Source organism: Vombatus ursinus, unplaced genomic scaffold (assembly GCF_900497805.2).
Source record: "Vombatus ursinus unplaced genomic scaffold, bare-nosed wombat genome assembly UNPS02015398.1, whole genome shotgun sequence".
NCBI lineage: Eukaryota > Metazoa > Chordata > Mammalia > Diprotodontia > Vombatidae > Vombatus > Vombatus ursinus.
Window position 1 is genome coordinate 2,869,530 of NW_020955176.1, and position 72,089 is coordinate 2,941,618.

At 39.4% G+C, this 72,089-nt stretch overlaps 2 protein-coding genes and 1 pseudogene across 4 annotated transcripts; 1 reads left to right on the plus strand and 2 right to left on the minus strand.

Moving 5' to 3' along the window:
- Positions 1 to 1,977: 1,977 nt before the first annotated feature.
- Positions 1,978 to 10,382, minus strand: TEX12 (testis expressed 12). The gene is made up of 5 exons (XM_027847295.1): positions 10,337 to 10,382; positions 7,387 to 7,468; positions 5,527 to 5,641; positions 5,372 to 5,423; positions 1,978 to 2,122 (listed from the first exon to the last, which is right to left on the minus strand). The coding sequence occupies exons 2-5, from the start codon at positions 7,447 to 7,449 to the stop codon at positions 1,978 to 1,980; spliced, it is 375 nt and encodes a 124-aa protein (XP_027703096.1). The 5' UTR covers positions 7,450 to 7,468; positions 10,337 to 10,382.
- An 11,517-nt stretch (positions 10,383 to 21,899) lies between these two features.
- On the plus strand, positions 21,900 to 33,199 carry IL18 (interleukin 18). 3 transcript variants are annotated; one of them, XM_027847288.1, is made up of 6 exons: positions 21,900 to 21,983; positions 27,963 to 28,061; positions 29,084 to 29,095; positions 30,431 to 30,571; positions 31,481 to 31,617; positions 32,110 to 33,199. In XM_027847288.1, exons 2-6 carry the CDS (start codon positions 27,974 to 27,976, stop codon positions 32,326 to 32,328), a joined length of 597 nt encoding a protein of 198 aa, XP_027703089.1. In that variant the 5' UTR covers positions 21,900 to 21,983; positions 27,963 to 27,973; the 3' UTR covers positions 32,329 to 33,199. The 3 variants fall into 3 exon arrangements, with proteins under 3 accessions (XP_027703089.1, XP_027703092.1, XP_027703090.1); XM_027847289.1 differs by having other exon boundaries at positions 21,927 to 21,983; positions 27,966 to 28,061; XM_027847291.1 differs by lacking the exon at positions 29,084 to 29,095.
- Positions 33,200 to 46,828: 13,629 nt separating this feature from the next.
- LOC114032117 lies at positions 46,829 to 58,325 on the minus strand (annotated as a pseudogene).
- Between the last annotated feature and the right edge of the window lie 13,764 nt (positions 58,326 to 72,089).

The following is a 72,089-nucleotide window of genomic DNA, read 5'->3' on the forward strand; positions in this document are numbered from 1 at the left end:
TCTTACCTGTATGTTTTTCTCAGCAAAGTTCAATGAGAAATATCCCAACTTTGTCTAATGACAGGTCCACACAGTCCTATTCAAGACCTCAAGTACTATCATTTTGGACCACCGGTGGTATGTCCAATCCTTTGTGATATACACCAGGGGTAATTAGCTCATGGACAAGTAAGATTACTGCAACCTCTGCCAATGTCCCTCTGCAAGGCAAGAGTCCTATACTGACATATTCCATACCCTAAGCGACCATCACATATATATTTCTTCTCAAAGACGACTATACTACTGATTGAACAAGACAGTATCGTGTGAAGAAAGCACTGGAAATGTGTACTTAAACAGTTGTAGAGTATGGGGCCCAGACTAATGCAGTTATCTCTTGCAACAGCATATTCTTAAAATTAATCTTATCTGAAAGTACAACTGTGAGTGCCTCACAGTCACTTCTAAAACCTCTAGACTAAAAGTTAACCAGTCAGTCAAGTGTAGTACTAGAACACCAATATTACAGTACGTTGCCCACAGTATAAGGAATAAAAAAGGATAGCTTCATAATTAGTTATCAACCTTTGGGTCTCACAGCTCTCGAAACAGTTCACAAACCTCTGAAAATCTGCAAGGATATTATACAAACCCAAGACATGGATCATACAAAGTCTAAGAGGTCATTTTCTACTCATCACGTTATACACAGATCAAAATTATGCTTCCATGACAAAGCCCAGAAATCCAATGCGGTAAATATAAGGGCTCTGGAATCTGGCAGAGTCGGTAAGCTATCAATGGTAATGGTCTTGGTGGTAATGGCATTAAAGGTTCTGTAATAATGACAGAGTTTAAACTTCCTGCTCTTCTTCTTGGCAAACAGTTCCAGGACTCTGACAGAAGACACAGAGGGCTAAATAAGTCCATTCTACCATCCTTTCTCTAAAATTCCTGCAAAGCTAAAGTTTCTGGCATAGTAAATGAATAGATCTAGTTAGCTGAAATTGGTGCTTCTGTATAATTATATTGCTTATGTAGGGATATGTTTAAAAAAGATTTCTTTTTTTTTTTTTGGCCTCATCTATATTCAAGAGGCAACATGGCATAGCAGACAGTTAGGAAAATTTGGGTTCAAATCCCAAGTAATGTGCCAAGGATCACACAGCTTATGTCAAAACAAGAACTTAAACTAGTTCTCTTTCTGCTGTGGAAGAATGCATAAGATCTGTCCAAAAATGGAATGAATTTCCTCAGAAGTACTACATTCACTTTTCAAGAAGAAACTGGATAACCAAGCATGTGCAGGAATACTCTAGAGGGAACTGTACTAGATGACTCTAAGGTTCCTTCTCTATGGAAGGCTATGATTTTATGAGAACTATTTCAGTAAAACATATTAATTAACTTAAAAGCATCTTTGCTAAGTCATGTATACTAACTACTAATGAAAGCAAAGAGTGTTCCTAAATAACATCTGGAACTCAATTTAATGAGTACTTTAGATCAACTTTCTAGTCAAGCAATGCTAAAAAAAATAAACCATGAAACAATCTTTAAAATTGTACCAAGAAAATGATACACATACTGATTAATATGATGAAATATTATCAGATTCACTTTCAAACTGGTTTGTGTTCATTTATCCTGGGAAGTCTTCTTTAAAATGCTAGGAGTTTTAACAGAAACAGAAAATTATCCACATGTGATTAGGCAAACAAAATTTTGCATTTTTATGAAATATGTCAGTTATTAAAACTTCAAGATAAAAACCAAGTATGTGAAACTGATATCTAGCTTAAAAACTCTATCAAATCCAACAAAAATTCTTGAATATTCCCTTCTATAAATGAATTGTATACATTTTCTATAACTACTAAAGATAGGTGATGAATATTGTATTTTCAAAGCACATATTAGCATTCTTTAAATACACAACAGAAATAGTACACAAACAGCTTGGTATCTCATGTTATTTTGCATATATACTTCATTTTAGCTTTGTAGAGTATTTGCAATCATTGTGAATCTTTGCCTCAGACTCTCTCTTTTTTGTTTCAGAAGGTTTTCTAAAGTACTGGCTTCTTTGAAGATTGCATCAAACTCTTCAATGTAAGAAGCATCCACTGCTGCTCTCTCACTATTAAGGAAAACAAACCTAAAATTAAAATGTTATAAAATCCAATCATAATCAATTTTGTTGGATGTTGTTTACTTTAATATGTTGTTTAGACATTTCTTTCAAGCCTCTTTCTGTGAAGGATAGTTCCATAAAAGTTAAATTACTTTAAATCTTATGATACTTCAATAAACATATATCCTAAATTTGGAACTGTAATATTAATATTTGTTTTACACATTCACATAAACAAAGAATTAGATAAACTATTTGATAGTTTATATGCTGTCCTATATTTCATACCAGGTTATCAAAGTACTCTTTAACTTTTCTGAATACATTTTTAAAGATTTAAAATTCAAAAAACTGTAAATGTCATCACAACTAAGAAGTATTTTTCTTAAAAGTATCTATATATAAGAAAACCAAACAAATTATATTTAGCACTAAACTAGGCCAAGATGGATCAAAATTCCAATTCCACCACTTATTAGCTATGTTACCTTGGGCAAGTCACTTAACCTCTGAACTGTGGTTCCCGAGGTGTAAAATATGGGGCCTGATCTAGATGTCCTCTGAGGTCCCTTGAAGTTCTAAAGCTCTATAATCTCATGAATCAAAGGTCTATCCAGTTGAGTAGAATTGCTGACAATGGTACTGAATGACGTATAGCTCAAAGGCCATTCAAATCTGGATTCACATGGATTACTAGTTTCAAATTAGTGGTATTTTAGATAACAGGATCTTATTTGGTTTAAGCCACCACCCACAGTCCCAGCTAATCTAAACTCAGTGTTCACTATAGTAGCAGCCTAGACTAGAATATGTGAGTTTTCAAAGAACACATGCATTTTAAAAATAATTTAATTGGCACTAAAACAATTAGTAAAGGAACAGAGAAAACAATGTCAGTGCACAGACTTAGGGGATTAGGGTGTCACACCCAAATAAACAATGGAAAAAAAACAATGTCCTCGATGTCATTCTCTGACATGGCTGTACCAAAGGCTGGAAAGATTCCCTCACACAGTAGCTGAATCTCAAAGCATCTGCAGCTCTCCACATTCCCAGGTGTAGTGAGGAAATTATCTTCTTACTCAGTACTCTTCAACTTTATGGAAGCTGGGAAAAAGGCTATACCCTTTTGTTCTCCTTCCTGAACCAGTTACCAACGACAAGTTCTTCTCACAAAGACTCAGTTGCTGTCCTAATGCAATCACCCTGAGCCCTAGATAAACCATGTGCCTCAGTGCTAAGCAGAAGGCATATTTTTGCCTTAGCACTTAGCATAGTGACACATATTAAATACTTAATAAATGCTTGTTTACTGACTACGCATACAAAGGTAAAAAGGAAACAATCCCTGTCTTCAAGGAACTTACATTCTAATAAATATAAATAAATGTATGACAATAAAAAAGCAAACCTTAGATAGGAAGACACTAGCTGATGAGAACAGGACAGGCTTCCTATAGAGGATGACACTTGAGCTGTGTTTTGATGCAAGCCAGGGACTCCAAAGGGCAAAGGAGAGGAAGGAGAGCATGCTATACATGGTGCACAGCCTGCTCAAAGTCATGAAGACAGAAGACAGGAGTATCATGTGTGAACAACAGAAAGGAGGCCATTATAGCATGACCGTAGAGTGTGTGGAGGGAAATAATAAGTAAGAAAAACTAAAGAGGTAGAAAGGTGTCAGATTATGAAAAGCTTTAAATACCAAAAAATGTGTGTATTTGAAGCCAAAAGTAATATGCCACTGAAGTTTACTGAATAGAGACACAAGATCTACAAGGTCTACAGGGTCTATAGATCTACAATTTAGGAAAATCACTTTGGCAATTATGAGGAAAATGGATTACAGAAGAAAGAGGTTTAAGGCAAGGAGTCCAACTAACGCTATTAAAATAGTCTAGGCAAGAGGTGATGAAAGACTGAACCAAGGTGGGGGCTGGGTAACTAGAGAGAAGGGGACATATGCAAGATATATTTGGCTATAGAAACAAGATTTGGCAACTTATTGGTATGTGGGATGAGACTGAGGAATCAAGGATGACACTAAGATTGTGAACCCGGGTTACTGGAAAGACAGTGGTGCCCTCAACAATAATTGGAAAGCTTAGAAGACTTATGGGTTGGGGGGAAAAGATGAGATCTGTTTTGGTCATGAGTTTAAAATGCCTATTGGACATCATAAAAATGTCAATAGGCAGCTGGCAATGCAAGATTAGAGGTCAGGAGAGTACCTAGTACTGGATACAGATCTAGGAGTCATCTGTGTAGAGATTATAACTTAATTCATGGGAGCTGATTAGGTCCACAAAAAAGAAGGTATATAAAGGAAAAGGGGGCCCAGGAAAAAGCACTGGGATACATCATCTAGGATGTGACATGGCACTGTAACCTGAAAAGGAAAATTAAGATAGGAGATTTACATCATGAAAACACAGACAGGAAAGATTATTCAGGAAGACAGAGGTGGTCACCAGTGCTAAATGCTACAGAAAGATAAGAAGGATAAGGATGAGGTTTGAGAAAGTGTCATGTGAAATTTAGTCCTTGCCCCTAAGATGTGTCTCTATCACTGCAGTAATGCTGGAAGGGTCCCCTATGGTGCCCATTCAGCAGGATCTTTGTGAGATCCACACCTCCTGATGCTAGAAACCCAAGAAGAAAATCATTCAATAAAAGTTCTTTTTGCTACTACACTGTGTTTTTCATCCTGTTGCTCCCACAAATCAAACTCATGCCCTCCATAGGGTATTCAAATCATTAAGAAAAAAAGGGTATTGGGGCAACTAGGTGGCGCAGTGGATAGAGCACCAGCCCTGGATTCAGGAGGACCTGAGTTCAAATCCGGCCTCAGACACATAGCACTTACTAGCTATGTGACCCTAGGCAAGTCACTTAACCCCATTGCCTAGCGAAAAAAAAAAAAGAAAAAGAAAAAAAGGGTATTGATGTCAATTCACTAGCTGAAAAGGATATGTCTCCCTCCAGCAGGCACTTTACATTGTCCACAATCCATCCATGTCCTAAAAACAATACAAATAGTTTCTGAACATCACTAAACTTCCCCACAAAGAAAGGCTGTGGTAGACTTAAAAATCTCCAAATCTTTATTTACAGAAATAAATCCCTAGTCAATGTACCAAAGTTCTTTGTGTTAACTTTCCAAAATAAAGCTTCAATTTAGCTATTAAATCAATATACATTCTAAGACAAAGGCTTTTGCAATCTATGAATTTAGGATATATTACATGTACTTGCCTTAAAATCTGTGCATATTTAGTCAACAGTAGATTAATCTCCTTGCTCATATCTGCTAATTAAAAAGGTAGAGTTTTGAAATTATATCTTTGTCCATTATAAAATAAACTGCTCTTTCATTCTATTTGTGAGAAACATACGTATTTGTACATTACCATTTAAAACTTTCTCCAGGACTTCGGCTTTATAAAATGATGGCACAGCACTTTCAGAAAAAGTAGAATCTGATTTTGCAAGAGAAGACAACTGTGGACCCACCAAAGTTTCATTCTATTAAAAGAAATAAAGAAAATGGGGATATAGTAAGATTCCTATGACTACCATCTATACACATAAAACAAGCTATAGGAAAAATAACTGAGGGTGACAATTTTTTTCTGGAATACAGTATTACTCTATTAGGTTCAGAGGATTAGAGCTGGAACAGACTTTAATCTAACCCCATTCTACTATCATGAAAATTGCCTAATTTACAACCAAGGAAAAGTTTAGATAACAGGAAGATTAAAGCTCTACATAATAATCTTTATTTTAGTTTTTGGTATCTGGTGATAATAGCTTTACAGTACTTCCCAAATAAACAAGCATTCCTGATAAGATCTATAGTTAGTATTGCAATACCAACTGTCATTTGTAAACACCACCGTACTTCAAGATACCTATTGTAATAGATATTCTATAATTCTTACAATGGCAAAAAGTTCCCCTACAATGTTTCCCAAAAATCACCTGGATACTAATATTACTATCAACATATTTTTGAATTATTATCCAGGTGAGTTAACATCCCACAGCTGAAATCCTAAAAGACTTCAGACACTGCCTCTGTCCTCAGTCTAGATCATAAATATCATTAGAATATCTTGTTTCCAGATGTTTGTTTACAGAAGAAATTGTTGAGTGCGTCAAACCCCAGAACACTACACAGCCCAAAAGATTAAATCCATAATCACTTAAAAGTGTTCAATCTAACAAACCACTAATGAAATGAAAGAAGCCTATAACTAGAAGTATGATGTGGCTGGCTGGGTAGTCCATTACGTGTGTCCATCAGTACATATCTAGGACAGAAATTGCAAACAGACTGTGAGATGAGCCCCCAATTGAATAAGAGTTAGAATGAAAGTTGGATTGCATTTGCTAAACTCAGTGGTACTTTCAGTGATGCTAAGTAGCTCCTTGACACATAAAGCCAAATTTTTCACCTATTTTCCCATAATGATGTACAACTGTACATAATATTATCAATATGGAATACCACAACAAAAACTATAGACAATACAAAGGTCAATGAAGAGGCATATTTCGGGTTTAAGTAGGCTGCATCAAATTACCAATAATGATTTGTGCACAAGAAATGGCATAAGGGATATCATAATAAATGTGAGTGGAAAAGGATGTGAGCAAGTAGCGCTGGTAAGTGTGAGGGGCATTAGACTGGGAACGTTGCATTGGTACCTATATTAAAACATCAAAGTGGTTTGTTCCTCTATGGATGACTTATAGATTTATGATTATAGATGACAGCATGGACAAAAATTGCACAGGATATGGCTGGGTTATAGGTTTGAGGAGTTCCCACATAGATGAGATCACTGTACTACTAAAGAACTGAACTATGGTTTAGGATCATGCTAGTGCTTAGAAAAGACCAAAATTTATGTAAGGAATTAGTGTTCTTGAGACCATAGATTTAGAGTTAAAAGGGACCTGAAAGGCCATAAGGTTTTACACTCTTATTTTACAAATGAGGAATCTATGGCTCAGAGATTTAATTAAGTGGCTTGCCCAGGGTAACACAGCTAGTGTCTGGAGCAGGATTTGAACTGAGGTCTTCTGCCTTCAACCCCAGCTCTCTAACCACCAAAAACATTCTGCCTGAGGTGCTTGGTTTGAGAATGTCAAGTCATCAAAATCTAGCTATCGATTTAAATTTCTTTATAGGAAGAAACCTAAGTAAATGGAATGGGAAAAAAATGATGCCCTAAAAAACATCTGAGAAGCACAGAACTCACCTCTGTCTCTCTTGGTCGCTTACAACTTTTACTTTCCGCAGATTTTACTAGTTGACTTGCCATAGTATCTCATACACAATTTCTGTAAAGTCAAAAGTAATGCCTAATTTAGGTGCAAATTATATCAAAGCTTAGGTCCTTGATATCTGAAGGTCCTTACTGAAAAACACCTGAAAATAGAAAGGTTTTCAAAAGTCAGCGATGTGTTAGTCTTAATTCATCTACTAAAATGGTGTTATATATTTTTTAAAAGCTACAGCAAAGGACTAGGCACTCTGTGTACCAAAATATTTTGTAAGGAATCTGTAATCACAATACTGATGTTTAAAAAATCTTTTTTGTCTTGTTTCAAAAATGCCTAATACAAATCTCTTATCTTCTGAGAATTACAGAATCTTAAAAATGAAAGGACTCTTAGGGATGAATTTTTACCCCAACCTCCTCAATTTTAGATGAAGAAACTAAAGTTAAATGATCTGGTCAAGGCCACAAAGCTAGTTACTTCAGTAATACAGCTAAAAAAATTTTTAAGCCTCCTTACCTCTTAATCTAATTCTATTTCCACAACTACCTTCAAAGAGCTTTAGTTTATTTTTTTTAAATAAAGACGAATTTTCTCCTGTAACTCTGAAGATTCTTCTGCATACAAAGGTGTTAATTTATTTCTTTTGGTAATTTATTTACAACACATCCACTCCCTCAATTTATGTATTTACCTATTGGGAGATCACAGGAGCTTAGCTTTAGAGCTAAGAAGAACCTTAGAGAACACAAAAAGAAAAAAAGGGACAGAACAACTAATCCATCTCCCTCATGCTACCATGAGGTACAGAGATTAAATGATTTGCCCGTCACAAAAGAAATAAGTAGGATAGGAAGAGCTAAGTTCTCTGACTTCAGATCCTATCAACTGTACCACACCACATCTCAGATCTGAGACACTCTAAAATCTGTCCAGTTTCTCTATTCTTATTCTCAAGCAGACTGAGCTAGGTTGTTTATTTATATCTAATATTCTTAAATATAAAAATAGGTAATATTCTTAATACATTCAGAATAGTACTCAATCATTATTTGTCCCTTTAGACATTATTTGGTTTCCTTGCTCTGGAAATCTAAGAAAAAAAAAATTAAGAAGCAGTTACTGCTGGGAGGCAGACTAAGATTCAGATGATATTTGCCTTCAGGATAATAGCGGTATTTGGTGTCAGGAAACATTATGTCACTGAGTCTAAGTCCAATAATGTTGGGGTTTATTTTTCTTTCTCTAGGCAACCTGTCTTCTCCCATTTCCCATATTTGCTCTCTCTTCCCCTTCCTGGGTAAGAAAAGTGGTGCAGTGCAAAGTTAACTCACGTCAAAAACAGGAAAAGGAACTATTTATAAGAAAATACCCACAGCTGCTATACTTACATTAACAAGAAAAGTTCCAAACTCACATGGCTGAATAAATTATGATACATTAACAGAACACTGTAGTATCAAAAAATAATAACTATGAAGCATACAAGGAAATATATAAAGCTATGGTGTCAGCTAGGTGGTTTAGTGGATAGGGTACTGTGCTTGGAGTCAGGAAGACCTCAGAAACTGCTTACCTTGTGTGACCTTGAGCAAGTCACAACTTCTGTTTACCACTGGAGAAGGAAATAGTAAATCACTCCAGTATTTTTGCCAAGAAAACCCCACCAACAGAGTTTAGGACTGAAACAACTGAACAACAAATGGTCTCAGAAGATCTGGGTGCAAATCCCACTGTTGACAATAAAAAACTGTATGAGCCTGGGCAAATCACTTATGAGGCTTTGGACTGAATGATCTATCAGGTCTTTTCCAAATCTAACTCTATGATCCTATACCCTACAGAGATGAAGTGAGATGAAAATACCTGAATTGGAACCACATATACTACACTTTCATTTTTTAAAAGAAGAAAAAATGTAGGAAAACATCCCAAAGTTGGTCGAACTTCAGACTGGTCTGAAAGAAAAACATACCCAAAGCAATTTTTTCAACATGGTTTGGGAATTCTTTGGTGTTTGGGGCAATTTTCCACCTTGTTTTACATGCTTAATTAATTGCTTGTTGATATTTATTAACCAAATAAAAATCTGTTTCTAAAAGAAAAGGGCACTTGGCTGAGCCTGAATAAACTGGTTTAAAGCTAAGTTCCTCTTTTCCAACTACTTAGCTGTGGGCCAGCTGTCACAGCACAGCAGCTCAATGGGTCTCAATTTCCTCATTTGTAAAATGAGGGCCCTGGTCTAACTCAGGGTGGGAAACCAGTGGCCCCAGGCCACACCTGGCCTTCTATTCTAGGTCCCTGGGTGGGGCCTTTTGACTGAGTCCAAGTTTTACAGAACAAATCCTATTATTACAGTCCAAAGGCCGCACTTGAGGACCGAGAGGGCCACATGTGGCCTCGAGGACGCAGGTTCACCACCCCTGGGGTAATCTCCAGCATTCAACGATCTTGCCAGTGTCTCACCTCCCCTCTTATGTCTCTGGCCTCTTCCCCTTTTCTTCTCCCTTCCCCCAATGTGTTCTTATATCTGCAGCATTGAACCCTTCACTATTCGGATTAATGGCAAACAATACATTTACCCAACGGCTTGATTCAAGGCCAGAAAACGCCTGTCCATTTCCCACCCAACACCACCACCCCTCCACCCCCCCCCCCCCGCCCCGGCTTGGACCCTTCTCCCACTTCCCCTCCACTCTAGCCCCTTGGGCCCCCTCCCCTCACTCGCCCCCACCCCACCCTGGTCAGGCCCTTCCCCAACTCTGTGACTGGGTTAACACCACGTTGAAAATTACCACAAACCTTCCGCTCCTCCTTTCCTGACTCCTCTCTCCCTCATCCCCAACCCCCTGGCCGGTGGCCTCATGCCCCAGCTCTGCAGTCCTCCCCAGACCAGGGTCCCAGACGCCACACTCTCACTCCCCTCACCTCAAGCCCACTTTACCCTCGGGCGCCAGACTCAGCAGGCCCTCTTCCTCCCCTCAGCTCCGGCCCTGCCACGTGCTCTGACACCTGACAGGGCGGGGCCTAGCTACGTCACCGCAGGGGAGTACCCGGGAGGGGGCAAGCGTGCTCAGAGCGTGCTAACGGTCACAGAGCCCCAGCGCCCTGCAGAGCGCAGATGTGCGCACGTGACTGAAAAGCCATCACTACCTGCGCCCCCTTAGTCTATTTTTCCAACCCCACCGAGGGTGTCACCCATTGTGAACTCCAATGAACTTGTCATGTATTTTTTGTAGTCGTTTCAGTCCTACTCTTTGTGACCCCATTTGGGGTTTTCTTGGCAGAGATACTGGAGTGGTTTGCAATTTTCTTCTCCAGTTCATTTTACAGATGAGGAAACTGAGGCAAACCAGGTGAAGTGACTTGCCCAGGGTCACAGTTTGGAAATGCCTGAGGTCACATTTGAACTCAGGTCTTCCTGACTCCAGGTCCAGTACTCTGTCCACTTCAACACCAAACTGCCTACCTGACAACTTGTTGTTTTGTCCTTTGTTTGGAAGAGAACCAATGACATCATGGCCGACATCTTGACTTGCACCTGAATTAGATTTCAGTTGCACAAAGTCATTGGGCTCATTCTCACTTCCAGAGTCATCAAAGTCCAGTGGCAAGACAAAACATTGCATGACGCTGTAGAGCTCTTAGAGCTTGGTTAGACATAGAAGACACTGAGATCTTCCAGATCATTCACTGCATCCTGAGCCATCATCAGTCATCTTGACTCTGTCCTGCCTCTGACTTTGCCAACTCTGGAAGAGAGTGAGGCCAATGACTTCATGCATGAACTCTGCCTCACTTAAATCCAATTTATGCACACATCAAAAGATATTACCCATACCATTTTACCATTTTTACTTATTTCAAAGTCCTGTGGTGACAGGCAAGTGATGAAGCAGCCAGTGAGGATATACTGGGAGCTGTAGTCACAACCCTGCATACAGGCGGCCCAGACCATAAGGATGTCTTGTCACGTGAAGCAGCAATGGGATTCAGAAGTCCCCTAGGTGTATAAGCAGCCTTTTGAGGACCACACTGCTCACCTCCTGGTATCAGGAAGGGGCTAGAAAAGGTGCCCTAAAAACTGTCTGCTTGACCAACCCTTACCTGTTTACCAAGGCAGGCAGGAATTCCACCCTGCAGTAGAAACACAAAGTGTACAAAAATTTCTGCAGATGATTCCACTCATCATCATCACAAGGAATGTGCGCACACTTTGGACAACACAAAATCCAGTGGACCTGAAAGACGAACAGCTCTTGTTGAGAGAGAACTCAGTAGGTATTTATCCAAATAGCAGCCCTGAATGGAACAAGGCTGGCAAATGAAGGCCAGCTTACTGAAGTCAGAGCTGAACACACATGATGTGTGAAGTGGGGTGAAGGGGGAATGCTGTGAAGCTGATGTAGGTTTCGTAATCAAAACTAATCCAGTCAACAAGCTTATATGCCTACCAAAAGGAGTGAACAACAGGCTCATGACAATGTGATTGCCACTTGAAGGAAAATGCCCACAACACCATTGTCAGTGCCTATGCTCCCACCATGACAAACCCTGATAAAGCCAAAGAAAAATTTTATAAAGACCTGGAGATCCTTATCATCAATGTGCCAAAAGAGGACAGGCTTATAATTCTGGGTGACTTTAATGTTAGAGTAAACATAGACTACCAGACATGAAAGGGAGTCCTTGGGAAGAATGGAGTCAGCAACAGCAATGGTCACTTTCTACTAAAAACTTGTACATCTCATGATCTTCTCATCACTAACACTATCTTTTATTTACCTAAATGCAATAAAACTTCATGGATACACCCTCACAGCAAACATTGGCATTTAATAGACTATGTGATTGTAAGAAGATACAGACAGGATGTGAGAGTGAAGAAGACAATGTATGGCGCAAAGTGCTGGACTGATCATTGACTTATTGTCTCCAAGCTAAGTATTCACATTCAACAAAAGTGGCAGCTCCAAAGCAATATGACTACCAGTAGACTTAATGTCAACAGATTAGAACACTTCTCTAAGCAGGAACAGTTCATTGCTGACTTGGAGGGAAAGTTGAACCAACACACAATTGGCAACAGTGGAGCAGAAAAAGAGTAGGCAGTTTTCAGATATTTGGCGTACAGCACTATATTTGCTCATCTGGGTCAGAACACTCAAAAATATCAAGACTGGTTTGATGAAAATGATGCGGAAATTCAGAACCTATAAATGAAAAACAAGAACTCCACAGGGTTTACCAGTAGGATAGTTCATCCATCTCTAAGAAAGCAGCATTTAACTCCATCAAAAGTAGAGTAAAATCAAAGCTTAGAGAGATGCAGGATTCAAGAATGTTCAGTAACAAGGCAGATGAAATTCAATTTTATGCTGATAGTAATAATCCGAAGTGCTTTCATGATACCCTGAAGGTTATTTATGATCCAAATACCTTTGGTGCATCTCAGCTACTCAGTGCTGATGGAGCCACATTGATTAGTGGTAAGGACATGATCTTGGAGAGATGGACTGAACACTAGTGTTCTCAACAGACCATCATCGGTCAATGCTGGAGCCATTGACCATTCACTTCAGGTTGAAGCCAATCCCCCTCTAGACAAATTTCCAACTGAAGAAGAGGTTTTGAATGCCATTAAGCTCCTTTCCTGTGGCAAAGCACCTGGTGCTGATTCTGTTCCAGTTGAGATTAAGGTGGGGGTCCATTGCTCATACAATAGCTGACTGAAATTTTCCAGGTTATATGGCAAAAGGAGGTTATCCCTCAGGACTTCAAGGATGCTTCCATCGTCCATCTCTATAAAGGTAAATGAGACAAGATTGTCTTGTGACAATCACAGGGGAGTCTCTCTTAGTCATTGCTGACAAGATTCTTGCCAGAGTCCCCCTTAATAAGTTAATCCTTCACCTGGAAAATGGGCAACTGCCTGAGAGCCAGTGTGCCTCAGAAAGGGCCCAGGAATGGTTGATATGATGTTTGCTGCCCAACAGCTCCAGAAGAAATGCCAGCAGAACAAAGGTCTGTACACAACGTTTGTCGATCTGACCAAGGCCTTTGATACTGTACATCATGAAGACTCACGGAAAATGATGTCAACATTTGGTTGCCCAGAGAAGTTCATCAGTATTGTACATCGATTTCATGAAAGCATGTTTGCCTGGGTTCTAGATAATGACCATACTCTCAGGCTTTCCCAGTTACCAATGGAGTGAAACAAGGTTGTGTGCTTGCTCCCATGGTTTTTAACATGATGTTTTCAGCCATGTTGTCAAACGCCTTCAATGATGATGAACACGATGTCAAGGTCAGCGACTGCACTGATGGTAAATTATTCAACTTGAAAATGTTATAAGCCAAAACTAAAGGGGAGGGAGTTTCGGTGCATGATTTTTTGTTTGCAGATGATTATGCACTCAATGCAGCCTCTGAAGCTAAGATGCCACAAAGTATGGATCAATTCTCTTCTGCTTGTGCTAATTTTGGTCTAACAATTAACACCAAGAAAACACAGATGCTCCATTGGCCAGAACCACACTATCCATATGTGGAACCATTGGTTTCAGCAAATGGAAAAGTTTTGAATACTGTGGATAAGTTCACTTACCTTGGCAGTATGCTTTCCAAGGATGTACACAATGATAATGAGGTGGACACACAAAATGCCAGAGCTAGCTCAGTTTTGAGGAAGCTCCAAAGGAAAATGTAGGAGAGAAGAGATATTAGACTGACTACCAAAGTGAAGGTCTACAGAGCCATTGTGGGGACTTCATTGTTATATGCCTGTGAAACCTGGACAGTATACCAGTACCATGCCAGGAAACTGAATTGCTTCCATTTGAAATGTCTTAGGAAGATTCTGAAGATCACCTGACAGGATAAGGTTCCAGACACTGAGGTCCTTTCTCTCACTAAACTGCCAGGCATTCAAACTCTACTACAGAGAGCACAACTCCGATTGGCTGGTCATGTTGTTGGAATGCCAAATGTATCCTTGCCTAAAAGGCTATTTTATGAAGAACTCACACAGGGCAAGTGCTCACATGGTGGTCGGAAGAAGTGATACAAGGACACTCTCAAAGTTTCTCTTAAGAATTTTGGAATTGGGTGCAGCTAGGTGGTGCAGTGGATAGAGCACCGGCCCTGGAGTCAGGAGGACCAGCATGAGACCAAACACTTGACACTTACTAGCTGTGTGACCCTGCGCAAGTCACTTAACCCCAATTGCCTAAAAATGAAAAAAAAATTAAAAAAAAAGAATTTTGGAATTAATTGCGTAACATGGGAGACACTGGCATACAACCGCCCAGCATGACATGCTCTCATCAAAGAAGGTGCTGTGCTCTACGAGCAAAGCAGAATTGAAGTAGCTCAAAAGAAATACAAGATGCACAAATCTAGAGGATCCACCCCAAATGTTCACATGGACTATTTGTGCCTGACCTATGGTGGAGCATTCCGAGCTCATATTAGTTGATCAGCCACAGTCAGACACACTGTAACTTGACTCTAATACAATGATGTCATTTTGGTCCTCTTGGAGAACAAAGGACAGCAACCACTATTCAGCTGTCGAAGGAATCTTTTAAAACACAGGTCTGGAGTCTGGTAAGGTCACCTTTCTACTCCACAAACTCCACTGGCTCCTATCAACAGGCTCAAATAAGAAATCCTCTTTTTGGTGTGCTACCTTCCATAATTCTTATACCTTACTGCCTTCCACACACTTTGGGATCCAGTGACTGGCCTCCTTGTAGATCCTAGAACAAAGGACACTAGCACTAGCCTGGGAATGTTTTTCTCCAGCTGGGCTCCCCACTCCCACCCCCTTGCCAGTCACTTAGTAGTGCAGTACCCTGCCGGGACTGGACTTAAAATTTGGCCTCAAAAACTTCCTAGCTGTGTGACCCCAGGCAAATTATTTAATCTCTGTTTGCTTCAGTTTCCTCATCTAAAAAATGAGGATGATAACAGCACCTACCTCGTTGTGAGGAACAAATGAGATTGTTGTTGCTAGGTCATTTCAGTTGTATCTGACTCTTCATGACCTCATTTTGGAGTTTTCTTGGCAGTGGTAATAAAATGGTTTGCCATTTCTTTCTCCAGCTCATTTTACAGATGAGAAAACTGAGGCAAACAGATGTAAGTGACTTGCCCAGGGTCACACAGTGTCCGAGGCTGGATTTGAACTCAGGAGGATGAGTCTTCCTGAATCCAGGTCCAGCACTCTATCCACTGCACCACCTAGCTGCCCTTAAATGGGAAAATACCTATAAAAGCTTTTATCACAGTGCCTAGTACTTGTTAACTGCTAGCTGACTGATTGACCCCATATTAAAAGCCCCTGATCTCAATAATGACACATAGTAGATACTTAATAAATATTTGTTGAATTTAATTATAATCTCATCTGTAGCTGAAGAACTAACTGGCTTTTCCACTTCTGGAAAAGATACAACTCGACAAGCCAAAGAGTCTTAAGAAAATTCTCCTTTAAGCAATGTTTAAGAAAGCAAAAAATACCATTCACAGAACCAGGGTAAACCCAAGTTTCTGATCATTCCTTTGTATCTTCTCCATGCTTAAACTTAAAATTCTACTTCCTGTTATATTATTTAACACTCCTGAATACCTTGTAGTCCACCATTCCCAGGCCATTCCATGGGTGTAGGTGGTCTTCTCCAGAAAAGAGCCCACTCTCATTTATTTTGTTACTTCTACATTCCCATGAGAGGCAGTGTGGTATAATGGAAAACCTAGATTCATGTCCTCTTCTGACACCGGTTGGGTATGTGACTATAGGAAAGTCATTTAAATTCTCAGTTCTGTAGGCAACTCTCATAGACTTCAAGCTGCAGACTTAAATGCTGACCTGAATTGGTAGAGGTAGTGTCTTTACCTGGAGTTCCATGTACCAATGAAATCACAGATCCAATTCCTGTCCTCCGCCCCTACTCCCCCCTGGTTATTCAAAAAAAACCCTAGATTTTATTTAGAGATTGTAGCTACTTTTTTCAAAGCCTGTCATCACAGTTTAGTTTGAAATAAGTTATTTTTCATTGTGAGAGTTCTAATACAGTCTTTCCATTGCTTTTTGTTCAGGATGGTATAGATGCCACATTGTGTAAAGGGTGATTTATGGACTGGATACGCTTCCTTATCAGCTGTGATTGTCATTCTTGTCTTCTTTCAAGCTGTAATCCAGTATGTCCTTGAACATCTGCCTTTTTCCCCCAAGCCTGCTTTCCTTGACCTCATTGAGTGTAAACTGATTTCCTGTCAGTATAAGTCATCCTAGCTACCTGGCAGCTGTTCAAAAAATGTTTTATAGTGAGCATATCTTTAATACCTAAGATTGGCCTCAGGTCAGGTTTTTATTTTTAAAGATTTTGTCAAACCATTGGCATGATAGGATATCTCAAACTTAAGTTTAATTCAAGTAAAATAACAAAAATCACCCCCAAAATAGCAATACCATCTTATTACCTTTGTGGTCTTGAGTAAGTCATTTTTCCTCAGTTTACTCATCAGTTAAATGGAGGAGTTAGACCAGATCATCTCTAGATCCTATGACCTCCTAATACAATTGTCAATAACACATTTCAAAGGTACTTCTTGGCCTCTTTAAGTGACATAATTTTTACAACTTAAAGAGTATAAAACACTACAAATACCTTGTCTCCAACTTTATTTGATTTTTGTGAAGCCTCATAAAACTATGCATATGTTCATCTTCGAATGTAAATGTCAACTGTAAAATTTAGCCTTAAATTGACTGGCATTGTAAACATGGACACTAATCATAAAATCATAGATTTAGAGTTAGAAGGGAACTCAGAGGAAGGTAATTTAGTCCAATCCCTCATTTTATAGATGAAGAAACTGGGGCCCAAAAAGGCTAAAAATGACTCATCCAAGGTTGATTCTGTCTCCACAACATCTCTCACATTCATTGCCACTCACATAGCCATTATCACCTCTCACACTACTTCAGTAGCCTCCTAGCCACTCTCCTCTCCTTTTTTCTGTCCATCCTTTCCACAGCTGCCAAACTGACAGTCCTCAGTTACAGATCTATTTTTATCACAACCCTTCCTCAAAATCTTCAGTTGTTCCCCAGGATAAAATACAAAATTTTCATCCTGGCATTTAAAGCCTTCTGCAACATGGTGCCCACCTATCTTAGCAGTCATATTTCATATTATTTCCCTTCAGGAACTCTCCATTCAAGGCAAATTGACCCATTTGCTGTTTCTCATGTGAGACTTAATCTCCGAACTCCACCCCTTTGGTGGCTCACTTATCTGGAAGGTACTACCTCCTCACCCTCCGCTAGGTGGCAGTGTGGATCAAATCCGGCCTCAGACATTTAGATTCCAATCTGAAAGGGAATTTAGAGGTCATTTAGGCCAACTCTCTCAGTTTAGGTGGCGCAGTGGATAGAATGCTGGGGTCGGGAAGACCTGAGTTCAGATCCAACCTAAGACACTGTGTGATGCAGTGTGACACTCAGGTTGTGTGATGCTGGGCAAGTCACTTAAGCTCCATCTGCCTCAGTTTCTTCAACTAAAAATGGGGATAATAATAGCCTCTTCCAAGAGTTGTTGTGAAGATTAGCACACGTTGTTGTTTTTCTTAATAAATGCATGTTTGTGGTTGTTCAGACATGTTCAACTCCTCATGACCCCATTTGGGGTTTTCTTGGCAGAGTGGTTTGCCATTTCCTTCTCCAGTTCATTTTACAGATGAGGAACTGAGGCAAACAGATGTAAGTGACTTGCCCAGGGTTATACAGCTAAGTAAGTGTCTGAGGCTGGATTTGAATTCAGGATGATGAGGTTTCCTGACTCCAGGCCTAGCGCTCAGTGCACTATGGCGCCACCTAGCTGTCCTAAATGCTTGTTTCCTTCCTTCATTGTTTAGAATCTCTAGCTTCCTCCTACAGCCTTTCTAAGCTATTAATCCTCTCTTGCTCTTGAAATTATTTGTACTATCTTGTATACATTGTGGAAACATATTTAAAATCTCCTTTTTAGTTTCTCTAGATGCATTATGAAATGATATTTCTCTGGTCTAAAAATCTCTTTCCAGATTTCCCCATATAAAAGATGGATTAGGTCAAGGACAAAAGGCCTTTTTCTAGGGAAAGAGATTAAGAGTGGTAACTGAAATTTAGAACAACGAGTACATTACTCTTGTTTAAATTAGCCCTTCCACATCGAGGAGGAGTTGGAGAGTTAAGACTGTAGTAACTCCTAGATCTGGAAAAACCACATAAATTTTTTGGCCCTCCCTTTGCGTCCAAGGAGTCTGAATTATTATGATATTAAAAGATAAAATATGTTGATATTATGCAATATTATACATATATTTTATGCATTTCTGAGTTTCTAAACATTTTCTTTGTCATCTGCTGGCCTTCAAGTGTCGTCTGCAGCTTCTGCAAAACTCCTCAAAAATTTCCATTTAATTTCTTATGCCAACCCCCAATACATAGAAACTGTGATGGGGAAAGTGGAAATGTGGAAGGGATAACTGTATTGTTTTCCCATCCACTGAAGTAATTAAGCTATTGACCCATTTTAGGGTAGTCATCTTCTCTGTCCTGGAAATGCTATAAACCCATCATTCTCTTTTGAGAGGAGATCCCTTTGTTTATTCCAAGAGAATACTTGAGGGGAGAAAACACTTTTAGGGAAGGAACTGAGTAGCAACCATTGTTTTGGAATATTAATCCTAAACTGTATTTTAACAGTATGAGTTTCTTCAAGATTCCTATAAATTTTCCTCAGTTTCTCAAATTGTCTTGGAGTAAAGAGGTATGCCCGAGGGCATGGTGTGGTGGGGTGAGGAGGACTATCCTTGTTTGGATATCTCTCTATATTAAAATTAAATTAAATTGCTTCTGGCAGACTTAGGACTAAATCACAGAATACAGTATTAATATTTTTTTCTTCCCCAATACTTTGTATCTTTTCTGTGTACATGTTGTATCCCATTGGTAGAATGTTAATTCTTTGAGAGCAGAGATATTTCAGGTTTTTCATTCTTCTGTCTTTAGCTGAAAGTAGAGTGCCCCATAACCAGCAAGTACCTAACAAAAGTCTGTTGAATTAAATCCCACGAGAAGCTGAGTTGGAACCACTCCAGGGCTCTAGAAGAAAAGAATAGATGTTGAACCCTATCCCTGCCCTGACTTGCCAAAAACCACGAACTTTGAGGGAAACAATGAGGAACTGAAGGAAAATGTAAAATGCCTGGTCAGCAGCTCTCAAAACAGCTTCATATTTAGATAGGGTGAAGTTTCTGTAGATGTGATAAATACAACAGTGGTTAGAAGTGATTTCCCTGCAACCTGTTCTTGTTATTGAGCAACAGTTTGTGAGAGCCTTTTCTGTTAAGCCTTTCTTTAGTGTGTAGGAAATAAATACCAGTCCCAAACCTAAAAAAACAACCATCCAAGTAGTAGAGCCGGGAATTCAAACCCCAATCCTCTTATTCTAGATCTCACTTGCTTTTTTCATAGCACCATAAAATCCTAGACTTCGATTACAACAATCTTTCAATTTTATCTAGTCCCTCAACCAACCTTCGCAGAGTATGATATCTGCATTATCCTAAACAAATAGGCATTTAGTGAAAATTAAGCCTATTCTTAAAGATTTCCCAAGGAAAAATTCTTCATGTATAGGGAGCCAATGTGGTGTTAGAAAAAGTATTCTGGCCTTCAAGTTAGAAGACTGTGCTTCTATTCCTGACTCTGCCACTTACTGGCTGTACGATTTTTGGATATCATTTAACCTCCCTGACCAATAATATTTGTACTAACTACTTCAAAGAGTGACGAGGAAAATGATACATATTAAATGTGAAATATCATTATATAAATAATTGCATAAATCAGTCAAATCATAAATCCAGTCAATGGGCCAAAGAAACAGAATTGAAAGTGGTAAAGAATGTTGACTTTTTCTCAGTCTTTTTAGTATAAACGGAATAAGTGAGCCAGTAGTTAAAAGAAGCAAAAGACAGTCTCTGCCCTCATGGAGCATATAATTTAATAGAAGAGACAACAAGCAAACAAATAAGCACAAACAAGCTATCTACAGAAGAAGTAGGAAATAACTAAGAGAAGGCACTAGAATTAATAGGGCTTGAGGGAGGCTTCCTGTAGGAGACGGGATGTTAGTTGGTACTTAAAGGAAGCCAGGGAAGCCAGAAAGTGAAGATAAGGAGAGAGATAGTATTCCAGGCATGGGGGACAGCCAGAGAAAAAGCTGAGAGAGATGGAATATCTTGTTCATGGAAGAACAAGGAGTCACTGGATAGAAAAGTACACAGTGTAAGAAGTGTAAGTGCAAGAAGGTATAAGAAGTCTGGAAAGGCAGGAAGGAGGCTAAATTATGAAAGGCTTTGAAAGCCAAATAGACAATTTTGTATCTGATCTTGTAGGCCAGAGGAAAAGTCTAGAGTTTATTGGTGGAAGGAGGAGTAACCCAGTCTGACCTGTACTCTGGGAAAATCACTTTGGCTGGTAACTGAATGGAGGATGGATTGGAGTGGGAAGAGACTGGAGATAGGCAGACTGCCCCTCACCCCTCCCCAAGAAGGCTGTTGCAAAATGGTCCAGATGAGATGATAAGGGCCTGCACTAGAGTGATAGTAGTGTCAGAAGAAATAAGGGGGTGTGTTTGAGAGAAGCTGCAAAGGTGAAATCAACAGGCTTTGGCAACAGATTGGATATGGGGGTAGGGGGAGAGGAACAGAGAGGAGTTGAAGGAGGTATCTAGGTTGCCAGCTTGAGAGACCTGGGAAAATGGTGTTGCCTTAGACAGTAAAAAGGAAAATAAGAGGCAAGAAGGATTTAAGGGGAAAGATTATGAGTTCCATAATGGACATATTGAGTTTAAGATGCCTACTGGACATCCAGTTGGAGATATCTGAAAGGCAGATGGTGATGTCACATTGGCAATCAACAGAAAGTTGGTTTTTTTTTACAGTACTTTGAAAAAAGGAAGTTTTGAGTACTTATATTCTTGACTGCATTGCAGACACCCACACTTTTTATTCTCTAGTGTTCCTTCTTAGGTACCTTAACATATTTGTTTTTAGGTTCCAATCACAATGTAGCTGGCTCAATAGGAATATCCAAAAAATTAGTGGGAAATTCCACTAAACGAAACAGAGCTTTCCGCAGTACCTATTTTTAAAAATCCTTGTGGAATGAATGAATGAACGAGAGAATTCATTAGTTAATTCTGATCTGAGTACAGATGAATTATGAAGAATGTGTGAGATCTGAGGGATAGAAACCTCTTGCCTAAAATGTCTTTTAAATGGTGTCTCTGCACAAAGAAATTCACCAGATTCTTAGAAACATATCGCTCTCAAAGTTTACTCTTACCGAACTGTCTCCGAAAAAGGCGAGACTGATTAAGGAGGTTATGAAGGGTCAAAGTCATTTCCTTAACATTTTATTCTCCTCCCCCTTCTCTCTCCTCCCCGCCCTCCAATTCCGGGATTTTGGGAAAAGATTAGTTAGTTATTTGAGTGCGGACCTGTCTGAAGGAAGGTAGGAACCATTTCTTTCTCCGGGAGTTTCGGGGGAGGGGAAGGGGGGAGTGCGGTGCGGGGTGTGGCCGCACCTGTCTGCACCCGAAGCTATCTTCAGGGCTTGAGTCTCCTAGGTCCTAGAGCTAAGCCTATACCTCTGCCCGAACGAACCTTTAAGGGTCTGTGGGCTCCCTGCTTCTTCGCTAAGTTCCTCTCTCTTACGCTCGCTGAGCTGCCCACTCACTTTGGACCCACCTAAAAATGCTGACTGTGACTCCGAAAAGGGAAAGAGCTGAACTGAATGTGTGTATGTATGTATGTATGTATGTATGTATGTATGTATGTATGTATGTATGCATGTATGTATGTGTATATGTATGTGTATTGCGTATGTAGTGTGTAGTATGTTTGTATGCATGCATGTATGCATAAACAGTTAAGAAGGCTTGTATGAAAGAGGGTGGGCGCTTGATCTACTTTGTTTGCAGCCCTAGAGGGGAGAAGTACATTCATTATTACATTAACCTTTTCTCCTGGCAGTCGGAACTATAAAGTTTTACTGAGGGAAAAGGAAAGTGCAAGCTTCCATTGTAATTATAAAGCACGTAGCACAGTGTCTGGTATATAGTGTTATATAAATGTTAGCTATTATTATTATTCACATATAAAGCACTCTGCAAGCCTTAAAGGGTTATATAACTATTAGCCAGGACTATTGTTACTACTTTCTAGGCAATATAAAAGGGACAAAGTATGCTTGACTAATTGTGAGAACTTTTACAATTATTAAAAAAAGATTCCTACACACACACAAGCTTTGGACTTCATAGGCATTATTTCATTCAGTTCTAAGAAGGTCGATCAAATCCAATGAATAACTTAGTTTTTATTTTCCTGCATCCTAGTTTTCTTCAGATGTTTTCTACTGTATGAGGAATTACCCTTTCCCTTTGCATTTTAAATGGTTAATATTACTTTTATTCCTACCTCTGAATTATACTCAATGTCTGTCCAGATGATATATTCATCAGTCAACAAGCATTTATTATGCACTTGTGATATGCCAGACACTTTGCTAAGTGCTAAGGATACAAAGAAAAAGTTGTTTATTTTTTTTAAAGTCCCCATCCTTAAGGAGTTTACATTCTAATGAGCAGACATATACATAAATGGGTACATACATGATATCAATGATAATCTCCCAGGGAAAGAACACACTAGCACTGGGAGAATCAAGAAAAGTCTACAGAAGGTGGGGTCTGAGCTGAGTCTTGAAGGAAGCTAGGGAAACTGAGCAGTGCAGGTGAGGAGGGAAATGCCAAACAGAGGCCTTTGTATTCGATCTGAGAGGTAATAAGGGAACAGTGGAGTTTAGGGGTGGCATGTCAGACCTGTGCTTTAGGAAAATCATTTTGGCATCAGAGTGGAAGATGGGTTGGAATGGGGAACAGACTTGAGGCAGGAGAGACAAGACAAGTGAGGAGGCTATTGCAACAGTCCAGGTAACAGAGATAATGATTAAATTTTTAAATATATAAATTGAGTTGAAACCTTTCAAAAAGAGCTGTACTTGCTAATCAGTTACTAGAATTTAAAGTCCACGAGGTCAGAGGAATCTCACTCAACATCTAGCATAGTACTTTGCGCACAATAGTTGCATAATAAATTACCTTTGTTGAATGTGATAGAATCAAATTGGGGCCAGGAAAATATTAGTGGACCCAGTTTTTCTACCTCACCTCAAGTACTGAGTAACAAAAATAAAGTGATAAGGTGAATAAATTGCTTTTGACAAGAAGCTAAGCAACCTTAAGCAAAATTGCGACATAGCTGAGGTTTGCCCTGGGCACTTCCAACCTTAAGGCCTGTCTGCTTTCTCAGCCTCCCATAGTCCCTTTCTCCCCCAGATAGCCAGTTACCTCAAACTTGTTAGTCCTTTCTATGGAAAATATCTGACAAATTAATTCTACCAAAGTATTGTTGATTTAATAAACTTGAGACAATGTGTGGGAGACAAATACATGGGGGACTTAGTTTATTAATTTGTTACCCCAGATAGGAACACTAGGGTAATGGTTAATCGAGAAGAATAGCAGAATTTCAGTTATCATTAAGGAAGTTATCATTTGGGGACTAGGGAATAGAGTATATTAAGAAATAAATTCTACTTCACCCTCTAGTGGTGTGCTAAAATCAGTTCCTCCTAACCTAGGAGTCATCTTTGACTTCTCTCTCTCCTTTGTGTTCTGAATACAACTGTAAATTCTTTCACTCAACAAGCCTTTCTTAATCACCTTCTATGTGCCAAGCACTGTACTACGTGCTGGAGTACAAAGACAGAAATGAAACAGTCTCTGCCCACAAGGAGCTTACATTCTATATGAGGAGTCAATACATAAACATACAAGTATATACCAAGTAAATGCAAGGTGGTTGGGGGGAGGGAAGCATGCGTGCCTGGGTAGATCAGGTAAGGCCTCACATAGGAGATGGCATTTGATCTGTATGTTGAAGAAGTTTGGGATTCTGAGAATCCAAGATGAGTAGAGAGGGCTTTCCAGGCATGGGGGACAGTAGGGAGGAAAAAGGTGGAGAGAAAGAGAACAGCAAGGCATAGAGACTGGAAATGGAATGGCAGAGAGCCAGCTTGGCCAGAAGGTAGAGTGTGTAGCAGGGAGTAATGCACATAAAGAATATGCCTGGAAAGGTGTTAAAGATTTTAAATATGAAACAGAGAAGTTTGTATTTGATTCTACACGTAACAGAGCCACTGGAGTTTATTTAGCAGAGGAGTAACATATTCAGACCTTGGTTTTAGGACTATCATTTTGGCAGTTGTGTATAGAATGGATGAGATGTCGGGGAGATGAGTCAAAGAGATCAGTTAGGAGGTTATTGAATAGCCCAGACATGAGGCGAAGAGGACCTGAATTAGAATGGATGACAATGTGAATAGAGAGAAAGAGATAAATATGAGAAATACATAGGAATAGAATCAACAATACTTGACAACTATTTGGATGTGTGGGGTGAGGGTGAGGGAGAGTAAGGAGTCTAGGATGACTCCAAGGTTGGAATCTGTGTTCCTAGAAGGTTGGTGGTACTTGAGATAAAAATGGGAAAGGGAAAAAGATATCAAGTTCTGTTATGGACATATTGAGTTTGAGATGCCTATGGGAAACCCAATTTAAAATGTCCAGCAGACAACTGATAACACATGACTAAAACTCAAGAGAGAAACTATGGATGGATATATAGATCTTGAAGTTATCTCTACAGAGATAATAATTAAATCCATGAGAATCAATGAAGTCACCAAAAAAAAAAGATGAGAGAGAAGAGAAGAGAAGGAAAAAGAAGAGAGAAGAGGACCCAGGACTGAACCTTAGGGTACACTCATATTTAGGATAAGGTGTACCTGAAATGATTCAGCAAAGGAGAATAAAGAGTCAGACAAACAGGAAAATAACTAAGAAACAGCTGTAGCATGAAAACCCAGAAAGGAAAGCACATCCAGGAGGAGAGGGTAGGATAGTCAATAGTGTCAAGTGTTCCAAAGAGGTCAAGAAGGATGTTTGAGAAAAAGCAATTAATAAATCATTTTAATTTTGGAGGGGATGATGTCAATTGAAGTGGGAGCTAGAGTGCAAGGGCTGGGGAGTATTTGAGAGGAGAAGTAGAAGCAATGAGAAAAGACATTTTTTTCCCTAGGAGTTTGGCAGTACACAAGAGGGTGATAGGAAATAACTAGAAGGGATGGCAGGGTCAAGACATTTTTTATTTAAGGGCAGAATAAATTTTTTTTTATTTAAAGGCACTTTCAGAAACACTTGGGAGTGTTTGTAGGTAGCAGTGATTGAACCAGTAAAAAGGGAGCACTGAAGATTGGGGAGAAGGAAAGAGACTATGGCAGAGCAATGTGCCAAAAGAAATGGGAGGGGATAGGATCAAGGATACTACTCCTGGAGGAGTTGGCCCTGGGTAAGTCAAAGGATCACCTCTTCATTAGAAACTAGAAGAAAGGAAGAGAGTATGAAGGATGACATCAAGGGTTTCTGAGCTATAGGTTTAGTTAAATCTTCTCCACAACATCTCTTCTGTACATTCTCTCCACTCCACCCACACAGTCACCACCCCAGTTCAGGCTGTCATGACTTCTAACCTGGGCTATTGCAATAGTCCCCGACTTGGTCTCCCTGCCCTTAAGTTTTTCTCCACTCCAATCTCTCTTTCACTCAACTGCCAAAATGATCTTTCCTACAGCACAGGTAACCATGTGACCCTCATTGGCCATCTCCAACTTGATGTCCCATATTCAATCATATCTGACTCTTTGTCCCCATCTGGGATTTTCTTGGCAAAGATACTGGAGTGCTTTGCCTTCTTTCTCCAGCTCATTTTACAGATGAGGAAACTGAAGCAAACAGGGTTAGTGACTTGCCCAGGATCACACAGTGTCTGAGGCCAGATTTGAACTCAGGAAGATGAGTCCTCCTGACTTCAGGCCCAGCACCCCTTTGACTCTAAATTCAGTAATCTTTTTGCTATATCACACTAATACTGTAAGGAAAGTTCCAAAGAGTGCTCTTCTCACTTTCTGCCAAACTTTCTCAACAAAGGGACCACTTGGCACAGTGGATAGAGCACGAGCCCTGGAATCAGGAGGACCTGAGTTCAAATTCAGCCTCAGACACACAACACTTACTAGCTGTGTGACCCTGGGCAAGTCACTTAACCCCACTGCCTAATCCCAAAAACAAACAAAACAAAGGGACCACTCCTTTCACAACTTGCTTTTCTGGCTCCACAGGAATTTCTGTAGTTTCTGATGAATGAGGCCTATGAGACAGGGCAGATGTGTTCATGTTACTTCTTCCTAATCTGCTAGACTTCCTGATTCACTGAACTCAGAGTTAGGAAGGTCAACTAGTTATCCATATTTGATTAGTAGCATACAATTTAGCATGTTAGTGTCCCCAGAGATCAATGGACTTAACCTTTCAGTGACAGCCTACTTTAGAGCCCAATACACCAAATTCCCAATACGATAAAAGCACTCACTATTAGTGAAGTATCAGTTGGCAGAATAAATATGTGTCTGGAAGCCACTGTATTTCTCCTACAAAATTCCAACTAGCCTATTCAGGCTAGAAACTATTTATAAAACAAAGGGATGATTTCGATCAGCAAGCTAACACTATTAGGTGTATGGGGAAGTTAACTAGGTGTTTTAATCACATTTCTCGATCCAGCTGTCACCAAGGGTCCCAAGAGATCAAGTCCATACTACCCCTCTTTGTTTAGAGTGCTATTTCTAAACTTCCCTTCTACTCTTCTGCTTGTGATTTCTTCCAAAAAGATAACCACAGGCAAGACCTTTGAGCTTTTCAGTGTTAACAAAGTTTTTCCGCCACTTTCTTATAACTGAGAAGCTGCATAGCATATTAGCTAGAAAGTCAGAAAGACCTGGTTTCAAGACCTACCTCTGATTCTAGACAAGTCCCATAACCCATCAGTGCTGTCTCTGTAGGACTATAAGATACCGATCTGCACTGGATGTAGGATCCTCACTATGAATTTCCTATGCCTGTGAAAATGTGGTTCTGGACCAAAAAAAAAAAAATTATGACAAAGGCTATTATTAATCCCCTCTCTCTTCTTTGAGTTTTAAAAAAAAAAATCCCAATTATTTATGATCTTTTCTCATGGGAATCCCATTGTTTTTTTCTCTTGTTCTCTATTTCTTCTTTTCTCTCGATTTTCTCAGTTCTTCCTGACCTCTCCTAAAATGCTGTTCTTCCCTCCGCCACAAACCACTAACCAATGACAGTGTTAGATTAGTTTATCAACCAACAATGGAAGTTAAGGAACTTGACTGCCTGCCCCTGGTCTTGGCCAGTGTACTCCTTAATGTATTTTCTGGCTTCTGAATAAGGAGGTAATACAAAATGTACAAGGAATTGCAATTGTCTCTCGACAATCTGTTCTATACTTTCAGTAGGTAGAAAGATGACTGATGAAATGTACTGTGATCCGGATGACAATGCTATCGACCTTGTAGAGATAGAGTTTCAAGATGGTACACTTTACTTCAAAGGTAAATCTACAGCATAAAGTTCATTATGTACTCATCCAAAAAAGTTGCTGTGAGGTATCCCACTGAGTAAATCCCATTTTCTCTTTGACTTCCATTCTAACATTTGAGAATGTTTATTCCATTAAAAAAAAGTTGGCACCTTTAGATTTGCCCTGATAGTACAGTATAAGTATATGTGCTGTCAAATTCCATTCAGTAAACATTTACTGAGTATATACTGTGTGAAATGCACTCTCCAGGTGCTAAGGGAGATATAAAGGTAAAGAAGATAGTCACTTCCATTAAGGATCTATAACCTGAAAGAAGAGATAGGTACAAATGTAATTAAAATTAAAAATTATCATCTGGACAGTAAGAGAGTTACAAAGTGCTAGTGGAGCTCAAAGGTGGGAAAGATCACTTCCAACAGGTTGGTGAAAAGAGAGGGGAAATTTGGGAAAGGCTTCTTAGTAGCATCTAAGCTGGGTAAATTGACAGACCTGTAGAAGCCCAAATTTAGTAAGTTTGCAGGGTGGTGTTATTCCTTAAAGCAAAATTGTAACATGAATCCCTTAAGTTTTCAATTTTAAGTAATTTCAACTAAGGAAGGACTACATGTATAAATGAAGAGGTATTCTTATTAATATTGTAAAAATAACTTTTTTATTGCAGGCTCTATGGGAAGCCTTTAATTCCAAGTGCCCAATAAAATATCTTTACCTTAAGAATAAACATAATTGTTTTATAGGCATTTCCATTTGACTGTGAGAAATCTGAGCTTTTGAACTTTAAAAACCTATTTTTAAATTTTTACTTCTCAGTTTTCTAAGATGCCAACCTAAAATATCTCATTTGGTATAATATTTTTGGCTATCTGCATTTTCCAGTGGCACTTGGGGATGGAGGAGAGGAGGGAGTGCACATTCTAAATAAATTTAGAGTGAACAAGTAAATTCTAGGTGAAAATAAAAATGTTTTTGCTTTGAAGCAAAATGTAATGGTATATTCTTTTTTTTTTCTCCCTCTCTCTCTTTTTCCTTAAGCTGAAGATGATGGTAACGTATGATTGTTTCTCTGCTTTGGATCATATCTACAGGGAGTTGCATGAGAATGCATGCCCACATATTCCATCTTTACCAACATGCTCGGCATGGAAAGAGACTGACTTGACATAATTCAGATTTGATTTGGAAAGCCAATATTCTTTCTGAAATGGGTGTAAACTCTATAGGTTTAGTATTTCCCCCATAAAGTGAAAAAGAGAGACTATTACTAAGTGTTCTCTAATGCCTTGGAAATTCTGCAACTCTTAAAAAAAAATTCTATGTGAAGGGAATATATACCACTAAGCAACGTAACTGGAGAGCACATGAAAATGGAGGAAGGGATGGTAGAGTCACTCTTAGGAAACAAGACAGGGCACCAAGGAGGAATGTATGGTCATCTAGGACATAAGAAAGAAGATTCCCCATGCTGCTGCTTCTACCCCCACTCTCATTGGTGCCCTAGGGAAAGTGGCCCAAGGGAGACAAAGAACCAGCCTGATATTGCTGGGCTGTTGGTCTTCAGATGGTAAACCTCCATAAATAAGCAATATATACAACAGATGGCCCCGGTGGTTAAAGGGAAGGACCACTCCCCGGCTCGCTCTAGTTCCCCAACTAGACATTGATTCCTCTAGACATTGACTTCTCTTTCTTAAAGCAATTTAACATGGGTGATCAGGGAAACTCCCCAGTTTCTGGCTCCGGGTTACCTCTCATAGCATGAGGCAAGAGTTCTGACCCCTTTCAGTATGATGGCCTCTTACTTTGGAATGATGAAAAGATTCCTGATTGGTCACCAATGATGCTGGTTGCAACAAAAATAATTGGCAACTGAATCAGATGGAGCCATCCACTCTGTGGTATATAAGAAGAAAAAAAAGAAAGAAAGAAACAGGTTCTGGCTTCTTGTTTGGGATAGGTCCATTGATTCCTCTCCCTTGAAATATCAGCAAGGGTCCAGTACTTCAAAAGAAGCCAGAGTACGTGGCCAGCTAAACATGTGGTGCCCTAATCCAGCAGACTGGAAGTGCCTCTTATCACCTTCATTACAGAAGCAGTCTCCCTCTCCCCTTTAGCCACATTGCCCACCCCACCCCCATCGCCATTCTATACTGGATGCCAGAGAGACACAATCTATGGAAAATTTTCCTCTTCCCTTGTATTTACATAGTAGCCCTTTGCATTTCTTAATAACTGCACTTCTTTCTATATCTTTAAGTCTCTTGTTTAGACCAATTAAAAACAATAGGTGACATTAACACTGATGATTGTTATAAGAGCCTGTTAATTTTTTCAATAAGATACACTTACCTTTCTATGATGGGTATTCAATGCATACTGTAGATCACCTGGAATCAGATGATTTCCGCAAACTCGAAGGCCCCAAAAATGCAATCTTAAGAAACTTGAACAATCAAGTTCTCATGAAAAAAAGTGGGATGGACATAGCTGTGCTCGAGGATATGACTGATTGTGAGATTCAAGGTATTCTTTTTATTTGAATTATCACTGCTAAAATCACTGCCTTGGTTCTTCCTGCTCTATTTGACTACATAAGCTTTTCTACCGAAGACTAATACCTTCACTAAAACTAATGGAGAATAAGTCACATGTATTAAAGACAAACTTCTTCAGAAATACATGTTTTTCTTGTTGTCCATCTTTACTGGATTGAGCAAAAGTATTGAATATTCATATCACAATCTAGTGCGCCTCACTCAGTCCTTACCTTACCTATTACAGAGTTTAGCTAGTAACTCTCAACAAAAACTGCTCTTATTAGCCTTTTTTTTTTGCCATGCTGAGCCTTTATTGATAATGCTATTCACTACAATAGAATTTTACCTAAGAGGTAAAACATAGTCTTTAATGCCTTCCCATGATATTTTCTATAGAGGCTACAAAACAAAGTCAAAGAGAAGTACACCAACATTTCAGATACTTTTACTTTTAACTAGAACCTAACTTGCCTCATAAAATTAAGTAAGCTTCCTATTTTTTCCATTCATCAGTTCTCACATCTGGGGATTTCAGGGAGAGCTGATGGATGCATTGACTACTCCCAATCTATTCAGCGGTTTGTCCCTCAGAGATCCAATACTAAGTAAAATTGAGCCCTGCAGAATAGCTCTGGGTTTAGAAATGAAACCAAGGGCCACCTGAAGGCTACAGTCAGAATCTTCAGGTTGGGGACAGTCTTTCACAGAAGCTATGGGTATTAGCATGGCAAAACACATTTTGTAGCTCTGACCAACTGTATGGAGGATACGGGTTGCTGGAATAACATAGTATAAGATTGGTTAAGGGTCTTTGTAGGAACCTCCCTTAAGTATTTGGTTAAAAACAATTTTTTCTAAATAGGATTCTAATTTTCATATGAATATTTGCCCTCAGCAAATGCACCCCAAACTACATTTATAATGCAAGCCTACAAAGAGACTGTACCCAACGGTTTGGCAATAGCCATCTTGGTGAGAAGTAAAAACCAGATTTATAGTCTGTCCTGCCAGAACAAAGAACTTCAATTTAAGGTAAGACTGAACCTCATATACTTGTCTTATTGATGGATAATTATGAGAAATATACTTGTTCAAGAGTCCAAACCCAATGCCAAGTGAAAGAACAGCAAATTGGCCAGTTTGGCTAGAAAAAGGAGTATATGAAGGAGATAAATGTGGATAAGCCTGGAAGGAGACTGAATCCAGATTGTGAAGGGTCTTAAAAGCCAGAGAAGTTTGTATTTTATCCTCTAGGAAGAGGAAGCCATTGGAATTTTTTGAGGAGGACAGTGACATGGTCAGACTTGTGTTTGAAGAATATCAATTTGGCAGCTCTCTGAAGAATAAATTGGTGAAGGTGTATCTTAGAGGCAGCAGTATTTCCATGCCCAGAAATAGGTTTTCTCTATAGTAGACACTCTGCCTTAGCTCTGAACCAGTATGGTATTTGTACATAAATCATACACACTCAGGCTATCTGAGGCCTTATGTAATGTGTAACATCTTTTTTTTCTTTCTCCATAGGAAGGTGCTGCTCCAAATCATATTGCATCTACAACAAGTGATTTTATATTCTACCAAAAGAAGGTTATAGGCCATGAGAAGATGCAATTTGAATCCTCGTTGTACCCAGGATATTTTCTGGCTTGTGAGAAGGAACAGCAGGGCTATTTTAAACTTGTTTTAAAAGAAGGCTGTGAAGAAGCGGATAAATTTATGATGTTTATTGTTCAGTATTGCTAGAAAAAAGACACATAAAACTACTTTGAAAAAATTTCTTGGGACAACAGAGAAAAAACATATGAGTAGAAAATATAGCCACATACACAAAAAAATTCTTAGTGACCTGAAAGTTCTAAAAAAAAATTCATCCACTTAATTAAAATGGTAAAATCAAGAAATAAAAACCCAGTACAATGAACGCAATGATACAAACAAAATACTGGCACATGTGACTATTTTATCACAACTAGTCACTCTCCCAGTGTGACTTTGGGCAAGGCCAATTCAATTAACGTTTCTGGCCCTCAGTTTTTCTTACTCTTCCCTCTTCACAAACTCTGTGTTCCAAGCAAACAGAATTGCTGTTTCCTGACATGCTATTTCTTACCTGTGCGCTATATAAGTACACAAGCCATCCCCCAGGCCTAAAATCTCCACTTTGGTGTATCTTGGCTTTTCTTCCATCTCAGCTCCTTTCAAGTGTCTACATGGAGCCTCCTCTGAGCCCTCCAAATGTAGTTCTCTCTCCCTTCTCAAATATTCTCAGAGCACCTCACTGCTTTCTCCTTTGCCTTTAGTCTCCTGGATCAACAGATGCAAGACCTTGCTGTCTTCTTCAACCTTCATTTATTCAAGAATTATTTATTGCATGGTTATTATCTCTAAGGCCCCCATCTCCTTTATCTGGAGATATTCAATCACCAAGTTCTAACCATTTCCCCCCTTGTAACAGCTGCTATATTCTTGATTACCTTTCCATTCCCATTCCCATTGCCCACATGCTGGCCCATACCCTAGTTACCTCACGTTGAGGTGGGATGTGTCAGCAAATGTTTAACAACTGGCTCTCTGAAAAAAAAAAAAAGGTATGCACGATACTTAAGTTTAATCTGGATTATTAACATTTTATCCATTACTTTCTTAAGTCAATAATTAACAAAACAATAAAGCAAACCCTGACTTGTAGCATTTGCAGATTTCCAAGGTATAAATGCTCACCCAGAAAATTTGACAAATAGAGCTCATAAGTCAGTTCAAGCTGGCTCTAGGATACCCCTGTATCTAGATTATTACAATAATAACATAACTGATCCCTCTGTCTTTATCTCTCCTCTACCCAATCCATCCTGTCTTTTCCATCAGATTAACCTTCTTAAAATATATTCATCATATTCTTAATTCATTACACTCCTAATCGAATATCAAAAGCAGTGCTCCGTTGTTCACAGAATAAAATCCAAGATGCCCAAACTGACATTCAAGGTTCTTGAAAACAGCTCAAAGTTGCCACAGCTGTGGCCAAATGGCCCCCATGGAGTTTATGAAGAACTACTTGTCCATGCTCAAAAAGGAACCACTATCAAACCAGGATGTGCTCCTGCTGCCCTGGCCTTAAAACCCAGCACGGGGGGCTTTTCTCTACTGACTATTCTTGACCTAGCTGCTTTAGGAATGAGCTCACATCAAATCCATCCTGCTGAGAAACTTTGGTCCTTCATTATCCAGTGGCCATCCCTACTTTGCCAATACATTGTATGTGTTTGGGTTTTCCCCCCTGGGTCCTTGTCATTCTTTATGACTCCAGGAAGATGTGAACCTCTGCTAGAAACCCACTGGTCTGCATGCTTTTGTGTGGGGACTAGAGCAGGGGTGGAAAACCTGCAGTCTCGAGGCCACATGTGGCTCTCTAGGTCCTCAAGTGCGGCCCTTTGACTGAATCCAAGTTTGTCCTGTGAAGTTTGGATTCAAAGGGCCGCACTTGAGGACCTAGAGAGTCAGACGTGGCCTCGAGACTGCAGGTTTTCCACCCCTGGACTAGAGGAGTCCAGAAGCAGATCCAGAGAATTGTTATTAACATTTTTCTCATCTGTCTCTGTACCCCATCCCTTGGTAACCTTATTCCCGCAACATTAATTATCACTTAACAAATATGAATCCCAAATTTGCACTAGGGTTCTGACAGTGGAAATGGGCAGGAAGAGATGGATAGATGCAAGAGATATGCAAGAAGTATAATTAACCAGAATCTCTGATCCTGCCTTATCTACATGGCTCCAAACCCACATCACCTGCCTGTCCATCAGCACCTGGATTTCCCACCAGTACTTCAAATCCATTATTTCTGAAATCAAGTGATCTTTTGCCCAAAGCTCCTCTCTGACTTCCATATTGATGCTGGTGGCACTATCATTCACTTAGTCACTAGTATTTGAGTATTTGATGTTCTCTTTAGTTCTTCCCTCTCTCACTTCCCACACCCAATCAGTTGTCACATCCCATCAATTGGAGGGGCAGCTATGTGGCACAGTGGATAAAATGGAATTTTAGCCTGGAATCAGGAAGACCTGAGTTCAAATCCAGTCTCAGACACTTACTATCTGTGTGACCCTGGGCAAATCACTTCACCCTGTTTGCCTCAGTTTCCTTGTCTATAAAATGAACTGGAGAAGGAAATAGCAAACCACTCCAGTATCTTTGCTAAGAAAACCCTAAATGGGGTTTTCAAATACCACTGAACAACAACAAATAATCATTTTGGCCTCTGCAGCATCTCTTCCAGCTATGTCCTCTATGTCACCATTACCACCACCCTAGTCTAGGCTCTCATTATCTACCACTATTGTGGTAGCCTCCTAAATAGTCTATCTCTACTCCCCATCCAATATTGTCTCCACATAATCACTGTCAGATTAATCTATGGTATGCACAGATATGTTACTCCCTTTCCCCGAATATTTAAATGGATCCCTATTCACTTCTCAAGTAAAATTCTCACTGTTTGGCACTCTTCAGATAACAAGAGATTGAGTGTAAGGTTTAGCATCAAGAAGACTGGAGTTCAAATCCTACCTCAGATACGTACTAGTTGTGTGACTCTTAGTAAAGCAATGAACCTCCTCATTTGTTGATGAGTTTTCTCAGCAATAAGTGGGGATAATATCAGCATCTGCCTTACAGGATTATTGTGAGGATCAAGTAAGGTAACACATATAAAGATAATATACATAAACCTTAACTAACTATATAAATGCTAGTGGCTGTTATTATGTTAAGTCAGACATACCATCCAGACACATCATCATTGCTGTTGAACCATCAGTAGAAGAAATGCACAGGACATGGACGAGGGACAACATATAGCCCAGAAGCCGCACGTGCCCTAGGCACACCCTGGCAGATAACGAACAAGGTAGATACAGACATATCGTGAGGCTTCCTGGTGACAGCCAGAGCCACGCCAAACGCCAGAGGGAAATGGATGCAATGAACCAAAACAAAAATCCAGATCCCATTGGCTGATTGGCTGCCAGTGTTGCCAAATGTTCCCGGGCCATTCATTCTCCCAAACTCTGACTTTGCCATGACCCTTCTGGCCTGGCAGGAAGACAGCCCATTGAATGAAGCTCCAATCCAGTCTGTTACCCTGTCTGGTTTGATTCAGGTGAGGGCGGAGCCTCTGAAGTACACCCCTAGTGTGGGGCCCTGGCTATGTTCCTCTGCCTCAGTACCCATTGCCAACATGCTCCTCAGACTGGTATTCAAGGCCTCATCCTGCCTTTACAGCCTCCTCTCACTTGATTCCCCTACATAGTTCAACAAACATTTACTAAATGCCCACTACGTGCAGCATACTCTTTGCTCTGATTAAATTAGTTTGCTCACTGTCCCTGGTACATATCCTGTTTCTGCACTTTTGCTGACATCATTTGTTACACCTGGAATGTCCTCACTCTCTTCCTCATTTCTACCTTTCAAGTCAAAATCCTGCCTATTCTTTTTTTTTTTTTTTTTTTGGTGAGGCAATTGGGGTTAAATGACTTGCCAAGAGTCACACAGCCAGTAAGTGTTATGTGTCTGAGGCTGGATTTGAACTCAGGTCTTCCTGACTCCAGGGCCAGTGCTTTATCCACTGCACCACCTAGCTGCCCCCCCCCATCTTGCCTATTCTTTACGGCCAAGTTTGAACACCACTGCCTCTACTAATCCTTCTATAACCTATTCAGTCAATGATGCTTCTTCCTTCTTGGACCTAAAAAAGTACTTTGTGCTTCTCTGACAAATTTTTTAACTCGCCATCAGTATTTACATATGTGTCCTATTCCCTTACTAGATTGCAACACCCCAAGGACAAGAGACCATATGTTATTTATCTTTGTATATCCCCCACAGTCCTGCACATAACATGTATTTAATAAAAGTTTGATCAAGTTGGGAAATTAGGGGGAACTGCTGGAAGAGGAACTGACAAAGGGAAATTCCCTCCTGAATCTGAGTCTCACTTAAAGGAGGAACTGCTTTCTGAGGCAGAAATGATGGGAATTTTGTGGGGGAAGTGATCACTATCTCTCTGTGAGTTTGTGAAAGAGAAGGTGAAAGTCTCCTGGATTTGGGAAGAATGGATTTCACAGAGTTCAGAGGAAGGACAGGTAGGATTCCACAGACTAAATGTAACAAATAATGAATAAAATTCCATAGACTAAAATTCTATAGAGAAAACCATCCCATGACTATAAGAAACTCTAAAGAATGAGACTCTGCAGGCACAAAGGGAAACAATTCTGATGAGGAGGAAAAAAGTTGTTTTCACAAAAGACTCACCAAGCAATTTAGATTTGAAAAGGATAAGAAGGTAGATGGAAAAGAAGGACAGGGAAGAAATGATGCTTGCCAAAGTGTAGCACATCTTGTAAAAGATGGTGTCAGGAGTGCTAGTGCTCAGTTAAGCTGACTGATAAGAAAAAGAGTAACAAAAAAGGTGGCCTCTTTGTTGTTTTTTAAGCTACATTGGGGGAAAACAGGAGGATCAAAGAAAAAACAAGACTGCTGTTTGGGATGGAGAGGATAATGATAAGAGATGACAAAGAAAACAGAGCTGCTCAATTCTAAATTTTAGTCTATTTTCTCTGCCAAGAAGGATGACTTTGGAACCAGAAGGAATACAACCAGAAATAGGGAGTTGTTATTATATGCATATAAGGACAGAAATTAATGGATTCAAGTCGTCTGGTCCAGATAAACCTCATCCTCTGGTACTGAATGAGAAAATAGACTAAAATTTAGAAGTGAGGCACAGGAGGCCTGGAGAAAGAGAAATGCTGATTTGCTTCTCAAAAAAATGAAGGAAGTAAAATTAAAATTATAGACCTGGGGGGAAACATCTACACTGGATTACTAAAGAGCAATAAGTAGTGATAACACCTAGAAAAGAAAGTAGGTTTTTGTTTTTTTGTTTTTTACAAATTGCCAGAGAGGTTTTATCAAAAATTGGTCACACCAGGCTAATCTTCCTTTTTTTTGATAGGGTTGTTAAACTGGAAGCTCAGGAGAATACTTTAGGTAAAGTTTACCTAGATTTTAGAGAAGCATTTGGTAAAGTGTTGCGGAAAAGATAAAGAAATGTGGGCTAGACAGTAATACAGCTAGATAAAATTAGAACTTTTTGAACGACTGCTTGGAAGAAATCCAGAATGGAGTGGCCTAGGGATCTGTGGTAATGAGCATTTCTATTAGTAACTTGCATAAAACTATAACTGGCAAGTTTATCAAATTGACATAAGTTGAAAATACTGACTTCACAAATACAAAATGTGGGAGGTCGGTTTGAAATCAGTTTGTCTGATAAAGATCTGGGAGTTTTTATTGACTCAGTATGAGTCAATTGATGTGGCAACTGAGAGAGCTAATATGATCCTTGACTACTCTATCATGGTGAAATTACATCTGAAGAATTGGGTTAAGTTCCGGGCATTCAGATCATCATTTGGGAAGGACATTGATATGCTGGAGATAAACTAGAGAAGGACAATCAGGAAAGGAAAAACAAGCATTTGTGAAGTGCCTACTATGTGCCAGTCACTGTAGTAGGAACTTGCTAGATATTCTCTCATTTGATTCTTACATGGTGAGGAAGGCGTTATTAAGATCCCCATTTTATAGTTGAGAAAAGGTAAAGTGACTTGCCCAGCATCACACAGTTAGTATACGTCTGAGACCAGATTTGAACTCAGGTCTTGCTGACCTGATCCCAGTGCTCTATCTGCTACACCATGAGCTGCCTGATCAGGATGGACCTTGAGTCTGTGTCACATCCGGATCATCTGGAAGAACTGGGGAAGTTTAGACTCAGTGAGAGAAGACCCAGAGGAGCTAGCATAGGTATCACCAAATATTTGAATGGCTATCTCATGGAAGGACTAGGGACGCAGAACCTGGAACAATGCACAGAAGTTGCAAAGGGCAGTTTCAGACTCGAGCCCAGGAAAACTCCCAAACTATCAGAGCCACCTGCAAGTGCAATGTGCTACTTCTGGAGGTAGGGAGAGGCCCCCTCACTAGAGAATGCCAAGTGAAGGTTGTAATGGGGATTCTTTTAGGGACTGGGCTTGGACCAGATGGATATTCCAATCTAAAATTCTGTGAACTAGCGTAAGACTAGATTGCCTAGACTCTTGTCTAAGAGTGGGGTTTTGAGGTTCTTCATATCTCACACAGTAGAGAGAACTACAGACGATGAGATTCGACTGTTCTCTTATTATGTTTGAACACGTTCCTGCCTCTCTCATTATGATGTTGACCCCACCAGAAATACCAGAGAATTATAAAATAACAAAATCTCAGAATAGAGGAAACCTCAGAAGTCATAAAGTCTAATCTTACCTAAACAATAATCCCCTGTATAATTTACCCAACTGGTCACCCAGCCTATGTTTGAAGGGCTCTGACCACTATCTCCTGAAGTGGTCCACTCTATTTTTGTGGAAGTTAAGACGTTTTTCTTTTCCATAATATTAAATTTGCTTCTTTGTACTTTCTACTCATTTTTCTAGTTTTGTCTCCTGGGTCCAAGTAGACCTCATCTCATCTCTTCCCACTATGACATTCCTTCCAGTCCTTAAAGATAGCTATCATTTCCTCCTGAGTCTTCTCCAGGCTAAAGATTCCCTTTTTCTTCAATTAATCCTCACATGGCATTATCTCAAGGTCTTTAACTATCCTTGTTGGCCCTCCTCTGGAAACTCCCCTGATTATCAATATTCTTCCTAAAATGCAGCATCCAAAACTAGTCATCTAGGTAAAAGAATATACATTTTGCTCCTTTTCTTTATGAATCACATTGCACACATTATAACATATCAAATTGCTTACTGTCTTGGGGAGAGGGGAGGGTTAGGGAAAGAATTTGGAACTCAAAACTTTAAAAAAAATATTAAAAATTGTTTTTACTTGTAATTGGGAGGGAATAAAATATTACCTAAAATAAAGCATATAGTTTGCTAAGAATTGAGATAAATGTTGTTAGTAGAGAAAAAGTATAAAAGGAAGTAGTCCAGAAGTGGTCTAACCAGAGTACAGGGCAGGGAACTTGTCACTTCCCTCATCCTATACGTTATGTTTCTCAGTGGAGGCATAGCTTTTGGAGCTGCCATATCACATTACTGACTTGCATTAAGCTTGTAGTCCACTAAAACTCCCTGAGATTTTTTCTAAAACATCTGCTGTCTAACCATGTTTCTCTCATCCTGTGCTTGGAAGGATTTTTTTTCACCCAAGACAAAACCTTAGGGAACGCCCACAGTTAGGGAGTATGATGTGGATAACGATCCAGCAATGAAGACTGAGGAGTGGTCAAGCAAGTAAGAGGTGATGCAGCAGAAAACAATGTCATGAAAACCCAGAAAGAAGAGAGTATCTAGATGGAGAGGGTGGTCAACGTGTCTAAATTTTAATCTCATTATCCTTCTCCTATTGCAATAGGTCTCCCTGCCTCAAAAATTTCCCCACTCCAGTCCTTCCCATTCACTGCTGCCAAAAGTTATTTTTCTTAAGAGCAGATCTATGTGGCTCCCCTATTCAACCAACTCGAGTGACTTCCTTATTGCCTCAGGGATTAGATATAAACTCCTCTATCTAGTTTTCAAAGTCCTATACAACCTGTCTTTCCAGCCTTATTGGACATTATTCTCCCTTTCAAACTCTGCAGCCCAGCCAAACTGGTCTTCTTTCTAATCTTTCCACGTGATTCTCCAACTCCAGCCTTCTTGCTTCTTCACTGTCTCCAATGCCCAGAATGCACTCCCTCCTTCCCCTTGCCTCAGAGAGACAGAGGGTCTTTATCTCCTTTAAGATATGACTTAGGTACCAAATTCTACATAAAGCCTTTCCTGATCCCCTCAACTGTTAGTGCCCTCACTCCCAAATCACTTTGTATTTAGCTACTTTGTGTGTGTATTAACTTTATATTGATGCCGTGTATACTTTTATACACATACTTATTGTTTACCCATCGGAATACAAGCCTGTTACAAGAAGGGATGGTTTCATTCTTTGTGTTTGTATCCCTAGCACCCTGCATCATGCCTGGCACATAGCAGATGCATAATAAATACTTGATAATTTGATTGATACCATAATCTATCCTATATCTCTCCATCTATTCTACAATAGGGTGAGAGATTTTATCAAATGCTTAAGTAAAATCTATGTAAACTATATCTTGCACATTTCCCTAACCTACCAAACTCTTAAACCTGTCAAGCCAAATCAATAAGCATTATTAAGTACTTATTATGTGCCAAGCACTGGATTGGAGATACAAAGAAAGGCAAAAACATGGTCCCTACCCTCAAGGAGCTCATATTCTTATGGCAGAGACAACATGCAACTATGTACATACCAGGTATATATACAGGGTGAACTAGAAGTAATCTCAGAGGGAAGGGACTAGTATAAAGAGGGATCCCACCTTGTGGAAGGTGGGATCTGGCTGAAACTTGAAGGAAGCCAGGGAAGCCAAGAGGTAAAAATGAAAAGGGAGAACATTGCAGGCATGGGGGACAGTCAGTGAAAAGGTATAGAATCCATGGATGAAACATACCAGGAACAGCAAGGAGGCCAGTGTTGTTGGATGGTAGAGTATGTGGATAGGAGCAAAATGTTAAAACACTGGAAAGATAGGAAGGGCCCAGATTATGAAGGATTTTAAAAGCCAAACATAAAATTTTATAATTGATCCTGGAGGTAATAGAGAACCATTGGAATTTATTTAGCAGGGTAACTAGGTGGCCCAGAGGAGAGAGTGTCAGGCTTGGGGTCAGGAAGACCTGAGTTCAAATATGACCTCAGACATTTACTAGCTGTGTGACCCTGGGCAAGTCACTTAGCCCTGTTGGCCTCAGTTTCTTTATCTGTAAAATGAACTGGAAAAGAAAATGGCAAACCATTCCAGTATCTCTACCAAGAAAACCCCAAATGGGGACTGAAAATAACTGAACAAATGACATGATCACACTTGTCAAAAAAAGAAATAAGACTAGTCTTACATGACCTGTTCCTTAAATACTGCATTGGTGCTTTGTCATCACAATTTCCTTTCCCACAGGGTCATTAACCTTCCTTTTAATAAAACATTCTAGAATTTGGCCAGGAATTGAAATCAAGCTCACTGACCTATATTCGTCAGGCTCCAGTTGCTTCCCTTTGTTGAAAATCATTATTATATTGGCGCTTTCCCACTCCTGTGTTAACTTTCAAAACATGTATGATCTTTCAAAGATCACTGAGTAGAAGCAAAAGGCGCTGACAGCTCTCAGCTCTTTCCATGAGTTAGTTGGATGATGCAACTACTTCTGATGGGAAAGGAGTTGCCTGTCCAGAAGTTCCCAAGTCCTTCTGCCCTCTCAGGAGAGTCCAGAGGACAAGGTGGTGCCAAGAGTGGATGGTTGCAGAAATGTGGGCCCCATCAGAGAGGGAAGAGACTATTGATTACAGAGAGCTCATCCTTGGGCTTATACCCAAAGGAAAGGAAGACATGTGTATATCATACACATACATACATATATACACCTTACATATTACATTATTTATATTATTATATAATAAAACATTTATAGTTGCATTCTTCATGGTAGCAAAAAATTGGAAACAAAGAAGACTGTTAGGGGAATTGCTAAATAATTTATGTTTGTGAATGGAATAGAATGTTACTGTGACATGAGAGACAATGAATGTCGAGAGTACAGAGAATCATGGAAATATAGGTGACAATCGAGTAAATAAGATAAAATAAGAGTAAATAAATAAAGAGTAAAATAAGCAGATCCAGGAAAACAATATACACAGTAGCTACTAAATGTAAATGAAAAGAACAATAAAATGAAACTTAACCCTGTGTGATCATAATGATCAAATTTGGTGCTGGAAAAAGGATGGGACAAGGTACCTCCTTTTTTTCACTGGAATGGTAGGGACTGTGTGTGTAGAATGTGGCCTGTATTATCATACATAATTGATGTGTTGCTTAATTGGGTTTTTCTTCTTTGTTACAAAGGAAGGCTGGTGAGAGGGTAGTACTATATTCAAAAATGACTACCATGTAAAAACCAAAGCTATCAATAAACTTTTTTGGGGGGGGGAGGTTAGGCAGTGAGGTTAAGTGACTTGCCCAGGGTCACACAGCTAGTAAGTGTTATGTGTCTGAGGCTGGATTTGAACTCAGGTCTTCCTGAATCCAGGGCCAATGCTCTATCTACTGTGCCACCTAGCTGCCCCAATAAACTTTTTAAAAAAAGAATTATACAAAAAAAAAGAATTATAAGTAACACACCAGTAATTTTTGTGCCAGGAACCTTTCCTTTTTATTTTCATAACTCAAAGATTGTAAATGTTATAGTGGGGAGGAGAGTTAATCAGGCATTCCTAATCAATTAATTTTCTACCTAGCCTACTTTATGAAATTACAGAATATATACAGAAATAGTTAGAAATGAAAGTGATATAAAAACAAAACATTCCAATAAAAATTTAAAATTAATGTACAAATGAAAGCAAAGGTTTGTTTTTCAAAGGAATTTTAAAGGTTTTGCATGAAGATTAAGGAATGACTCAACTCTTAAGATTTTACTTTGGTTCATTAGGGCTAGGAGTCAAAACATTGGCTGTCTTAAATTGGCAGAATACCCTATCTTCTGAGGAAATCACTTAAAATGCTCAAAGATTATACTCAAAACCTGTTTGAAGTTTTTAAAAAGAAATCAAATCTAGTTTTTTGTCTCCTATTAGAAATACACACTGAAATATATAAATCCATCTGAAATCATTTTCGGAACTCAGGGAAGATATTCTTCAATAAAAAGTGAATTGACCACGGCTTCATGAATGAGGTGGCCAAAGTCGGCCCTTACAGTTTTACCGAAGCAGTAATGCCTCATCCAGTACTTGCTGCTGACAGATAAAATTAAGCAATAGACAAGGTTTCACACCCTCCACCCACCCCCCTTTTAGGGGAAAACCATCCATCCCAAGAGTTCAATTTACTTTGAACAGACCAGCTGTTCAATGTGTCAAATATGTTTCATGGTTCTTGCTGACCTACTTCTCTATCCCATGATCTTTGTTGCCCCCCCCCAAAAGACATTAATATTATTGAGCTTAATTTCATATCTGGGTGATGCAGAACTCACAAGGTAGAATATGAATGGGTTACATACCTAGATACCTACCTTCTTTGTAAGTACAACATACTTCAGGGACCTGTGATTTGTCAGCTGACAAACGATCTATAAATTATAGTTTTAGAGAGTTGCTGGAAACTCAGAGAGAATAGGTGATTTGCCTATGGTCACACAGAGGTGTCAGAGGCAGAATTTGAACTCAGGCCTTCTTGACTCCAAGTCCAGGACTTTATCCATTAAGCCACATTGCTTCTTAGTACAATATAAATAATGGGGAAAGGAAATATAATATTTCTCTTATAACACAATGCCTTATTAATCTAATATTGACAGGCATCAGGGTGTGCTCAAAGTATGACAAGGTTTTTTTCTGGCCACATATAGATAATAAATAATCATCAAAGCTATTTGATAGTTTTTGAAAAATAGAAAAGTTGATGGTAGGTAAGAAAGACCAAGAAGACCAGTTCACTACACCAAAGGACACCAATTTCTGGGGTAGGGGACACCCTGTTCTACAAAAACTGGGGAAACTGAGTAGTTTGGCAGAATTTAGGAGGTTAAAACAACATCACATACTATATGCCACAGTAAACTCATAACCTAAACATATATATAATATTATATATATGTATATATATAAAGTTTTGGCATTTTAAAAAATAGAGAGGAATGGAAGAAGTTATCTTGCACAGTTCTGGCTAGGGGGAGAATTCTTAACTAAACAAGGGGTAGATATGATCACAGAAGACAAAACGAACAATTTGAATAACATAAATTGAAAAACTTTTGCAAGAACAAAATGAATATAGCTAGAATTAGGAGACAAATAGCTACCTGGGGAAAACATTTGCGGCAAATATTTCTGATAAAGGTCTGATATCCAAGATATATAGGGAATTGATACAAATAAAAGAGCAAAATCCATCATTAAATGGTCAAAGGATATTTGAAAGAAATTCTCTGTACTCCTTTCTTTTTTGGGGGGAAGGGGGGGTGAGGCAATTGGGGTTAAGTGACTTGCCCAGTGAGTATCAAGTGTCTGAGTCACATTTGAATTCAGGTCCTCCAGACTCCAGGGCGGATTCTCTATTCACTGCACCACCTAGCTGCCCCTGAAGGAAATTCTCAAAAGAAGAAACGCAAGCTATCTACAACCTTTTTGCAGCTGTTTTTTTTTTTTTTTCTTTTTAGGCAATTGGGGTTAAGTGATTTGCCGAGGGTCACACAGCTACTAAGTGTCAAGTGCTTGGTCTAAGGCTGAATTTGAACTCGGGTCCTCCTGACTTCAGGGCTGATGCTCTATCCACTGCACCATCTAGATGCCCCTATCAACAGCCTTTTTGAAAGAATACTCTGAATCACTGATAAGATAAATACAAAATAAAACAACTCTGAGGATTTACCTTCCAAACTTCACATCAATTAAAATGACAAAAGACAAAAATGGTAAACATTGGAGGAGCTGTGAATACATCTGATAATTCTGAAAAACACTTTCAAGTTCTACTAAAAAAAAGTCACTAAACTGTATGTGCTCTTTGATTCAGAAAGAGTATTATTCCTCTTAGGCATATCTCTGAAGGCTGTCAAAGCCAGAGGGAAAGATCCCATATATGCAAAAAGTTTACACACGTACTTTTTGTAGAAGCAAAGAACCAGAAAGTGAATTCCTACCAAATGGGGAGCTACTGAACAAATTATGGTAAATAAATGTAATGATGTGTTACTATTCCATAAAAAACAACAATTACAAAGAATTCAAAGAAACATAGGAAGGCTTATATGAATTGATGCAGAATGAATTAAGTAGAACTAGAGAATAGTTTCTATGGTCACCACAGTAATGCATTGCATGGAAAAATGACTGAAAGATTTCAGAACTCTGATGTAGCAACCAACTATGACCAGAGGAATGATGGTGAAACATGCCTCTCCCTTCCCAGAAGAAAGGTGGTAGACTAAAGGTTTTTAATGAGGTGTATGTTTTCATGTAGCCAGTATGTTCATTTGTTTTGTTTGAATGTGATCTTTTGTGTAATGTAGAGTGATTAATTGAGATCTTCCCCACTCATCTCACACTTTTAATGAGATCACAGTACAGAAGAACCAATCATATGCATATTTGTGGGAGAGTGTGCCCCAGGTTTAGTTCTACTTTTCTTTCCATCTAATTTCATTGAATGCTTTTGCTTTAAGGTAATGGCATTGGTAGGGATTCATGAGCTAGTTTCATATGGAAACAAACCTACAAAGAGCCTTGATCCTGGCAAGTCTTTTCTGAGGAACCCATATGCAAACAGTTTGAGAGACCCACTGTCTCCCTAAACACTTTACCTCCCCCATATGCCTGTTAGCTTTTTGTATTTAAATATTTCCTTTGGTTTCTCCTCCCTAGGATCCACATAGGCAGTATGTTAGAATGGAAAGGACAATGGATTTAAAGTCAAAGGATCTGGGTTCAGTCCTTCCTCTGCCATTTACTGCCTGTGGTTTGACCTTGAACATGTCACTTAATATGTCTCTGGGTTGGGGCAGCTAGGCAGGGCAGTGGATAGATCACTGGCCCTGAAGTCAGGAGGACCTGAGTTCAAATCCGGCCTCAGACACTTGACACTTACTGGCTGTGTGACCCTGGGCAAGTCATTTAACCACATTGCCTAGAAAAAAAAATGTCTCTAGGTCTCAGTTTCCTCTTCTGTCATTATTAGGTTGAACTTAGTGACTTTTAAGGTCCCTTCAAATTCAAAACATTAATACAATGATATGAATGATGTATTTCACAGAATTTAATTTCCAAATGCCGAGAGGATGCCCTCTCAAATGCTCAAAAAATATAAAATCTTAACCATGTTTATAGAAATTTTTGTAAAATGGTTTCTCTATTTCCCTGTCCTATGCAGAGGATAGTGAACATATTTTAAGTTTCTTTTCTGAGCAGGATCATTTTGAACATCAGTCCTGATAGTCAGCTGTCATAACAACAATAATAACAATAAAAATAATAAATAATAGAAGACATGTATATAGCACTTTAGGATTGTACAGCAAAGGCTGCCAATGGCCTGGGGTTACTGAGGGAAATAGGTCTGTTGGTTCTTAAATAATGTGACCACAAACCACTGCACTAGGAGTTTGGGGATCTGGCCTTCCTTCGCGTTTGCTTCCTCCATCATCACCAGACTGCCAGCTGTCTTTGTTGCTGGCTGTCGTTGTTGTTGCTGTCTGTGTCCCTTCCGCTTGCAAAATAGGTGTCAAAAGACCCATCTAATGCTGAGTGAAGTGAGCAAAACAAGGAGAACATTAATGGTGCCTAATAACAGTAACATTGTGCAATGATCAACTTTAATAGACTTAGCTCTTCTCAGCAATACAATGATCCAAGACAATTTCGAAAGACTCATGATGAAAAGTGCTATCTGCACCCAGACAAAGAACTATGGAATCTGAATGCACATTAAAGCACATTGTATCCATTGTTTTTTGGGTTTTGTGGTTTTTCCCTTTTGTTCTGTTTCTTCTTTCACAACATGACCAATGTGGAAATATGTTTCCATAATTGCACATGTACAACCTATATCAGATTGCTTGCCATCTTGGGGAGGAGGGAGGGAAGGGAGGCAGGAGAAAAATCTGGAACTCAAAATCTTACAAAAATGAATGTTCAAAACTATCTTTACATGTAATTGGAACAAAAAAATACTATTTAGCTCCCAAAAAAGTGCTATTTAAGGTCTGAGGAAAGATCCTCTCCAGCTGGAGGAATCAGGACTTCATGATGGAGGTAGCATTTGACTTGCATCTTGGAAGTGAGGATTTTGACAGATAAAGATGGTAGCAGTCTACCGAGGGCATGCAGGGCATAGAAAATAGCATGAACAAATTCTGACTAACACAGCTTCACTTTCCTCCAGGCCATAGTGCTTTCATGCTTTTCTTAATATGTAGTCCCACCTGAGACTTTCTATCACAATTAATAGCCATACTTTTCCTATCAATCAATCAACAAATATTCATTAAGGACCTACTACGTGCCAGGCACTATGTTAGGTCCTGGGGATATGAAGAAAAAAAATTAAACAACCCCTGCCTTCAAGGAGTTTACATGGGAGACAACATGTATATATGTATATAGACACACAAAATAAATACAAAATTATAAGACAATGTTGGTGGGGAAGACAGTATCCCGGGGTGGGGGGGAGGATAAAGATAAGCCTCATGCAGAATATGAGGTTTGAACTGAGCCTGGAAGCTAATTAGGGATTCTAAGAACCGTAAGTGAGGAGAAAGTGTGTTCCAGACATGGGAGACAAAGGCGAAGGCATAGAGATGGGAGAAGGAGTATCATGCATGAGGAGACAGCCCAGAGAAGTGTATAAGGTCCTGAACTTTGAATCTAGAAGGCTTGGATTCAAATCCTACCCCAGACACTTACTAGATGAATGACCCAGGGCACTGCTCTGTGCTTCAGTTTCCTCACCTGTAAAATAGGGGGGGTTGGACTTGATGACCTCTAAGGTTCCTTCGAGCTCTAAATCTATTATCTTATGAATAGTAAGACAAATTTGCAAGACCACAGAGTGCATGAAATGTAGTCATGAATATGGTTAGAAAGGTTGGCCTATCAAAGCATATGATCAGACCTATGCTTTAGGAGAATGACTTTGGCAACAGAATAGAAAATGGACTAGAATGAGGAGAGACTTGAAGCAGAGATATTACTGCAATTAAGACGTGATTTCAGTAGTCTAGGCAAGATTTAATGAAGTAGGGTGGTAGCTTTGTGAGTAGAAAGAAGGTGATGGAATTTTGGAAAGTAGAAATAATAAGACCTGACAATTGACGTCAATGCAGGGTGATGGAGAACGAAGAGGTAAGAATGACACTAAGGTCACAACTGTAGGTGACAGACTTCACAAAGAAAGATGCCCTTGGCAGAAGCAGGGAAGTTTGGAGGAAGGGTGGGTTTGGAGGGGAAGATGAGCTCTGTTTTGGACATGTTGTTTGAGATGACCGCGGGACATCTGGTTCAAGATGTAATGCAATGATATGAGACTGGAGCTCAGGAGAAACAGGTCATCTCTGAAAAAAAATGTGTTCACTCTGTTTCATCCCCTCAGGGCTGTTTTCCAGGGTGTCCATTACAGAGAGGTAAAATGGTAAGCTAACTTACCTAAAATTTTTAACAATGGCCTTTTGTGTGAGTGTTGGGGGTGGAGGGAGGAATGTCATTCACCTGTTGTTTCATTGGGACACTCCCAGGGTACTCCTTCTATCAATGAAGATCTGCAACTGTGCTGCCACTTTTCAGTCTTAAGAGGATTGTATGGGGGCACTGAGATAAGATGTGACTAATCTAGGATCACACAGCTGGCAAGTGTCAGAGGTGACATTTGAACTCAGATCTCCCTGGCTTCAGGGTCTGCTCTTTAGGCAATTAGGTAGTACAGTAGATAGAGCACTGGGCCTTGAGTGAGAAAGACAAGTTCAAATCTGCCTTCAGATACTTTCTAGCTGTGTAACACTGGACAAGTCACTTAGTCTCTGTGCCTCAGTTTCCTCAACTGTAAAATGGGGATAACAATAGCACCCACATCCCAGGGTTGTTGTGAGGATCAAATGAGATAATATTCGTAAGGTGCTTAGAACAGTGCCTGGTACATGGTAGGTGCATAATAAATGCTTGTTTCCTTTCTTCCTTCTATCCATCATGCCAAGCTTTTATATCCCAATGGTCTTATAGCCAAATAATTTCTTAAACTTGTAGAGCACTTTACATACTTCAAAGCCTGTGATGTCATCTTACCTTCCTGTAAGAGAAGTTATTTCTGTAAAATGGGTAGGCCTTCTGGAAACTACATCCCTACCTTTACAATCTAACCCAGAAGAGTAGGTTAGGCTACTGGAGGGAGGGGTGGAGAGAGATAGTGTAGATAAAAGAAGAAAGGAACATCAACAAAACATTTTTTTTTCTTTTTGATGAGGCAATTGGGGTTAAGTGACTTGCCGAGGGTCACACAGCTAGTGTCAAGTGTCTGAGGCCAGAGTTGAACTCAGGTCCTCCTGACTCCAAGGCTGGAGCTTTATCCACTGCGCCACCTAGCTGCCCTTTTTTTTCTTAATGAAACATTTTTTAAAACACAGAAGAAAGTTCAGAAGGGGACACAAAGAACCAGGGGACTTTTGTTACATTCATGTTGAATTTAAAATATTCTTTTGTTTTGTTTTGTTTTTGTTTTGTTTTTAATTTTTTTTATTTTTAACATGTGTTTTTAAAACTTTGGGTTACAAATTTTCTCCGTTCCTCCCTCCCCACCCACTCTCATTGAAAAGCAAGCATCTCAATACAGGTTATAGATGTGTAGTCATGCAAAACACTTCCATAGTAGTCCTGTTGTGAAAAACTAACTATATTTCCCTTCATCCTATCCTACCCCCCAATTTATTCTAGTCTCTCTTTTGACCCTGCCCCTCCTCAGAAGTATTTGCTTTTGATTATCCCCTCCCCTAATTTGCCCTCCCCTCTATCAACCCCCTGCTCTCTTGTCCCCTTCCCCCCTTACTTTGCTGTAGAGTAAGATAGATTTCCATACTCCATTGTGCATGTTATTCCCTCTTTAAGCCAAATCCTATGAGAATAAAATTCACTCATTCCCTCTCACCTTCCCCCATTTCCCCTCCACTGTGGAAGCCTTTTCTTGTCTTTTTCATGTGAGATATTTTACCTCATTCTACTTCTCGCTTTCTCCTTCTCCCAGTATAATCTTCTCCCACCCCTTAATTTTATTTTCCAGATATCACCCCTTCATCTTCAACTCACCCTGTGTCCTCTATCTACCTATCTATACAAACATATAATTTTTTCCCTTCCACTACCCTAATACTGACAAAGGACTCATGAGTTACAAATATCATCTTTCCCTGCAGGAATGTAAACAGTTCTACCTTAATAAGTCTCTTATGATTTCTCTTTCCTGTTTATCTCTTCCATGTTTCACTTGAGTCTTGTATTTGAAGGTCAAATTTTCTATTCAGCTCTGGTCTTTTCCACAGGAATGCTTGAAAGTCCTCTATTTCATTGAATAACCATTTTTTACCCCGAAAGATTATACTCAGTTTTGCTGGGTAGGTGATTCTAGGTTGTAGTCCTAATTCCTTTGCCCTCCAGAATATCATACTACATGCCCTCTGGACCCTTAATGTAGAAGATGCTAAATCTTGTGTTATCCTGATTGTGTTTCCACAATACTTGAATTGTTTCCTTCTGGCTGCTTGCAATATCTTCTACTTGACCTGGGATTCTGGAATTTGGCTACAACTTTCCTAGGAGTTTTCCTTTGGGGATCTCTTTCAGGAGGTGATTGGTGGATTCTTTCAATTTCTATTTTGCTCTCTGGTTCTAAACTATCAGGGCAGTTTTCCTTGATAATTTCTTGAAAGATGATGTCTAGGCTCTTTTTTTTGATCATGGCTTTTAGATAGTCCAATAATTTTTAAGTTCTCTCTCCTGGATCTATTTTCCAGGTCAGTTGTTTTTCCAATGAGATATTTCACATTCTCTTCTATTTTTTCATGCCTTTTGATTAGTGTTACAGTGCCTTGATTTCTCAAATTGTCCCTATCTTCCAATTTCTCCATTCTAATTTTTAAGGAAATATTTTCTTCAGTAAGCTTTTGGACTTCCTTTTCCATTCAGCTAATTTCTCCTCATTGGCTTTTTGGACCTCTTTTGCCATTTGGGTTAGGCTATTTTTTAAGGTGTTATTTTCTTCAGTATTTTTTTGGGTCTCCTTTAGCATCACTCAGTTTTTCCTCTACTTCTCTTACTTGCTCTCAAAATTCTTTTTGAGCTTTTCCATGGCCTGGGACCAATTCATATTTTTCTTGGAGGCTTTGGATGTAGGAGCTTTGGCTTCGTTGTCTTCTTCTGGTTGTATGTTTTGATCTTCTTTGTCATCAAAGTAAGATAATATAGTCTGACTCTTTTGGGGCTGCTTGCTCATGATCCTAGTCAATTACTTGAGTTATCAACTCTTTGTTAAGGTAGGAGTCTGTTTCCAGTGTGGAGAATGTACTGTCCCAAGTTTCAGGGGTTTTGTGCAGCTGTGTTCAGAGATATTTCTAGGGACCTGTAAATTTTCAGTTCTTCCAAGGTGGTATGATCAAGGGCAAGGTGTTTACTCCTTTCCTGGCCTGTGCTTTGGTCTATGAGCACTCTTTTCTGTCTTAGAACTGTGAGGAGGGTTTCCTCTCTACAGCCACAACAAGCTCCACCACGCCAGCGCTCCTCCTTGCCCCAGGACCACCACCCAGAACTGTGACCCAGATCCAAGCATGGGCAAAGCAGAGAATACTGCACCAGCAGAGAGATCCCTGCAGTCCCCCTCTGATCAGCCACTCAATTTCCCCTCAGTCTGTGGGCTGAAAGCTCAGGAGGCAGCTGCTGCCCTTGCCGAGCTCAGGGACTGGAGCTGAGACCATTGGCTTCTCTCTCTCCCCACTAACACAGACTTTTCCCACTGACCTTCCAAGTTGTCTTTGGTGTTCATAGGTTGAGAAATCTGGAAACCTCGACAGCTGCCCTCGATTCAGTCCTCTGAGGCCTGCTCCAGGATCGCTGCGGCCTGCGTGCCCATGCCAAACTGTGCTCCTCTCCCCGCCCGGTGCCATATACCTTTCCAATCAACCATCCAGGCTGTCTTGGGCTGGAAATTTGTTTCGCTCTGTCTTTTTGTGGGTTCTGCTGCTTTAGAATTTGTTTAGAGCCATTTTTTTTATAGATATTTGGACGGGTTTGGGGGAGAGCTCAAGCAAGTCACTGCTTTTACTCTGACATCTTGGCTCCACCCCCTGAATTTAAAATATTCTTCAAAAAAAACCAAAATGTCAGTGTTTCATATACAATCCTCTTTTCTAATCTTTGTATATTGAGATGTTCATGTTTGGTGATATTCATAAAGTTCATAATAACAAAGAGCATTTAAAAACAAATTCATGAAATAGTGGGTTAGATAGAAGGGGATGGAGGCTTACTTAGGAGATGTGATTTGTGAGAAAGAGTCCCCATGTCACATTATATAGGTATTTTGCTACTGCCACCTGTGCATGTGGCTAGGATTAGAGGTGAGGCTGGGGCTGAAAGGTGTCACTGTTTACTTGCCGCGAAAACCAGTTTGATGCATCTTGGTTCTCATCTCTTAGAGAGTAAAGGTAAGAGGGATCTGTCATCTGTCAGGGCTACCTAGGTAAGAAGAGTTAGGAAACAAAGATTGGGATCTTCCTCTAACCTACACCTAAGGTGTGCAGAGCAGCAAGATGGGGTGATCCCAGACCACAAGGGTACGCCACAAACACTGCCATTCACACGCTTAAGCTGTTCTATGAGCCCACCCATGTGAATGTTCCCTTCACCTGTACAGCTCATTGCCCATTCCTTGTCCATGGCCTCCCATTCATTTGCCATAGGGGAGGCCTTTCTCAATTTCTCCTGACAGTAAGAGGATGCCAGGAAAGTACCAAGGCTGTCCCCCCACCTCCACTCCTATCTTTTTGCAACCTATGGAACAAAGAGCACTGGTGTACTTTTTTTTAAAAGGAAAATGTAAAAAAAAAAAAAAAAGAACAATCTGTGCTGATGTTATGAACTAGTATTGTGCACTTTGTTATTGAGTTTAGAATTTGAAGGAAATCCCCTGCCCAGTTTTTGTAGTGTTGGCTGGATTGTATCCAACTAATACTAAGGTTAAAGTGTTTAAATCTTCAATTAGCTACAAAAACTGTGTCCTTAAGAGCCCAGAGCAATAATCTAGATACTAATGTTAATGATAATAATAGCTAGCATTTATATATAGCTCTTTAAGACTTACAAAGAACTCTATAAGTATTATCTTATTATAACCTCCTAAGAGCCCTTGGAGGTAGGTACTATTATTATCTCCATTTTACAGATAACAAAACTGAGGCAGAAGAGGTTCAGTGACTTGCCCAGGGTCACAGCTAGGAATTATCTGAGGCTGCGTTTGAATGCAGATCTTCCCAAATCCAGGCCTAGTGCTCTATCCCTTGTGCCATCTAGCTGCAGAGTGGACAAAATAATGGCCTTGTAGTTTGAAGGTGAGATGGAAGTGCCAGATGATCTTACTTTCCTCCTGAGGAACCTGTATGGGGGCCAAGAAGCAACAGTTAGAACCAAACACGGAACAACTGATTGGTTTTAGATTGGAAAAGGCTATGTGTTGTCACCCTATTTAACCTATATGCAGAGTTGCTGTTGAGTTGTTTGGGTCACGTCCAACTCTTCGTGAACCCATTTGGGGTTTTCTTGGCAGAAATACTGGAGTGGTTTGCCATTTCCTTCTCTAGCTCATTTTACAGATGAGGAAACTGAGGCAAACAGAGTACCGTGACTTGCCCAGAATTACACAACTGGTAAGTGTCTGAGACCAGATTTGAACTCAGGAAGATGAGTCTCCCTGACTCCAAGCTCCTTGCTCTATCCACTGTGCCATCTAGCTGCCCCAATATGCAGAGTACATCATGTGAAATGCCAGGCTAGATGACTCAAAAGCTGGAATTAAGATTGGCAGAAGAAATATCACAATCTCATATATGAAGATGATACCACTCTGATGGCAGGTAGTGAAGAGGAATTAAAAAGCCTCTTGACAAGAGTGAAAGAGGAGAGGAGAGTGTAAAAGCTGGCTTGAAGCTTAACATCAAAAAAACTGAGATCTTGGCAACTGATCCTATCACTTCCTGGCAAACAGAGGAAGAAGAAATGGAAGCAATGTCATATTTTATATTCTTGGGCTCAAAGATCACTGCAGGCAACAATTGCCACATGAAATTAAAAAATGCTTGCTCCCTGGAAGAAAAGCTATGGCAAATCTGGACAACATACTAAAAAACAGAGACATTGCCTTACTGACAAAGGTTCATATAATTAAAGCTCTGGTTTTTCCAGTAGCCATGTATGGCTATGAGAGTTGGACTCTAAGGAAAGCTGAGTGCCACAGAATCAACATTTTCAAATTGTGGTGCTGGAGAAGACTTTTGAGTGTCCCTTGGACCACAAGGAGATCAAATCAGTTAATACTTACAGAAATGAATTCAGGCTATTCACTGGAAGGTCAAATATTGAAGCTGAAGCTGAAATGCTATAACCACATACTGAGAAGATGGGACTCACTGGAAAAGACCCTGATGTTGGGCAAATTTGAAGGTAAAAGGAAAAGGGGACAGCAGAGGATGAGATGGATAGTTTTACGGAAACAATGAATATGAACTTGGACAAACTTAGAGAGATAATGGAGGATAGCAGGGCATGGTATGCCATGGTCAATTAGATCACAAAGAGTTGTACATGCCTGAATGACTAACCAACAACAAAGTTTGAAGGGCTTCAAACTTAACTTCTGTCAGCCTCAGTCTCTCTTTCTATGAAAAGGATAATAATATCAGCGCCTACCTCCTAGCATTATTGTGAGAATCAAATGTGATAATGTATGTTAAAGCTTAAGATTAGAAGTATAAAAATTATTTCTTTTGGATATGTAAGATGAACTAAAGATCACAGAATTTAGATCTGAAAGGGACCTCAAAAATATTCTGGTTTTAGCCTCTCATTTCACAGATGGGGAGTTTGAAACTTAAGAGACGCTAAATAATTGAAGGCCACAGGACATACAAGTAGAAAGAAGTGTCAGGATTTGAACTCAATTCCTCTAACTCCAAATTTAATGCTCTTTCCTCCACACATCTTTATTATGTATATATCCTTTCAATCCCCACCCAACTTGTACACTCCTTGAATGGGATCTTCAAAGATCCCTCAAATGGTCTGTCTTTGAATGTTATAGAATCAGAGTCTGAGCTGAAGGGGGCTTTAAAGAATATTTAGGCAAAACCTTATCGGAGCAGGAATTGCTGCTACTACAGCATCCAACTGCTACTTGAAGAACCCCAAAGAAGGGAAAATCAAAAGCTCCTAAGAAATTTCATTTCACTTTTGGACAGCTCTAACCATTAGAAGTCTTTTCTTACATAGAGCTAAAGTCTGACCCTCTACTTCTTGCCTGTAGAGCTGAGCAAATATAGTCCTTAATCTACACAAGAACTATTCAGATTCTTAAAGACAATTTTCATATTCCTCCAGTCTCCAATGAATGAATGAATGCATGCATGAATGCATAAATGAAAAAAAATCATTTACTATGTACAAAGCACTGTGGTAAGTGCTGCAGATACAAATAGAAAAGCAAGAGTCAGTACTTGCTCTCAAGGAGCTCACATTCTAATGGAGGAGACTTACAGCTACAAGTCAGTAATGCATATGCTTTGATGTCATTTCTTTTCTTTTCTTTTTTGGTTAAAAGTTTAATCAAGGATGGAAAAGTTGAGCTGTCATTTATAGACAGAGGCAGAGATGGCCGGGGAGGGCAGGAGAGGAGGAAAGATTAAAATCAGGAGTACAGAAATATGAAGGTCATGGAGGAGGGGCACAGAGAGTTGACCTCAAACTCTGCAGCTCTTCACCTGAAAACATGCTACAGGAGGAAACAATTGATTACAAAGTCAATTCAAATTTAATGGTAGTGGGGAGAGGAGAGGAACAGTATGGATTATTGTGTTTAGAATCCCAACCTTCTATCTTGGCACTTAACATTTAAGAAAGTTACCCAATTCAGGAAAGAAATCAGACCTGGGATAGGCAAAAGGCTGTGATTTGGATGCCCCCTTAGCTCCAGCCCTACTATTATGACCTCCATACAACAAAGTTCCTGTATCATTTTCTTTAATCTATGATTCTCTAAGGCTTTTCAGACCCCTTTCCATTGGAAATTCTATTAAGACCTATAGTGGGTGCCTGGACTGGTCTGGGGCTAAACAACTCTGGGTGCCCTAAATTCGTGTTTATGTCCGTGGGTGTATCCATTGTCTCTCCCATGGGGAGTTTTCTGGGAATCCAACAGAGATTGGATTACTTATACTTGGTTACTATACATCAGATAGGGACCTCAGAACTCTTTATATAATACAAACCATAGCCTGCTGGACACTACCTTGGGTAGGCGAGGCCAGAACAAAGCCTCTGTTTCTGTTCAAACATCCATTCTGGGCCTGAATCTCCGTCCACCAAGTGAGAGAGGAACAGGCAAGCCAAGACATCTATAGAAATATGCATATAGAAGATATTGCTCCAACCTGTAAGGGAGATGATTCCAGCTAACAAGGGCCCTAAAGCAGCACCTATAGAACCAGTTCCATCAATAATGGCTGTCACAGTGGAAAGTGCCTTTGAATTGCCCCTCCCTCCCCCCTGACTCTTGTGTGTAGCCAGTTCCGCTGAGACAGCAGTGGTGATGAGAGCATAGGGCCCATTGACCAAGGTCCCAAAGATAATCAACATCACTATAGAATTACCAATCCCATAATGGTCAACATGGTTGCTGGAATAGCCTAGGGGCAGCCACAATTAGCATGACATATCAGGTGGTGGCCCTGCTATTGGTATAGTCAAAGATGATCCCTGTAAGGATGCCACCTATTATGCCACCAACATCAAAGAGGGTAGAGAGAGTCCCAGCTGCACTGGATCATATATGAGCCATGTTAATGATATAAGAAGATATAGAAGAAGGTATAACTGACCAGCTTAGTGAAAAGCACACACAAGGAGAACTCTACTATACCTGGAATGTTGAATGCCCCTAGGAAACTGATGGCCCAACGCTTTTCAGTTGGTTTCTTGGAACATCCAGAACCTTCAGTTCTATTCTCCCTCTCAGGGCAGTGCTCAACCACTAAATCCATAAATACACCCAGGTCTTCAACAGGCCTATTGTGGTGCTGAGGTGGGGTATAGACCACATCTTCAGGGTACTCAGAAAGGAAGAAGAAGCTGATGAGGCCCAGGACACTGATGATAATACCAGCTACCACGAAGGACAGGCCCCAAGCTGAACCCACCCAGATACCTGCAATCAGGGAGCCCAGTATATTGCTCACAGATGTGTGGGAATTCCAGCTACCCATGATAAATTCACACTTTTCCTTCCCAAATCAGTTACCAACACAGGTCACCACCTATAGCCTGCCTGTAGTCTGTGCTAGTCCATTAAATATTTGGACAAGCATGTAGTACCACAGTTGATAGATGTTCCAATAATAACCCCAGGCCAAAGAGTGAAGTAAAAATCCCACTTAGCAACATCCTAGCAAATAGGTAATAGCAGAGGGGAAGTTGCTCCCCCAAAATCCCACTGATGAACATGCCAACAGCATAGGCAACCAAAAGAGCATTGTCCACAGCCCCAGCAGTTCTTTGTAGCTGTCCTGATCAAATGGAGCCCAGTCACACCATGTGGTGCTGTTGGAGTTGTGGTCGGGCTTTTCTAGCCCTGTACAATTTCAATGCAGCTGACTCTTGACAATACTGATTGGCTTCTTAGACATGTGGTAACAGGTGTAAATGAGAAAGGTGAGCAGTAGAATAATGCTCCAGTTCCAGCTGTCCCTGGAGATGCTACAGGGGAGCCAGATGCTGGGAGCCAGGGAGGAATACATGGTGCAGAGCCAATGGGATCAGCCACTACCTTAAATTGGAAGAAGTCGTAGGTTCCAGGAATCCAGGAAAGTTTACAGATCTCCTTTAATGTCATTTCAATTGATAATCATATTTGATCTGATGCTCAATCACTTGGATTTTGGTGGTGAGAACTTAATTTTTCATATGTTCTGTAACTGGCTGCTGAGGAGGTGGGGTCCAAGCACCTGGAAGAAGCACTTGGGTTATATCTCCATGGAGATTGCTTCCTGAGATGATGGCTGTGGGGGCTGGGATAGAAGCAGGATCAATAGTTTGGGGGAAGGGGATGCTGCCACTCTTGGTGTTCTTGGGTTTACCTTCCTGATTGCGGCAGTTAGTAAGCAGTTGGTGGTGGTGATGTTGGTGGCACTGCTGGTGAGGAAAATGGGGCCTCTTCTCCATAGTGACTGCTCCCCTCAGTGATAGCTGTGGAACCCAGGCTGGAAAAAAGGTTGGTGGTCTTGGGGCACTGATATTCCCAAAGCTTTTGGATTCAGGATCCTGGATCCTCCATCAGGGTCGGAGGGAAGGTGGTGGTCAAGAATTTAAGTGCCTAGGGGCAGCGAGGTGGCACAGTGGATAGAGCTCTGGCCTTGGAGTCAGGAGGACCTGAGTTCAAATCTGGCCTCAGACACTTGACACTTACTAGCTGTGTGACCCTGGACAAGTCACTAAACCCCGATTGCCTCACCAAAAAGAAAAAAAAAAAGAATTTAAGTACCTACTATGTACTCAGACACTCTCTAGTCATAGGAGAGATAAAGGAGAAAAAAATAATTCCTATCTTCAGAAAGTTTTCATTTTATTCTATTGGACATACACAGAAAATTAAATACAAAATACATAAGGATAATTTCTGGAGATATGCACTAACTGGCACTCATACTAGTACTTCCTACATAAATATAGAAAAGGTTTCTTTATTCAACAAATCTGTCCTTTTACGTACTCTGTAGTCCAGTCAAACTTGACTATTGGCTATTCCCAAATTTGAAATGCAGTCTCTGCCACTTTGAATACCAAATGCCTCTCCTCCAACCCCCAGGCTGAAAATGTTTATCCCCTCATCAAATTTTCCTGAAATATTTTGTCTGCTTGTCTTTGTTCTTATTACTCTCCAAGTTAACAAATAAATAAATGAAAAAGTATTTATTAAGTACTTGCTATGTGCCAATCTGGGCATAGCTAGATGGTGCAGTAGATAAAGTGCCAGGTCTGGAGTCAGTAAGACATCTCAAATTCAGCCTCATACACTTACTAGCTGTGGGACCCTGGGCAAGTCACTTAACCTGTTCAACTCAGTTTCCTCAGTTGTAAAATGGGGATGATAACAGCACCTACCCCACGGAGTTGTGCGTGGCACATGGAAGGTGCTATACAAATGATTATTGCCTTCTTCCCACTTCTATAATGGGATGAGGGTGTCTTCTCATAGCCATTCTTTGGAGCCGTATTTATTCTTTATAATTTTATTTATTTTTTCTTTATAATTTTATGAATTTTTTTTATTGTGGTCATTCTTTCCATTTACATTGTAGTCATCTATATGTTGTTTTCTTGGCTCTGCTTCCTTCACTCTGCATCAGTTCATGTGGCTCTTTCCATGCCTCTCTATAGTCATCATCTTCATTATTTCTTATTTGGCATAGTAACTGATACATATGAAGACTTTCTTCTCAATGGTCTCCTTGGGGTATAAGCCTAGGATTGAAATCTCTGGGTCAAGTAGTATGGACTTTTTATTTACATAATTCCAAACTGCTTTCTAGAATGGTTGTACTGATTTACAACTTCACCAACAATGCTTAAGTATGCCTATCTTCATACAACCCTTCCAAACTGACTATTTTTTAAATAATTTTTGCCAATTTGCAGGATGTGAGGTGAAGCCTTAGGGTTATTTTGATTTGCCTTTCTCTTATTATTGATTTGAAACATTCTTTTGGGGCAGCTAGGTGGTGCAGCGGATAGAGCTCCAGCCTTGGAGTCAGGAGGACCTGATTTCAAGTGTCAGGCATTTGACACTTACTAGCTGTGTGACCCTGGGCAAGTCACTTAACCCCGATTGCCTCACCAAAAAAAAAAAAAGAAAGAAAGAAAAGTTCTTTCATATGGTTGTTAATAGTTTGTGATTCACATAAAGGATGATACCATAAGCAAATTAGAGAGTATGGAATGGTTTATCTGTCAGATCTGTGGAAAAGGAAAGAATAGTATGGAGAGCATTACAAAATGTAAAATAAATAATTTTGATTTTATAAAATTAAAGTTTTAACACAAATGAAATTAATGCAACCAAAATTAAAAGGAAAACAGAAAACTGGAGAAAAATTTTTGCAACAAGTATCTATGATAAAAGCCTCATTTCTTAAATAGAGAACTAAGTCAAATTTATAAAAATACAAATCATTCCCCAATTGATAAATGGTCAAAGGATATGAACAAGCAGTTTTCAGACAAAGAAATCAAAGCTATCTATGGTCATATAAAAAAAAGTTCAGTTTTCTGCATGAAGCCCCCAAACTGGACTCATCAACATGGGAGTGAAAAGGAGACTAGCAGCTGAAACTTCATTCCAACAGTTGAATGATATACTCCCTTTAGATATAATTCAATTCAATTCAATAAATATTTATTTAGCACATATTTTATGAAAGTGAGAACTTCCTGATTGTGGACCAGATACTTGAACAGACAACCAAGAGGGCAGCTGGGTGGCACAATGGTTAGAGCTTTGGGTCTGGAGTCAGGAATACTCATCTTAGCAAGTTCAAATTGGGCCTCAGATGCTTGCTAACTATGTGACCCTCAGCAAGTCACTTAACCTTGTTTGCCTCCATTTCCTCATCTATAAAATGAACTGAAAAGAAAATGGCACACAACTCCAGTATCTTTGCCAAGAAAATCCCAAATGGAGTCACAGAGACTCAGACACAACTGAACAACAATGACAAAACCAAGAGAGATTGTGGGCTTTGTAGAAATAGCAGCATTCCCTCTCCGGGGTGCACTATAGATCTACCAAGAGACACAAAGATGAACAAAATGACCTCCAGAAAATTCCTACTGACTAGGAAATCTATCTGATGCCCCCAGCCATTCTTGGCAACTCTCAAATAATAGCCAGTTATCTTCTGCATGTGGCACAGCGAAGAAAATGTTGGACTTGGAGTCAAGAAGGCCCAAGTTCAAATCTAACCTCAAACACTTATTAGCTATGTGACCCTGGGCAAGTCATTTAACCTCTGTCTGCCTCAGTTTCTTCATCCAAAAAATGAGAAAAATAATAGCACCTGACTCTCAGGATTATTGTGAAGATACAGTAAGATAGTTTATGTATAGCACTTTGCAAACCTTAAAGCTATGTGAAAATGTTAGTTATTACTATTAATATTAGATTTTTTGGAATGAAGAAGGAAGATTTGAACTCATCCCTCCCAAACATAGCTCTGAACAATAACGAACCCAAAAGAGATATGTGGACTTGATTTTCTGTTTTAAAAAGCAGTCAAATAACTCTTTGATTTAAAACTGATTCATTCCTTGAAGATAGGAAACACTGGCCCTCAGATATGGCAAAGAGTTTAAATACAAAATACACTGAATACACTGACTTCTACTTTCAGGGAAACAGAGTTACATATAAAAAAAACAAACAGCCTATAACTTAACTAAATGAAACATGGTAGATGGAGTTTTAAGGCACCTTTTTCCATCTTTTCTCATTCTATCTTTTCTCCTGCTGGGAAAAAAAAATAAAAATAAATGAAACAAGAACAGGGAGAAATATTGTTAGTCTACTCCTTTCTGGAAGCTGCATAAGAAGACCTGCTGGGCCTTAGCGTTAATGAGCCCGCTGCATGGTACAGTGGAAAGTGCCCTGACTCTGGGGTCAGAAGATCTGAGTTCAAATTCTGTCTTTGATACGATACCTGTGTACCTTTGGTCAAGTAGCTTAACCTCCCCACCCTTGACCTCAGCTTCCTCATCTATAAAATGAGGGGTTTAAACTAGATGTCATCTGAGATCCCTTCTACCCTTAGACCTATCATCCTAAGTATTCTCAGTAATATCTTAGGCACAAGCCTCTTAGTAGGCTGAACTCTACCCAATAAACTCATGCAATTTTGAGTATGAATGGAATTAATTAGGGAACATGAAGCACATGAATTGGAGGGGAGATCCTTGCTTATTAGGACAAAAGTGCAAAGCTTCCAAAAATGACTCATACAATGAGAAGAGAATCCTTAACAATAATCCTAAAGATATAAGGTGTACAATTGTTCCTTAAAAAAGGGTAGATGTGAATTAACAGTCAAAACCTGTCCTAGGAATCAGCTAGGAACCTGTTATGTTGTCTCCTGAGAAGGTAGAAGAGCCAAGGAATGTTCTACTCTCCTAGACCATTTGAAGAGAAAAGTGGAGGGAATTACAATGGATTTGGAGTTAGAAGATCTGGGTTCAAATCCTTCCTCTACAATTTGCTTCCTCATTATTTCCTGTGACCTTGGAAATGTCACCTAATGTTTCTGGGATGCAGTGACTTCAGGAAAGGGTTGGACTAGATGATCTCTAAAGTCCTTTGTAGCTCAAAATCTATAATCTTCTGTACTTACTTTATAGCCTCACCTACTACCTCCAGTCAAGTCACATTCTAGGATCTAGTTTGGATCAATTCCTCACCCTTGAGGCAATATCTTATCTGCAACTTCTTTGTTGCTGTCATTGTTCAGTCATTCAGTTGTGTCCCACTCTTTGTGACCCTATGGACCATAGCACGCCAGGTCCTTCTATCCTCCACTATGGCTTGAAATCTGTCCAAGCTCATGTTTGTTGCTTCTATGACACTATCTATCCCTCTCATCCTCTGCCATCCCCTTTTCCTTTTGCCTTCCATCTTTCTCAAAATCAGGGTCTTTTCCAATGGGTCTCATCTGCCAAATCTGAATGTCAGTGAAAGTGCCTCCCCCAACTCCTTTTCCTAAACTCCAACAATAAATAAAGGTACCTTTTCAAGCTAGTCAACAAGAGTTGTCAGGATCCACATTCTTGACTGAAGATGAGTGGAGGAAGGGAGATTTATTACATCCCACATTCCAAAACATGTCAGCTGATAAACATGATTTTTATGGTAAGGAAAGAAGACTCCTAAAATCATCATCATCATCACAGCAGGCATTTATATTGTGCTTTAATGTTTGCAACATGCTTTACATGTATTACCACATTTGATCCTCACAACAACTTTGTTATCCCATTTTACTGATGAGAAAACTGAAGCTGAGAAAAGTTAAGTGACTTGTCCACACCTACTAAGTGACTGAGGCAGGATTACAAACTCCAGGTTTTCCTGATTTAAGTCCAACATTCTATTGACTGTGCCCCTTAGCTCCTTCAAAGTCAAGCTACTGGTAATCTATTTTCACCCTCTCTCCAGGAATGTGTTTATTTTGTGTCTTCGGGGTTATGGTTAAGGATTCTATTCTCAACATATAAGTCATTTTGGTATTACATGTTTATACCGAGCAATGAATTTTCTTGAAAATCCAGGTGTTTGCTAGCCCTTCTTAAATGTTCTTTCTGGAGCAAAACTGACTGTCCTTTTATTGGAGTTCAGCCTACTAAGTGTCTTATTGGCCACTGCTGTAAAGACTCTGATTAGACTGGATGTGAACTCAAGTCTGTAAGAATTCTCAGTGGAGAATAGAAAGCAGTCTTTAAAAAAAGGTTTTATTAATATGTTCTGTTTTTATGTCACAAATCTCCCAAATCCCTGAATGGTCTCATAACCCAACTAAAACAATGAAGCAAAACTAACAACAATACAGTGGCCTCACCTAGAAGAGCATGCAATGTCCTTTATCTGCAGAATCCTCCACTCCCCAACCTCTCCATTTTTAAAAAATTAAAAACAATCCCCATTTCAATGAGGAGAGAGGAAGAAAAGAAAAATAAATTCCTTGCAACAAATATTCAATCAAGCAAAACCCTCACAGTTTGTATGCAAAAATACGAATGCTTTCTTCTGCACCCTAAACTCATCATCCTTCTGTCATTGCATGTTATAGCATGGATTCTTCAGAATCATGGTTGGTCACTGTAGTGATCATAGTTCTTACAGCTTTCAATTCAATTCAACACAATAAATATTTGTTAAGCACCAGTACAATCTAGGCAACGTGATAAGTAGTGGGGATACAGAAAGAGGCAAAAGACAGGCCCTCCCCTCAAGGAGCTTACAATCTTAAGGAGCTTTCAAAGTTGTTTGTCTTTACAGTATTGTTATAGTACAAATTGTTCTCCTGATTCTGCTCATTTCCTTCTTCATCAATTTATAAAAGTCCTCCAAATTACTCCAACTTTATAATATTGATGTATAAATTGTTCTTCTGATTCTGCTCTTTATCAATTCCTAAAAATTGTTTTTGTTGTTGTTGTTTTGGTGGCAAAAGACTGGACTCTAAAGGAATGCCCATCATTTGAGGAATATTGGAATAAGCTGTAGTATACGAATGTGATGGAACACTGTTATGCTATAAGAAATGAGGAAATCGATGATTTCAAAAAAGACATGGAAAGATTTTTAGGAACTGATACAGAGGGAAGTGAGCAGAATCAGGAGAATAATTTAATAACAATACTGTAAAAACAAACAATTTTGAAATATAGTTACATGTAGTATATAGAATATATTTATATAATGTTATAGTATAGAAATATAACAATATTTATTATAATAATTATATGTACTTATAATAATTAAAATTTCAAATACATGGGACTTTTTCATGGAAATCATTATTAGCACTCATTGGGACCTAGCAGTACAGACTGCCTGTACATTTCACATCTGGTTACCTACACAGCTTCATCAGCATTTCCTAAGCAATGGTGAACATCAAATAGTGTGATTGGCTCATGGAGTCAATAGATTTGGATCTAGAAGGCACCATGGAGATCATTCAGCCTAATCTTCTTTTTACATGAGGGAACTGAGGTACATAGGTGAAGGAAATTGCCTAAATCACACAGATAAATGGTCAAGTTGGGATTAGAACCAAGGTTCTCTCTGCACTGCACCAAGCCCAACAGGAAGAGGCTCCATAGCATTAAGAGGCAGCAAAATGTGGTGGAAACAGCACTGGACTTAGATGCAGAGTTGGCAACCAGACAGTATTTCACTAGCTTGATATTTTACCATAGTAGCTGCTTGCCTCTTATTGGCATATCATGTTGGACTTTTTAAAAAAAAGTTTGATTTTGGTAGCCTTACTTAGAATAAGAAGATCTAAATTCAAGTCTTAGTGGTTATGTGACTTTTGGTCAAATATTTCTCCAATCTGGGCACCAGTCCTTCATCTTTAAGAGAGGGGCAATGTACTCATGTGACCTAGAGATGCCATGTGAATATAGTAGAGTCAGGAAGACCTGGATTCATCTCCTACCTCTAACACTTCCTAGCTATTTCTCTAGGTATCAATTTCTCATCTGTAAAATGGACAAAACTGTACCCATGGAACCTACTTCACAGAGTTGTGAGTCTAGTATATCAAATACCTTGAAAACTTTAAAGTACTATACACATTTTAATTATTTTTGTTACCTAAGAGGCAGCATTGTATAGTGGATCTACCACTGACTTCAGAGTGAGAAAGAATTGGGTTCAAATCTTCTGACATACTGGCTCTGTGATCCTGGGCAAGTCACTTAACCCTGTTTGCCTCAGTTTCCTCATTTGTCAAATGAGCTGGAGAAGGAAATGGCAAACCACTCCAGTGTCTTTGCCAAGAAAACTCTAAACAGGGTCATGAAAAGTCAGACATCACTGGACAACAAAATGGTCGGTTTTGCTGACTTGCATTGGCAAAGGGAGTTGTTTGTTTTTTTTTTTTAAATCAGGAGGTCCCTACACGAATAAAATCACAGCTACTCCTTTCCTTCCCCCTCAAAATTACCTATCTCATGAGGTTATCCTAAGAATCAATGGGAGGATTTATGAAAATAAGCCATAGCCCAAGGGCAAAACAAGAGGGATTCCTATGAGGAGTTGGTCACCTTTCTCTTCCCCTCTCCAACCCACCTACCCTCATGTATTAAAGAGTATCAAAGAGCCCTGCAGGCATCTGCTTCAGGGAGCCCTTTTCTTCCTCAATCCTGGTTCCCATTGCCCAGCTCCCACCAGGCGCTGGAGGCTCCTTCTTCAATGTACACACTGTCTTCTCATCCAAGCCCACTCCTGCCCATTCCTGTTTCTTCCCAAGGTAATACTCAGAGCTCCACTCCAAATTTCAGACCCATTGTCTCCTTCATGACTGTGACTGGTCAAGAATCTCCTGCTCTGTCGTTGTTCTCTAAGTTCTATCAGGCCTTACAACCCACGCTGGGTCCCGGACCTTTCCATCTGCCCTGAAGCTGGACTTTCCTATCTGTGTCATATCCCTTAATTAGAATGTGAGCTTCTTGAGAGCAGGTACTTCCTCTCATTGAAGTCCAGTGGCAAGACAAGAGTTAGGACAACTGGCAATGGCCCGAGATACAGTCAATGACCAAGCTCTAAGCCAGGGCTTCTTAAACTTTCTCCACTTGTGACCCCTTTTTCCCTGCAAAATTTTTATGCAACCCCACATAGGTATATAAAATAGATATACAAATCAAACAGGAACTGATAATAATCATGAAGAAATTTATTTTAAAACAATTGTTTGGTATAAATATAATTTTACCATTTATTAAAGACAAAAGCATATTTGATAATGAAATGAATGTGCTTATTTATTTTTATATAAAGAATTAAATCTTGGCAGAATATTTGATACTGCAGGATATAGAGCATCGTCAACGTTTTTCAGAGTGAAAAACTTGTTTTGATTTTATAATCATGAACGCTGAGAATACCGCTTCACTTAAATAGGTGGTACAAATCACAGAAGTATGTTTAGAACCATTTCAAAAATTGTTGGAAATTCTGTCCTAATCCCAAGCCAAAATTTATTTAATGATTTTTTTTAGGAAACTCAAGTTTTAAACCTGTGTCTCTTGATAACTCAACAAATTCTTCTTGAACTTTTAATGGCAGATGACTGACACTTTTTATTTCAATTGAGTATGGTTTATGAGCTCAACTTCATTTTTTAGAATCAAAATTTGAAGGGAAGTATTTCTGAAACTGTATCTCCAGGCACTTCAGATGATCAATTATAACTGTTACAATTAAATCTTTGGGAAGGTTATTTTCAATTACGAAATCATCTGTAACTGTAAGCATTTGTAAAGACCCATTTTCCACTCTATTCTTCCATATGTTAACTTTTTCAATAAAATTTTCAATTTTATCTTTTAACATATATATGTTACAATTTTTTCCTTGAAGTGACATGTTTAAATCATTGAGTTTTTAGAAAATATCCGACAAACAATTTTGTTTTGAAAGCCATGAGTCATTACGAAAAAAAAATAACCAAATCAGATTTCTGCTCAGTCAAAAATATAACAACTTCATCTTTCAGTTTCAATAATCTGTTTAAACTTTGCCCTCTTGTGAGCCACCTTACCTCTACACATAGCAATAAGCTTTTATAATTGGAGTCCTTGTCTTTCCAGAGGTTTGAAAACAAATGACTGTTAAGGGCAAGGCTTTTAATGAAGTTAATGATTTTGATAGTATCACAAAGCATCACATCTAACTCTGGTGATTTTTTTTTTTTTTGCTACAAGTGCCTCCCAATGGATCATGCAGTGAGTAAAAGTGATATGTTCATTGCTACCAGCTTTAACTTCTGCTATATCATTGTTCCAGCACCAACTGTATAGACTCCAATGCAATTTTTCCGCCGCCTACCTTCATTTGTGAAAAATTCATCAACTTTAAGATATGTCTTCCCCTCTTGCGTGCTCTTCCAAAGGGCAATAAAGCAATAATTCCTCATGTATGCTTCCTTCATAAACATATCTTAGATAAAGTAACTACTGTGCTGTGTTAGAAATATCAGCTGTTTCATCTAACTGAATTGAAAACTTTGGGCTGCCCTTAAACCTGGTAATAAGCTGCTGGAGTTCATTACCAATTTCAGAAATTCTTTTGGAAACAGTAGTTTCAATAAAGGAATTTTACAAATTTCATCCCCATACTTTTTCCCATGAACTATTTATGACATTTTAATAGCAGCATTTTAATACAGATCTCTTATTGCATAGGCCTTTTTAGTCTTTGCAATTAAATAAGAAGTTTCATAAGATGCAAGTAAATACTTTCCATTGACAGTAACAAATTTCTCAAAACATTGTTTTTCTTTATTTGAAGATTTTAAAAGTCATTCAAAATATTCCTTTGGTTTATTGCAGTACGCTGCATGCTTGGTATTAAGATGTCATTTTAGTTTGGGGTTTCATGCTCTTCATAGCCAAAACATTACAAATTAAGCAAAGAGGTTTTTCCACACCATCATCATTATTAGAAGTAAATCCATAATGCAAAAATCATTTGACATATTTTCTTTTTCTTGTCAATTTAGGTGTACCACAACCTGGTAGTGAAGATTCTGCCACATTGTCATCAGTATTTTTACCTCTTCTGTCAAAATTTAGCCACTTATCCATAACCAAAAAATATTTTTGTCCTAAAATATAAATAAATATTGCTAATAATTTCTCAAATAAATACTAGTTTTAGTTTATGAAATTACATTTGTGCTTAATTTTTTAAATTGATGTTCACACTTACATACACATACAGCGGCGATGGTGGAGAAATATTATTAAAAGGCTTTTGTCTTTACTTGCTGCAATTAAACACTTATGTTTCTGTAAAAGAAGATAACAGCAATTTTAAAAATCAAACATTCTAACACAATACAATCCAAAGACATGCTAATTTGATACTTACATGCTGAGGAATGATGGTAGGAAAATATTAAAAGTATCTTCCGTAATTAAACTATTATGTTTCTGTAAGAGCAGAAAACTTTGTAGGGACAGTAAAAACACTGCAATTCATAACATACGATAGTCTCAAATCTGAGCCGAGGTGTTTCTGGCAGTGTTCATTGGTGTTACATTGCAAGACGACGTGTGCAGCGTAAAGTGCACATGTGTGTTCAGAACCAAGGCTGCAGTGAAGTCACAGGATGCTACCTGGGCATGTGCTGCCAGACACACCTCAGATTCATTACGCATTTGATTTTGAGTTAATTTTTGGTCATTGCGTGTTCAAGAAACCTTTTGCTATCACCAAATTTTTCAAGACCTCATATGGGGTGGTGACCCACAGTTTAAGAAGTGCTGCTCTACACATTCCAAGGCACCTGCTTCAGCCTCCTTCATGGCTGTTGGAATAAATTGTTCTCATCTGCCCATGCCACCGAGGTAAGTCTTCATATACTTGGGGTAGACACCTCCCTAACTCACTCTGGACCTGCTGATTACCCTCAACCTGGTTTAACCCATCTGCCAAGACAGTTTTATTGCAGGGTGGCCACTGAGCACGCTACAGCTTCTTGGAGACACAGGTGCTGAACTCCTGAAGCCCAAACCTCAGAGATAATCTTTTGCCACCACTGTCTTTCTTCCCTTGAATTTTGTTTTGATTTTTGGATTTGAGCCAACTTCTTCAGATCCCCCCCCCCATACACACACACACACACACACACACACACACACACACACACATCCTATCCTTTCAGCTTTGTTATTATCTAATTCCAGGACTTAGCTTGTTCAAGCTGAAAATCTGACCCCTAACTGAGCAATGATTTCTCAGTCACAGCCCCATTCCCACCCTGTTCCTCAAACTGGGGAGCTTCAATCAGAACCTTGGACACCTCCACCACGAAAGAACTGAATGGTCCTGACCCTAGCCCCACTATGAAGTCCTAGGTAAATACTATCCAATGGAAGGTGTTCCTTGTACCCATGACATCTAAAAACAAAATTAAATTAGTCGGAAAATTGCATGACAGTCAAATTCACAAAGACAGGATCATGTATTTTGTCAATTAGGGAGACTGGTAATATTTAGAGGATGCTGAAACAACAATTGTTATTCAACACATTTAACAACAACACAGACATTTAGGCTTTGTGGTACAGTAGAAAGAGTGCTGGATGTAGAATCAGATGTTCTGAATTAATTAAATCCTGACCCTTCATTTATTACCTTGTATAAATGATCTTGCTTCTGTAGACCTCAGTTTCCTCATCCAGAAAAGGAGGAGATTGAATGAGATAACTTCAAAAATTCCTTTCAGTTCTAAACCCATTATTTTATGTGATAGGGTGAAAAACAAACATACAACCCAACCCCACTCTATAAAATATTAGGGCTTTTGTTGTTGTTCAATCATTTTTCAGTTGTGTATGACTCTTTGTCAGAAAGCCCTTTGGAGTTTTCTTGGCAGAGATACTGGAGCGGTTTGCCATTTCCTTCTCTAGCTCATTTTACTGATGAGAAAACTGAGGCACACAGGGTTAAGTGACTTGCCCAGGGTCACACAGCTAGCAAGTATCTGACGCTGGATTTGAACTCAGATCTTCCTAATTCCAGGCCTGCTGCTCTATCTACCGAGCCACCCTGCCGCCCATTAGAGCATTCCTCCAATATCTCATTGTAGCATGAAGACAGCCTTGGGTTCTCCAAGACTACACAAATGGATTGCTAGCTCTGACTAGGCTTTGGTGAGGGTTTCTTCGGCTATCATCCAAGAAAGAGCCCAGTTAAGTTCTGAGAGGCCCATGGATCAGGCTGACCAACAGGTGTCAAATTTTTTTGGACCTAGAATTTCACCTAGAACATCAACTAATAGAAGGTTTGGGATTGGTAGTGGTGGACAGGTGTGTCTGGGATGTGTTTCTAAATGTTTAACAACTGATTCTCCAGGGGGAAAAGTATGCATGACACACTTTTCAACTTAAACTACGTTATTAACATTTTCTCCATGATTTTCTTATGTCTACTCTAGACAACCATCATAACAATAAATCAAGTCCTGATATGTTCAGTCATTTTTCGGTTACGTCTGACTCTTTGTCAGGAAACCCTGCAGGGTTTTCTTGGCAAAGACACTGGAGTGGTTTGCCATTTCCTTCTCCAGCTCATTTTATAGATGAGGAAACTGAGGCAAACAAGGTTAAGTGACTTGCCCAGGGTCACAAAGCAAGTAAAAGAGTCTGAGGCAAGATTTCAACTCACAAATGTAAGTCTTACTGACTACAGGTCCAGCACCTCTATCCACTGCACCACCTAGCTGCTCTTCCTTATAGGGAGTGTTTGCCAATTTCCAAGGTATAAATGCTGACACTGAAAACTTAACAATCAGCTGTCAGGAACAGGTATCAGCTGACTCCAGCATGTTCCTGATTGTATCTCACATCAAGGAAAAAATGGATGCATTAAGTATTATTATTAGCAATGTTATTGTTATCAGGGAGATATGGTATAGTTGAGGACACGGAATGAAGAGCAAATTAAAAGACCACCTATTTTTGTGTGTTAGTTTAAATTACAAATTTTGGATCATGCAAGGTCATTTTGAGGGTATTGTGGTAGCTGTGGGTGAGGTTTGATGATAGGATCGTAGATTTAGAGGTGAGACAGATCTTAGATATCATCTAATCTAATCCTTCCTTTTCAGATAGGAAAACTGAGGGTCACCCATGAGAAAATAAGCTCTCTGTGAGTAGGGACTGTTTCATTCTTTGTACTTATAACTTAATCTCTAAGCAGAGTGCTTGGCACATAGCAGTCACCT

Excerpts from the sequence above, each read along its gene's own strand:
- TEX12 (XM_027847295.1), bottom strand. The coding sequence starts at position 7,449 with ATGGCAAGTCAACTAGTAAAATCTGCGGAAAGTAAAAGTTGTAAGCGA. Across the intron at positions 5,642-7,386 it reads AGCGACCAAGAGAGACAGAG|AATGAAACTTTGGTGGGTCC; the intron begins GTGAGTTCTGTG and ends TTCTTTTAATAG. Across the intron at positions 5,424-5,526 it reads CCTGGAGAAAGTTTTAAATG|ATATGAGCAAGGAGATTAAT; the intron begins GTAATGTACAAA and ends TTTAATTAGCAG.
- IL18 (XM_027847288.1), top strand. The coding sequence starts at position 27,974 with ATGACTGATGAAATGTACTGTGATCCGGATGACAATGCTATCGACCTT. Across the intron at positions 30,572-31,480 it reads GACTGATTGTGAGATTCAAG|CAAATGCACCCCAAACTACA; the intron begins GTATTCTTTTTA and ends ATTTGCCCTCAG. Across the intron at positions 31,618-32,109 it reads ACAAAGAACTTCAATTTAAG|GAAGGTGCTGCTCCAAATCA; the intron begins GTAAGACTGAAC and ends CTTTCTCCATAG.